General features: G+C 52.6%; 2 protein-coding genes and 2 pseudogenes across 2 annotated transcripts; all 4 read right to left on the reverse strand.

The window, feature by feature from the left end:
- Positions 1 to 652: 652 nt before the first annotated feature.
- On the reverse strand, positions 653 to 1,658 carry LOC138101893 (zinc finger protein 3-like). Its single transcript, XM_068999646.1, has one exon. The coding sequence runs from the start codon at positions 1,542 to 1,544 to the stop codon at positions 888 to 890; it is 657 nt and encodes a 218-aa protein (XP_068855747.1). The 5' UTR covers positions 1,545 to 1,658; the 3' UTR covers positions 653 to 887.
- Positions 1,659 to 20,362: 18,704 nt separating this feature from the next.
- On the reverse strand, positions 20,363 to 39,274 carry LOC138101921 (zinc finger protein 551-like; annotated as a pseudogene).
- Positions 39,275 to 48,752: 9,478 nt separating this feature from the next.
- On the reverse strand, positions 48,753 to 53,161 carry LOC138101922 (uncharacterized). The gene is made up of 3 exons (XM_068999673.1): positions 53,082 to 53,161; positions 50,732 to 50,854; positions 48,753 to 49,885 (listed from the first exon to the last, which is right to left on the reverse strand). Exon 3 carries the CDS (start codon positions 49,689 to 49,691, stop codon positions 48,753 to 48,755), a length of 939 nt encoding a protein of 312 aa, XP_068855774.1. The 5' UTR covers positions 49,692 to 49,885; positions 50,732 to 50,854; positions 53,082 to 53,161.
- A 3,126-nt stretch (positions 53,162 to 56,287) lies between these two features.
- Positions 56,288 to 57,357, reverse strand: LOC138101923 (early activation antigen CD69-like; annotated as a pseudogene).
- Positions 57,358 to 69,792: the final 12,435 nt, after the last annotated feature.

Raw genomic sequence — 69,792 nt, forward strand, 5'->3', positions numbered from 1 at the left:
TACCCAGGCAAACAGAACCCTCCCAGAAGGACACGTCTGTCCAGACCCCTTCCTGTGAGGAGTGTTAGAGCCTGGCAGTAGCACCAGGGGACACTGTCAAAGACACCTGCCTGAGGTGCAAACAGGTGAACGATCTCCTTTCCCTGGTGGCCGAGCTTAAGGAGGAAGTGGAAAGACTAAGGATCATTAGAGAAAGGGAAAGGGAAATAGACTGGTGGAGTTTCACCCTTCCATCCCTCAGAGAAGTCCCCCAGCAGTCAGAGCACTCCCAGGCCTCTCATCATCAGGCTGAGGGAGAAGACCTGGTGGATGAAGGGGAGTGGAAAGGGGTTCCTACTTGGGGACGTAAAAAAATTCCTCCCGACCCCCATCACCTCCCCAGCTGCCACAGTCTTCCTCGCTTTGCACTTTGCACCTTTCTTTCCTAGGCATGTGCAGTCTCTCCTTGGCTGCTTCTGCAGTTTCTCTACTGGTCTCAGCAAGCTTTGTTCATAATTTCTGAGAATTTTGTTCCCTATTTCTTGCCAAATTACATTCTGTGCCTTACGCTTGTGGCCAATATTTGCTAACTTTAACCCTGTATGTTATACTTGCACAGGTACAATGATTTGAATCATTTAGACTGGCACAGGCACTACAAACCCAGCCTGGGCACAGGGAGGGAATTTATTACCAACCAAATCACAGTAGCACAAGGAAAAGGAAAAGGCAAAGAAATCTCTCCAACACCTTCCCCCCACCCAGCGGGGATCACCCGGAACGGGGTCACCAGGGCTCTGCCCAACGGGGGTCACTGGGGATCATCCAACGCTGATCCTCCCACGGGGGATGGAGCTGGAGCAGCGCACGAAGCTCTTCCTGCACTCGGGGCACTCGCAGGGCTTCCCTTAGCAGTGCCTCCGTTGGTGCTCGGCCAAGTGAGAGCTGGAGAAGAAGCTCTTCCCACACTCGGAACACTCGTAGGGCCTCTCCCCAGTGTGGGTGCGCCGGTGGATGATGAGGTGGGAGTTGCGTTTGAAGCCCTTCCCACAGTCGGGGCAGCGGAAGGGCCTCTCATCCGTGTGAGTGCTCTGGTGTCTGAGGAGATAGGAGCTCCTTGGAAACCTCTTCCCACACTCAGAACACTCGTAGGGCCTCTCCCCAGTGTGAGCGCGTCTGTGTGCCCACAGGCTGGAGCTCTGGCTGAAGCTCTTCCCACATTCCCTACAGCCATAGGGCCGTTCCCCGGTGTGAACCACCTGGTGCTGGATCAGCTGGGAGCTGTTGGTGAAGCCCTTCCCACATTCCCCACACTTGTAGGGCTTCTCCCCAGTGTGGATGTGCTGGTGTACTCCCAGGCTGGATCTCGTGCTGAAGCTCTTCCCACATTCCACGCACTTGTGGGGCTTCTCCCCGCCCTGAGGCTTCTCCCCCAGCTCCAAGCTCCCCCTGGATTTCCGGCCGCCTTCCCGGCACAGGGGGGCTCTTTCCTCCTTGGATCTCTGGGGGCTGCGATTGCAGCTCCTCCTCGTGCGGCATCTCCGGGGCTTTTCCTCCTCCTCCATCCGGCCACGCCTTGGGAATGACAAATCCTGGTTTGGGGGGAGAAACAAGGGGTGAGCGCCTTGGGCTGGGGGTTCCTCCTGCCCAGGTCAATCACCGGACATCTTGTGTCTGTACAAACCTCCAAAACACCAAGATTCAGACCAAAAGTCCCCCAAACATCAAGACACAGACCCAAAACTCCAAAAACATCAAGATTCAGGCAAAACCCCCTCCAAAATGTAAACATTCAGCTCCCACGAAAAAACCAAAGCACCAACATGGCGCCCAGAAAATCTTAGAAACACCAAGATTTACCCCCGGGAAAATCATAGATCCCCCTCCCTGATCACCTGCTGGATGGGGGGGGCAACGCTCCTGGGGCTGGGGGGAGGCTGCAGATACAGCGAGTGCTGGAACCTTGGGGTGCCTCCTCTTCCTGCTCCTCCTCCTCCTCCTGTGTCCCTACTCTTCCTCACATTACTCCTTCTCCTGCAGAATCCCACCTGCTGCTCCCACGGGCATCGTTTCACCATTCTGGTCTCCAGCCCTGCTCCTCCAGCCTTTCTCCTGCTCCCCCCAGGCCCAGCACCCAGCCCTGGCTCGCTCTGCCCCCCAGAGCTCTCGGATCGCACAGCACGAGCAGCGATGCAGCTGCGGCAGCTCGGGCTGGGGCAGCGCTGGGCTCTCGGCCGCTCCTGCCCGCACTCGGCCCCCGCCGCAGCCACTTCTGCCAGCACAGCACGGCCCGGCCCGGCCTTGGCGCTCCCCCCCTCCCACCTCCCCAAATTCCCCTGGCGGGGGGCGCCAAGGCCGGGCCACACGTGGGCTCCAGCTGGGGAGCGCCGGGCGCTGCGGCTCTGCCTGGCAACTGCTGAGTCACCAGCGCCGCGCCTTCTGATTGGCTGAGCGCTGCCTGAGGGCCGCGCCTGCACCAAGGGGGGACACCCTGCTCCAGGGGGGATGTCCCGAAAACCGGGCACCCCCAGCGAACCAACAACACCAACGCCTCCTTACAAACACATGCTCTGAATCTGCTCGGACACAGCCACACGCACTTGCACACAAGCAAGTGACAGCACAAACCAGCAGCTCCACAAAATGGCACTGACTGACACACACTGCTGCTCAGCCAAGCTCCTGCTCAATTCCTCAACTTCCAGAACAACAACAAAGCCTGAACAGAACCATGGACATCATTTCCTATACAAAAGGGGACAATGCTGAGGCAGTTTGCACATTCTCCCAGAGCTAATTAAGGACATGGACACCCAGCAGGGGTAAAAAGGGAAGTTGAGAAGGGGTCTCAGCAACAGGGGACGGATGGTGTTGGTGTGCTGGGAAGGGATTGGTTGAAGGGAGTGTGCAGGAATATGGTTAAGGCAAACAGCAGCAGGAGGAATCTATGTGGTAAGAAAGGAAAAGGAAGATGGAAAAGAGGAGGAAGAGAAAAAAGTGAGGACAGGGATGCCTTATAGCACAATCTTATCCTCAAAATTTCTTTGATTATTCAGGCAATAAGTGGGAAAGATGAGCAGGTGTGCTTTTTCAACCACTATTAGTAGATGTGGGGGATGGGTTTGAAATGCATCAATTTCTGTTTGCTCCTAATTGTGATTGTAATTTACTGGGAAGGGATTTGCTGGCTGAAATGGGAATGCAAATTCATATTGTCAAAGGAGATACAGAGGCTAATGCTGCTGGACCTTGGTGTCAAATATCTTCGAAGGCCTCTGCTGAAGGGAACCCAGAAGTGTGGGCAGCCCCAGGGAAATAGGGAAAATCAGATATGGAGCCTCTCCAACTTCCTTTGAAGCAACCAGGACAAATGGTGTCTAAAAGCAATACCCTGTTCCAAGGGAGGCAAGGAAGGGGTTACAGCCTCTTACTGAGTCCCTGCTAAAGGCAGCGCTTCTGGAGCCAGGCATCTCTCCCTACAACTCTCCTCTCCTGCCAGGCAAGAAACCCCATCATGGACACCAGAAGGAAAGCACAATTTACAAGGCTTCAAAAGCAGATTAACTGAGCCTCCTGCCCTGGCCCTCCCAGACAGGGAAAAACCATTTGAATTGCATGTGGATGTTAATCAGGGCCATGCCAAAGGAATTCCTGGGCTCAAATGTTTCACCCAGTGGCCAGAGAGTGGCCTCATTGTCTGCAGAATTGTGCAGCCCCGGCTTTAATGGCAACTGAGGCCTGAAAACTGACAGCAGCAGAATCTCTGTTCAAGCCTGGCATCAAGGTAAAGCTTTGTTAACCAAAGGAGCCTCTAAATGGATGAGCAGCGCTGGGTTCTTACAGAATGAAACTTGTTGGATGGAACAGGAGGGTTCAGAGTTGAGGACAGGGCAAGGGTTGAACCCAGCCTCCTGTTTGAACGGCCCTGGACACGGGGCTGGCAAGAAACCCATGGCTGCAGTCAAGTGACAGAGCTCCAGACCCGGCCTAGGAGAGATTGACCAGACATTCCCTGGCCTGAGGGAGAAAAGGTGTTTAGGGATGGGGCTGCAAGGGCAGCAGAAGGGAAAAGAGTGACAAGACACGCTGCTCTTAAGGAAAGGGAAGGAGACAAAGCGCAGCTCAGCGCCCGCATGCTCAGCTCAAAGGGCCGAGCTGGGGGTGCTTGGAAGAGTCTGGCACTGAAATGCCCTGAGCAGGAAGGCTTCAATATCTTCTGCTAACAGCATGGCAGCTCACAGCGGGGCAGAAGCATTTCCGACTGCTTCAGCAATCCCTGCATCAGTTCTTAAGGCATGTTTGGAACAAAAATTTCAAGATATGGGATTGTGGAAGCAACAGACACAGACAGGGGAACTCATTTTACAGGAATGATCCTTCAGGCCGTTCTGGCTGCTTTAGGAACACAGTGGCACCTCCAAACGCCCTGGCACCCCCAGAGTTCGGGTCGGGTGGAAAGAATGAATGGGGAAATAAAGAAACACCTTCTGAAACTGCTGAGAGAAACCAAGATGCCACGGGTACGGCTGCTGCCATTGGCTTTGGCAAGAAGAAGAGCCAGACCCAGGGCAGATATTCAATTATCTCCCCCGGAATCCATGTTTGGAATTCCTTACCCTGGTGTGATAAATGAGTGAATGATAAATGTTGTCTTTCACAGATATGATTTTAACACTTACAAGTGATGATGGATTGTGTAGAAATAGTGCTAAGGTTAAATGTAGTTAAGTAGAAACGAGATTAAGGTAAATTGTAACTTTGAAATAGTTGTAATATGTTAAGAAATGTATTAATAAACACATGGTAATAAATGTCTTTTGAGCTGAGAAACTACAGAGCCAGGAACCAAGACATCTTAGAGAAACAAAGAAGATAAACCGCATGCATCCCAGGAAGATTGTTACCTCATCAGAGCTCACACCGCCCAAGGGGACTGGCAGCTGCAAATGAGGCTGGAGACTGCGGAGGCACCGGAGAGAGGGGGCCTGTCTGCAGTTCTGAAGCGATCCAGAGGACTGAGGCGGTGTCCTGCTGGGGGAAGGGGCAGAAACGGGACAGGGGGAAAGGGGAGGGAAGTGTAAATTCCTTTCTGGGTTAATGAATATGTAACAGTTCAGGAGAGTACTTAAGCCCACAGTAAAATGAATGGAGGGCGCCTCTGGCAACATTGCCAAGCGCCCCAGGCTGTGATTTGTCTTTGTTCTACTAATAAATGTTCAATATTGTATTGCTAAAAATTTAGCTTCTGCATTCATTTTCTTCAGCCTTGATCCTCTAACACTAAAAAGGTTGTTGGAGAGTTTGTGTCCTTCCCACACTTTTGATGACAAGATTAAAACATTATAAGGCGTTTTCCTAATAATCCTACTTTGACATTGTCAGTTGGGTCTGGGCCAGGGGTGTGAGAGTCAATTTATAGTCTCAGGAAAAAAAACAGCGAAAATCTTTATTACTTTAGGGGTTTTTTTATATATGTGTGTGCGTGACTGCTAGTGATGGCAGAATTTTGCAATGGGTTTTTCCATGTTCACCTGTAGGTTGCATTTTGCAAAACTGGAAGAGCTTTAAAAGTGACCCTTTAACTCATTAACTAATTTTCATTAGAAAATTAGTTTAAAAGAATAAGGGAAAAAAAAGCCGCTTTTGGGGGCGACACTTGAGAGTCACCTGATGGCTGCCCTGGAAGAGAAACTTCCTTCCAGGCAGCCAGCAGAGGAGCTTTAGAAATGCAAATTAACTCTGCTGGGGGAAGTGTGCACAATGTCCCAGGCTCTCCTTGCCTGCCAGAGGAATTGGGCTGATGCCCTCTGCCCCTCACCCCAAGCTCTGCCTCCCTGCACAGACGGAATTTGCATCGCTAAAGGCAGAGCCCACACTGAGCATCTCGGACTCTGCAACAGAAATCCCTGAAGCTGCAAAGGAAAACAGCAAACAGAGAATGTTGGGAGAACTTCACTCAAAAAAGCAGGGGGGAATCATCCCTCTCCCCACTCCAACATCTGCTGGCACTGTCTGGGTTATACAGGGTGGGTTTGACCACTGGGCTGCTTTTGCTGCCACAAGTTCAGCGAAATCACTTGGGAATCCAAGGATGTGATGATTTAATCAGAGAAAAGAGGTCAATTGATGCATCCCTGGATGGAGGGAGCGCCCAAAAATGGGGAAAAGAACAGAACAAATCCTACAACACCATGGAGCAGCCCCTGGGAACCCAAACAAATTCATACCAGGTGCCAGAGAACCCATTGATCATTTCAAGGCATCATTAGATTACAAGCTGTCCTCCAAATCATAACCAAGCCCACAGCTCCAGCTCCTGACCTTCTCAGCCACCAATCCACTCCCATGAGCAACGCCACATTTCACCCTGGGATGGCATCAGATTCTCTTTCAGCAGAAGGACCAGGAGGTTGTGGAAAATTAAAGGACTCAAACTGCTCTTGGCAAAGAGATGGCAAAGGAAAAGTGGTGAAACAGAGAACAAGGAAATAAGAAAGCAGCTCATGTACCGCTCCAAACGTGGAAAGGATTGGAAGGGGACACATTTTCGTGGTTCCCTGGCAGACCATGGGTTAAACCAATGCTGTTTCTCCTCTCAGGTGCTACAGCAACTCTCATCTTTTTACCATGCACCACACCTTGCTCAGTGCAGCTCATTCAGCAGGGGATCAAGGGCATGCAGGTGGCAGCCAGGCCTCCTGACCCAGAAACGGCCACAAAAGGACACAGAATGAGGTCACTGAGAATAATCCCAAAACCAAAGGCGGCCTAGGAACAACCGATTAAGGCATTTTTAAAGTTTGTAAAGAGAAGTACTGAGAAAATAAAAAGAGTGGGGATTAAAAGGAAAAAAACCCGAACTTTTCTTTGCATGCAGATGGTGTGAATCCCATTGGAGATAGGGTCAGGGACTTGGAGATAATGAAGTAAGGGCAGAAACCATCAGTCTTAGAAAATGTTACTAATTGGCACGAACTGATGCTCAGCCAAGGTCCCACTAAATTCCTGAACTTCCCGAAGAAGATCAAAGCCTTAACAGAGCCATGATTATCGGATGTTATACAAAGTGGGGGTGCACATTAAGGGGCACATGCAGCAGGCAGATCGGGAAGTCTGTACCTTCCAAGGACCTCAGCCACTGCGGAAAGCGACACGGAGATGCGGCCCGGGAACATCGGCATAAAAAGGAGGCTGCGTCCTCCAACACTTGGACAGAGCCCACGGGAAATGCCCCGTGGCCTCTCCCTTGCTCCAGGAATAAAGTTCCTTTTACAGGACTCCTCCGGCTCCTCTGGGGACACAAACCTCTGGCCACGGGAACTTTCCCGCACACTCCCGCCGACGGGGCAGCCACCTCTGTCCTACCCACAGCAGCCGGGACGAGCCAGCGCTGCTCCGGCACCGGCTCCTGCCGAGGCAGCAGCGGCAAGGAGAGCGCGGGCAGCCGCTCCCGCAGCGCCCTCACGCCAGGGCGAACACGGCGCCCACACGGCACAACGAACCCGCCCCAGCCCCCTGCCGCCCCCTCCGCCCGCAGCCAGCGCCGAGCCCCGCCAGAACCGAGCGCGGCTCCCACCTGCGCTGGGGCCGCCTCCGAGCTCCGCCGCCGCCTCACCGGGCTCCGGCCGCCGCCGCCGCTCCCGGGCCCGCACAGACGCTCCGCCAATGGCGCCTCTGCTGCGCCACGGCCGCCCTGCCGGCGGCTCCGGGCCCGGGCTGCTCCCCGCTCCGACCAATCAGCGCGCCAGAACCACGACTGACGGCAGCACCGCCCAATCGCAGCGAGGGGCGGGCTCTGCACACGGCCCAGCCTCGCCCCGCGCTCCCAGCGCCCCCCGGGCTGCGTGAGGGGAAAGCCGCAGCTGAGGAACAGCCCTGGAACGGGCCCGGCCCGAGCCGCCATTCAGCTGGGAAGGGAAACAAAGCTCTCCGCTGCTCCCGGCCCGACTTGCCCAGCCCTGCGTGTTGGCTGCCTCCGGCTCCTTGGGAAGCCCTGCAGCCTCGCTACTCCCGCCCCTAATTCGGAGCATCAGTGCATGGCTTTGATTTACCCCAAAAAGGGAAAACCGCCCCAAACCCCTTTGGCTGAGTGTACGAGGGGAGAGATTTGGGGCACAAAACTCCCAAAGTCTTTTGGGCCCAGCTTGGGAAGAACAACCCAAGCCAAGCGGAGGTGGGACCCCCCAGCAGCGCCTCTCTGCCGCCCCAGCTGAAGCCCTCGCTGGCTGCTCCAGGCGGGATGGGCAGACTGGGAGCACTGGGAAGGGGCCCCGGCTCGGGCCGCAGCCCCCGGGGCAGCCCCACGGCAGCTCCAAGGCTCCGCCAGCCGGGATGGAACGTGGGAGGGGGAGCAGGGCAAGGTGAATCGTGCCGCAACCGGGCCAGGAGACACTTCAGAGACAGAGTCAGAGAAGTGGGTATTTGCTTTATTCGACGCGCCGGGTGTGCAGGGATCGCTCCTCCAAACACACACACCTGGTGCTCTCTACAACACAGTATTAAGGGTTAAATTATGAATATTCATCACATTCCTTGGGACAGGTGTGGTTACACAAATTATTTCTCGGAAGTCATTAGCATATGGGCCACGCATGCGCTGTGTGTCCTGGTGGTCGTGCTGAGGAAGGCCTCTCCTCTTCCTCGGGGGTCTTTCTGATGAAGGCCAGTAGTCATCCTCGCAGTGAACTTTTCACCTTTCTCCCTGAGCATGCGTAGTCCTTTGAGGGATGATTCAGCAATCTCTGAGATGATCCTTGTCCCCTCTATCTTGACAAGATTAGGGTGAATTCGGCTTCTCAGGCTTTGTAATTAACATCTTCTGTCTGAACTAACATTGCTGTCTCCCAATAGTTAACTTGTGCTTACATGAGTTAGTTATTGACTTCCCCTTCTTCAAAGGGCCGGGGCTGTCGGTGCCCAGGGGACACAAGGGACAGCGGGGGCACTTCACAAGCCTTTCATGCAAAATATAAAATCATAAGGAAGACAAAAGCAAGAGCAGCCGTGGCACCGTAGCCCAGGGCCACACAGGATCATGTCCCATTGGAGTGGGGGGACTCTGGCCCAATATCAGGCACCCACCACAGCCGCTCTCTCCCTGCCCTCCACAGCCAGACAGGGGACAGAAAATTTAACCAAGGGCTCATGAGCTGAGATAAGGACCAGGAGATTTCCCTCATCAAACACCATCATGGGCAAAACAGGCTCGAAATTAGAGATATGAATTCAATTTCTTGCTAACAAACTCAGAGCAGGATAATGAGGAGTAAAAGAAGACCCTTAAAAACACCTTCCCCCCACGCCTTCCTTCTTCCAGTTCTACCTCCTCCAGTGGCGATGTCCCGAAAAAGGGGGGCCCCCACAAGCCCCTCGAAACCTCCGGGGCTGGGCTGGCCCTGCCTGGGTGCCGGGAGCAACCAAAACCGCTCTGTCCCTGCCCTCTGCTACTGCCCAGGGAGAGGAAATGCAAGGAAGGGCCCAGGAGCTGAGAGAAGGACCGGGAGAGATCCCACCCCGAGCACCAGCACAGGCACAACAGACCCAGGCTGGGCACAGGGAGGGAATTTATTCCCAACCAAATCCCAGCAGCACAAGGAGAAGGCAAAGAAATCTCTCCAACACCTTCCCCCCACCCAGTGGAGATCACCCGGAATGGGGGTCACCAGGGCTCTGCCCCATGGGGGTCACTGGGGATCATCCAACGCCGATCCTCCCACGGGGGATGGAGCTGGAGCAGCACACGAAGCTCTTCCCGCACTCGGGGCACTCGCAGGGCTTCCCTTTGCGGTGCCTCCGTTGGTGTTGAGTGAAGTGAGAGCTCTGTGAGAAGCTCTTCCCACACTCGGGACACTCGTAGGGCCTCTCCCCAGTGTGGATGTACTGGGGGTGATGTGGCGGGAGTTGCGGTTGAAACCCTTCCCACACTCAGGGCAGCGGAAGGGCCTCTCCTCTGTGTGTATTGGCTGATGTAAGGGGAGATGATTTCCCCAAGGGGCTCAGCTTTGGGGTCCTGAAAGATACAAACATACACACACAAAAAAACCCTCCCAGGACACCAAATGGTATTTGGGGCTCGGTTCTGGAATCTGCCAGCTCCCAACACTCCCCAATAAAAAAACCCTCTGTCCTGGGTTGAGGTGTATTCTATTACCATCCTCATGAGCTGTTGAAATCAGGTGGGGCAGTGTTTCCTTGCCTCCTCCCCCCAGACTATCTTTCTGTTAATGGCCCATCATTGTCCTGCTGCATGACTCAGAGATAACTCCCTCCAGACTATCTTCCGTTAACGAGCCTAATCAACACTTGGCCTCATGACTCATTACCCCATTGTGAGATGCTCCAACCAGAGGGAGGAACCAAGCATCCCATCGTGGATATAACTGGGACTCTGAGCACCAAAGAGACTGGGGCTCCACTGGATTTCCAGAGGACAGGAGCTACACAGCCACCGCTGGACTTTCTGAGGAAGAGCAGACCCCTTCTACTACAGGATCACCACTTCAGAGGATTGCAGCCACCATTCCACCAGACTGCTACCACTACCCTGCCTAATAGGGACTCAGGTTGTATTTTGACTCTGTCAGTGTTTTCTTTTACTTTCTTTTCCTTAATTTCCATTAAATTGTTATTCTGACTTGGTGCCTCTCACTGGTTTGTTTTCAAACTAGCACACCCTCTCAGGGACTCCCCAGTAGATTCAGGATGAGCTCCCCCTCCCCAGCCACCTGCAGGATGCCGTGGGGGGATGCCCCCGGGGCCAGGGGTGCTGCAGGCACAGCGGGCACTGGAACCTCCTGCTTCTCCTTCTATTCCTCTTCCTCCTCCTCCTGCTCCTCCTCCTGCTGTTCTCCTCCTTCCTCATCCCGCCTCCTCCCCAGTTCCTGCTTTCTGTTCTCCCACTGGAACTGAGCTGCCTTTGTAACCAAATTGCCATTAAGACACCGCTGGTTTGGGAGAGCTCCTGCCAGCAGCTGCAGCTGAAAAAGGGGATGTCTGCAGCCAGCGGGGCGTGCACAGCATTTGCAATGGAGCCGGGGAGGTTCTGTTCCCTCAAGCGCAGAGTCTGTGCCAGCGGAGCCTGGAACTCCCTGCGTTGGCTGCTGCAGCCAAGGGCTGACACAGCCCAGGATTCTGTGCTGTTCTCTTGCTTGCTGTGCGAAGGGACTGTGGCTCCTGGAGGGATGTTGTGGAAGCAAAATGCTCTCTCGGGGTGTCCTTGCTCCGTGGGAGTTCCCACCACGGGCACGTTTTTCCTAACAGCATCTGGTTCGTGTTCCCTGTCCCATTGCAGGGCACCTCACGCGTGGATCCCGAGCAGCTCCTCCTTCGGTGAGTGGGAAAGGAACCTTTGGTGGTCGGAATTGTGCAGAGAGTTGTGAGCTTGGCGTGTGGCAGTCGAGCACCAGCCTGGGAGGCTGAAGGAAAGTTCCTGCCAGTGTCTTTGCTGCAGCAGCAGCAGCAAAGGGATCCCTGGCACTTTTCTCTGCTGAAGAGCTTTTAGAGAGCTGCAGGTCTGGTTTTGCAGGCAGAAGATTGCTTGCTGGCTTTAGCCACGGTGGAATATGGAATGCTCAGCAATAAGTGGCAATGTCGACTTTAGCCCATTCCTAGTTTGAACAGCTCTGAATCCCATTTTTTCTTAGTGCAGCTGGATGTGTAGCTGAGGATAAATAAGGCAATAACTGAGAGAGAACTTCCCGTCCCTCACGCTACCATCTGTCCACAGGGAACAAAAGCAGCATCAGCTCCTCCTCTGGCTCCCTCTGCTTCCAAAGAGGAGGCCAAAGAGGAGGAAGACAGCAGTGAACTTCCCCCTGTTCTGGGGGATGATGGTGAACTTCCCTGTCCCAGGAGATGAGGGCAAACATCCCATGGTTTGGGAATACAACAGTGAAGCTCCTGTGGTGTGGGGCGAGGATGGTGGACATCACCCGGTGTGGGACGAGGACAGTGAGGTTCCAGTGCCATGGGACAAGGACGACGGACATCTCCCAGCGTGGGACGAGGACAGAGGACATCCTGTGATTTGGGAAGAGGAGGCTGCAATTCTCCCGGCATGGGAAGAGGACGGCAAACGTCCCGTGGCTTGGAAAGAAGACCAGGAACCCGCTGAATTTTGGGAAGAGGATGGGGAACCTCCCTCTGCTTGGGAAGAGGACACTGAACCTCCCTCTGCTGCAGGATCCTGGGCTGAACATTCTGACAGCAGCACAGCCCTGCAGCCAGAGGGCAGAGAGGAGTGGTGCCTGATGCAGCTGAGTACGTCTGCTGTGCTGCTGTGTGCCAGAGCAGGGTGCTGCGTGTGTGTCTCAGCATCAGCTGCACCCAGGCTTGTGTGCAGCTGAATGTCACAGAGTCATTTATTGTCCTTGCCCAGCTGAGACCAAGGGGCTCCCGGCCCCAGGGAGTGGGGCTGCATTTTGGCCCTGCTGCAAGGCGGGGTCTCCATCTGGGAGGGAGCGTCTTCCATGTGGTTTCTTTCAGGGAGCACCGTGAGCGTGGGGGAGCCTGCCGAGAAATACCTGGAACTGGAGCAGGTTGGCCAAGGGTAAGTGTACGGCAGTTACTTCTGCACAAGCAGGGGCCAGGTATTTGCTGGTGCAGGATCAAGTGAGAAGCCAGGCAAGCTGCAAACAGCTTCAGACACTGGGCCACGATCCTGCTGTCTCTCAGTCCTGATCAGAATTGGTAACTGTGCTCAGAAGGCACCGTCAGAGGCCCCTGAGGCCGGCAGTCTCCTGCCTGCAGCAAGGAGCAGGACCTGGAAGATCTTCTGTCCCTGGAATGTGATTGCCTGAAAGAGCAGCTCACCATCTGGTGCCTGTCAGAAAACAGTTCTCAAGAAGATTACTTTCAAATATTTTGCTTCCAAAAATATCCACCAGTCAGGATTATCAACATAACAGTTTAGAAACAGAAACCAGAGATGAACTAATAAGTGCCCTTTTCAGCACAGGTAGTAAGCCCCGTACATTCAGTAACAGGCACAGAGGTGCTGCACTCGAGGGGAAAATGCATCAGCTGCCTGATGGCAGGGCCCTTGTGGATCCTGCAGCTCATAGGCAGGAATTGGAAACGGATGAAATACATTCTTTTCCAGTTCTTTAGACACCCGCTCCCACCCTAGGTTTTGGACTAAAGTAATTCAGTGTGGACATTTGGGATTTGCTCCAGCCCTTTTCCTTCATGTTGGGCCTCAGTTTTCTCTCGCACACCTTGCGAGGCACAGGGCTGGTGGCTGCTGCGCTGCTGTCTGAAGGGTCGATGCACCCAGGTGTTTTATAAACGCTGCAGGCAGCAGAGATCTCCTGTCTGGGCTGGCTTTCACTCCCAGGGCCTAAAGCGCTGCTTCTTTCTTCTCTGCTGTTCTGTCTCCAGGGCTTTCGGAACCGTTTATAAAGGACTCGACAGGGCCACTGGAGGAGAGGTCAGTGTCACCACGCCCAGCGCGTCGGGCAGCTCTCGAGGGCTTTCCCCTCTGCTGGGAGCTGTGGCTGCAGCTTTGGGGGGCCAGCAGAGCTTTCCTGCACAGGCTGTTCCTCTGAAGGCACAGCAGTGTCAGCCTGCAGAGCACGGCTGGGACAGACTTGAGCCTTCTGAAGTGCCCAAAGGAATGCAAGGAGGGCAGCGGTGTCTGTCAGAGCAGGACACGCTGGCTTGGTCTTCATATCTGAAAACATCAATGCATCAGCTGGTGGAGGCTGAGGCCTAATTTATCTTCATCCCAGCCTTGGACAGGAACACTGTTTAGCAGTTTTTCCATCCTGTATTTCATCTTCGAAGGATACCTCAAGACCTAATGAAGGAGCGATCCTTCTTGGGATCAGTTTGGGGTTTTAGTCCTACTGCAGCTGTTCCCAGAGAGAGGGAGAGGAATGAGAAGATGGATGTGCAGAGCAAAGCTCTCTCCTAAACCCTGCAGCTGTGTTTGGGTCTGGTGTCAGTGACAGCCCGTGACAGGGATCATCTGAGCAATGTTTGTGCGTGTTTGCTCTGTTGTGCAATCCCAAACAGAGCAGTTGCGTTTGAAATCATGACCAAATCCCCCAGGATTGCTAAAGGGTTCCCGGCTGTTTTGCTCTGTTTTCACAGAACCAGAATTACTTCCTGCTTGCAAAATGTGTTTGAATGATAATGAGAGTGGTGGTAAACTAAGGCGGTTTGAGAAGACTGCAGGTGCAGAGAATGCTGTGAGAGCTTTGAGGCTGAGAGCTGAGGGCCCATTTCTGCAGAGCTTCCAAGGCCAAATGTCTCTGGCCCTGTGTCTTGTAAGCGGCCCCGCAGCGAGCAGAGAAATGGGCTGTGGGAATGTCACTTGCTGAGCCCGGGTGTCCCATCCCAAGGCAGTTTGGCACAGCCCAGCTCCGTCGCTCCACAAAGACTCGCTCTGTGTTTGCTGCGGCCTCCTGCCCCGGACTCCTGCAGTTCAAGGGCTGCAATGTCCTTTCAGGTGGCCATAAAGAAAATGAGTCTCAGAGGGCAGAACAGGGAACGAGCTGTGAATGAGATCCTGGTCCTGAAGGACAAGAAGAACCCCAACATTGTCAGCTCTTTGGACAGGTGAGTGCTTCAGCTCTTATCCCGTGCACGGGCCCTGCGTTAATCTCTCCTGGCATCCGCAGTCTGTAGCCTGTTCTGAAAAAGCCTCACCCAGCTGTAGCTTCCCAAAGCAAGAGCCTGTCAGTTCACTCCCTCCATGTGCTTTTGTTGCTTTAGTTTTGTTGGGGTTTTAGTTTAGTCCTAGTTTTTTTCTGTTAGAGGAATTTTCTCCCATATGCATGTTGCTAGGGGACAAATGACTGTACTTAAGAAAGACAAAAGCAGCAGCCTGTTTGGGGTTTGGGGGTGGGGTGGGCCTGGCTACTCTTTGTTTCACCTGGGCGTGTTGGGAGTTCGCTCTCAGCGTCTGGAGAGAGAAGCCGCAGAGAGAAGAGCTGCTGGTTCCCGTTTTCGGCGTCTTTCCTTTCTGCTGGAAACAACACCGGGATCCCAAGGCTGCTTTCCCTGCCCTGCTGGAGGCTGGGCTGTGGCTGCCCTGCACCGCTGTTGCTTCGAGCCTTCACTGCATTGTAGACGTGCTCACCCTGCCTGCCTGGAGCCCCGGGGGGTTCCCCTTTTGGATACATCTTGCCTGCCACCTGGGATTTGTGTTTGTGCCTGCCGCTCCGGCCTGCCATTCCAGCCTGCTGTTCCAGGAGTCCAGGATCGGCTGCCCAGCGGTTTGTGAAGCTTTTTTGTTCCATCCTTCCCCGGGATCCCAGGGCACCAGAGCAGCCGCGTGCTCCCCGAGCTCGCTCCGGAGCGCCCCCTGCAGCCGCGGGGGAACCATCGCACCTGCCCTGCTCACCGGGAGCCGCCAGCGCCCCTGCCGGCTGCGAGCGGAACTGCACCCGAGGGGAAAGGGCCTGACAGCCAAGAAGGCTGGGACTGGGTTTGTGTTTGCTGTTACTGTCATAGTTATTGTTGTTTTGTTTGACTGGTTATATATCTATATATCTATATATCTATATATCTATATATCTATATATCTATATATCTATATATATAAAGAACTGTTATTCCTATTTCCCACATCTTTGCCTAAAGACCCCTGATTTCAAAATCATAATAACTCAGAGGGAAAGGGGTTATATCTGCCACTTCAAGGGAGGCTTCTGCCTTCCTTAGCAGACACCTGCCTTTCAAACCGAGACAGGTTTGGTTTTTCCTTCAAGTTGACCCCATTTCCTGGGTCTTACGACAAGTGCTGATAAACCCTGTCAGAAATTATTTCCCTTGGCTTCTCCTTCCCAACTCTTTTCCATTGCTGCAGATGCCAGGAAGACCAGGTTCTTGTTTCCAGAAACGCCTCATGTGCCCATTTTGCAATGGCCTTGCCTGTTTCTGAAGGGACTTTCTGCAAGGTTTTCCAAACACTTGACCACTTTTGTCCTAAGTGCGGCACGGCCTCCTGCCCTGGATAACTCTGGAAGTTGTGTTGCCTTGTTCTGGAGGGAACGGTGGAACTGCTGGGTTCAGATGCTGAACCAGCTGGGGGCAAGTGTTGTGGTTCCACGTTGATCTGGGCTGTTGCTAAACTGCATTTTTCACTTGCTTGCCATCTAAGGCCTCTCCTTTCCCACAGGCATCTCCTTCTCCTTTAGACTGTGCAGATCCCAAGGACTGTGCAGCCCGGCAGGAATGTCTCTGCATCGGATTCTGTCCTCATTTACAAGTGACCTGGAAACAAAACTCCACTTGAGGCTTTTCCATCAGGGAATTGAGCAGTGCACATTCATCTCCACGCCATTGTTTGCCTCTTCCAGCTTCCTTGTTGATGAAGATCTCTGGCTGGTGATGGAATACATGGATGGAGGAACTTTGCAGGACGTTGTCAGACAGACACACATGGCTGAAGGAGAGATGGCAGCTGTCAGTCGGGAGGTGAGGGATCCTGCTCGTGCTTCCCATGGCTTGGACACAATGCTCCTTCCAAGCAGAGCCTGAGAACAGGAGTGGCTCCATGCTCAGAGCTTTGTTTCTGTGTTGTTTTTATGAGCTGCAGAAGAAAGAGCCTCTGAAGTGAACGGCCTGCCAGTGTCACTGCACTTCCACTCTGCTCTTGTCCTCTTTCCTGCTGTTGTGGGACTCTCTGTCTTTTTTGATTTGATTTGCTGTTCTCAGCTTTGCCTTGAACCATTTGCCCGGAGTTTGTCTGCACTGCACTCCTGGCCTGGCACAGCAAAGCTGCTGCTGGCAGAATTCTAAACTGTCCTTTCTTGTGGGATTGTGTATTCCGGCCATGGATTTCCACCCTCGTGTTTCTTGCTCTCTCTCAGTGTCTGCAGGGCCTGGATTTCCTCCACTCGAACCGGGTGATCCACAGAGATCTGAAGAGCTCCAACATCCTTCTGGCAACGGATGGCTCTGTCAAGCTGGGTGGGTGTTCCTGGTCAGGCACGGCGCTCCCGGGCTGCGGCTGTGGGGCTGCTTCCCAGTGACGGCCAGAGCCCCACAAGTGCTGCTGGTGGCGGTGCCCGGCCCCTGCTGCCAGCTGAGAGCGGCTGCCCCATGCAGAGAGCTCCGGAGAGGAGCAGGGTGTCAGCAGTGGCTTTGCTCTGGGTGTGGCCCTTCCAGAGGGGCAGGAGTTGGAATCTGAAGCTTCAAGGGAATCACTAAAAGCCACTGCATGAAAGCTGAGGGTTCCTTTAAGGGTCCACTTCCATCTTGCCTTGGCTACAGCCCTGAGGACTTTTCCAGCTGGATTCAGCACTGCATTCTCAGACTGAGAGTGGGCAATCTTTGTGCTTGGTTTCCTCATTCCAGCTGCCTTTGACAGTGTTTGTTTCTGTCCTCAGCTGATTTTGGCCTCTGTGCTCAGCTCAGCCCTGAGCAGGAGCAGAGCAGCTCCATGGTGGGCACTGCTCACTGGATGGCCCCAGAGGTTGTGACCAGTTCTCCTTATGGCCCCAAGGTGGACATCTGGTCCTTGGGCATTGTGACCATCGAGATGGTGGAAGGAGAACCTCCTTACTTCGAGCACACGGCGGCCATGGTAAGAGGCAAATTTCCCAGAGTTTGCAGAGGCCTGTGAGCACAGAGGGACCCCGCCCTGGGAGGAGCAGCCTGAGGGCTCTGCCCATCGGGAAGGGAATTCCCAGAGGATTCGAGCCTGAGCACAGACAAATATTCTGCAGTCTCCAGAATTTGCTTTGGGTTTTAAGTTGTTGCAGCTCTTCTGTCTGTGAGGATGACCTGAAAACATGAAGCCAGAGCATCAGCTCTAATCTTATCTTGCAGAAAACCACAGAACAACCCCAAAACCCACACCCAAACCCAACAAGTTTTCTGAAGGAGTTTCTGAAAGAGGTTCTATGAGATGAACTCCCCCTGAATCTTCTCACTGGGAAACTTGTCTAAAACATGAAGATGATTGTTTAACATCCCCATAGTCTAACATATTTCTTTCCTAGCCCACGCTACTTTCTCCATGTCACCAAGCCTGAGCTTTCAGCAACCCAAACCTCGGGTTCCTTGTCTGGCAGTTTCTAGGATGGAACATCCTGAATGCATTTACTTGAGTGTCAATGGCACTGCAGGGATGCATTTGATGTAAGAATCCTTGGAAATAACACAGGCAGACTCTTGCAAATGGCCTGTAAAGCTGGTGTCTGTATTTGGAGAAGCAAAATGGGTTATTTCTGATGGAGGTTCCAACTAACAAAGTCAGCCAATGACATTGGCTCTCAGGGCAAGATCATCTGGATGTTGGAATGGCTGTGGCTGCAGCAGCGTTTGGCTTTTTTGGTTGGCACAGAAAAATGAGCTCTGAGCAGCATCTCTGCCAGGGAGGAAACTGTCCCTGGAGACTGGGGCTGAGAAACCGGGGTCGCTGTGAGCACTCGTGGGTGTGAAGGAAGCTGGCAGAGCTTTTTCAGAAGTGTTTGCTTTCCGCGCAGGCTCGCTGTCTGATCCGGCAGAACGGGACCCCGCAGCTGCAGGAGCCCAGGTGCCTGTCGGCTCTGCTGCGGGACTTCCTGGAGTGCAGCCTGGAGCCGGACGAGGAGCGGCGCTGGTCTGCCCAGGAGCTGCTGCAGGTGGATGCGAAGCGGCTGCAGGGGAAACAGCAGCGTGAGGGAGGGGTTTTCTCGTGGGGCCCCCCTCCAATAGTCTTCAGTCTCGCTGCTTTTCACATGCAAAGCCAGCAGAATCCTCGCCTGGTTTGGCCTGGCAGGGTCCTTTCCAGGTCATCTGGACCAGGTGCCCTGCAAGGAGCAGGGACATCTTCAAGCAGATCAGGTGGCTCCGAGCCCTGCCTGACCTGAGCCTGGATGTTTCCAGGGAGGAGGCACCTCCCACATCTCTGGGCACCCTCTGCCAGTGTTTCCCCACTCTTCTGATAAAAAAATTCTGCCTCAGATCTAATCTGAGCCTGCTTCCCTCTCCTGAGTTTCAAACATTCCCCTTTGTCCTGTTGCAACGGAGCCTGTGAGGAACTTGACTTGGGAAAGTAACAGTTGATTTCTTTCTTTTTCATCCTTTGGGCAGCACCCATTTTTACCATCAGCCAAGCCTCTCTCCAGCCTGAGCCCTCTGATCGCTGCAGCAAAGCAATTGAAGGAGCAGCGGAGGATGTGAAGCACCTGGGGACAGCTTTTTGTTATAGTAGTTAGGACAAGTGGATAGTTACGGTAGTTAGCACTGCTAGTTAGTTATGGTGGTTAGGACAGCCTGGTAGTTATGGCAGCTTTTTGAATAAAAACTCTGTTAAACCTCAAGTCCCTTGATGTGCCCCTTCCTTGTTCCCCCGTGACTCAGCTGCCCAGAGCAATGCGAGGGGAGAGCGGGCCCAGCCTTGCCCAGAGCTGAGCCCCAGCAGAGCCCCGGCAGAGCCCAGAGCAGCCTCAGCATTGGCAGAGTCAGCCTGGAAGGAGGCGCCTGGAGCCTTCTCGACTGCAGCCGACTCTTGTTTACAAACCGCGTGGGGTGGGAAATGCCACTGGTTCTGCAAGAGGGCAGAGGGGGCCCGGGGAAGGCCCAAGTGCTCCATGTGAGGAAAAACCCGCCCAGTGCTGGAGAAAAACCGCGCCTTTTTCCCCTTCCATGTCGGCCAAAACATTGAATCCTAAACCAAGTCAAACGGGGCAGGGGAGGAGCCCAGGCCCTTCTGCCCCTGCAAACCAAAGCGTCCCTTGCACGGCTCTGAGCCCCGGTGGCCCCGCGGGCGTTGGTTTCTGTCGGGCTCGCTGCCGCCAGCCCAGGGCCTGCTCGGGACAGGGCGGGCGCTGGAGGCTGCGGGCGGGGAGATGCGATCCCGGGACACACATTCGGTGGCACCTGCGAGCGCAAGCAGGGGAGGGGCTCTGGCAGTGATGGGAGAAAGGAATAAGGTGAATGTGACTTAAACAAACAAAGCCCGTGAATCTGCTTTAGATAAGGCCAGGGAGCTGTAGGTAGGAAGGAGTGAAAGAAACTATCACTTCCAGAAAATGTTACTGATTGCCATGGACTGCTGCTCAGCCAAGGCCATGTGAAATTCCTGAACTTAGAGAAGAAGAACAAAGACTCAGTGGAATTATTAATATTGCTTTGTTTTACTAAAACAAACAAAACGGGTGTGTGCATATTGGAGGGCGGATAGAGAAGTCTGAACGTTCCAAGGAACACTCCTGCCGACGGGGCAGCCACCTCTGTCCTACCCACAGCAGCCGGGACGAGCCAGCGCTGCTCCGGCACCGGCTCCTGCCGAGGCATCAGCGGCAAGGAGAGCACGGGCAGCCACTCCCGCAGCGCCCTCACGCCAGGGCGAACACGGCGCCCACACGGCACAACGAACCCGCCACTTTAGCGGGGGGGGGTTCCGAACGCAGGGGAGCCGGCCAGAGTCACAATACAAACACCGATATGATTTGAGCATCGTGCTCCACTTTATTGTTTCCTTACACCAACTTATATGTACTTTACAAAGATTAACGCCCTATTCCCATGGGACAGCCTCTAAGCAGCGGAGGAGCCAACCAGTGTGTAACTTTGCCAAGGATTTTAAAGGCTGCCTGCTGCCAGGTGTCTTTCAAGCCTGTATGCAGCCTGAGGCCCCTTCAGATTTCTTCCCTAGCAACCCTGGGGTGCCCAGACTGTCCAGACTGTCCTGGGGTATTATATGCCCCTGTTCCACAAGGAATTCCTCTACACATCCCCCATTTTATTTTTGGTCAACCCAGGCCTGGTCAATGATTTTTGCAGCCCCGCTTTAAGGCAAGAAAAAATCCACCCAAATACTATTAAGCCTAATATAACTACAAATAGCAATCGGCAGCATTCTACTACCAAGGTATGCAGCCATCCAGTGATACCCAGACTCTTAAGCCCATCTCCAGTAGGGTCGTCTGTCTCCCGAAGGTTGTGCAGGCCCCTCTGGAGGTCCGAGAGGTGCTTTTGTATTGAGACAGAGTGGTCAGAAAGATTCATACAGCACATACCCTGGAAATCTTCACAGCTGTGGCCGTGAGCTAGTAGTAGAAAATCAATGGTTGCCCAATTTTATAATACTGCATGCCTAACACTAGTAACATCTGCGCTTAGCTTGTCAAGCATCTGCGAAGTTATGTTTAGCTCATCCCTTGCCCAGCAAGGAAGTTTATGCAATATTGTGTGAGCCCTGGCTGCTGAAGCACCAGGTAAAAGCATAGATGCTAGCCAAATTATACCACGACTCCAAAAGATGGGCTCTTCATTCTTTTTACATTTGAGCTCATGGACTGAACAGCGCACCCTGGTTTCAGTGCGGTGGGTGATATTTAAGAGTTGATGCAGGTTTGGATGGAACAGGGTGAGTTTCCCTAAGTAGCACGGTCCCTCATGTGGGCTGGCAGGAACCCCATTCCACGCACGGTCCCCACATATTAAGAATGTACCACTGGGGAGGCATTTCGGGGCTTGACCCGTGAGGTTGATTTGGTGGTACATTGCTTCAGACTTGCAATTTCTCAGAAACCAGTCTGCAAGAGGGCCAACAGTGGCCCAAAGGCACTTATTAACATTTAATTGACTGGTAGTGGGAGGCTTGAATGTCATGTAACCATCCCCAGTTTGGTTTGTGGAACCCAGTAGATCTAACTCTTATGGTGTCCCCATGGTGACATTGATGCTTTTCAGGAATGCAGCTTGCCAGCAGGCACGCTGCTGCCCAGGCTTGAGTCTGATCAGCCCTGAACAACTGCCATTGCCTGTGGCATTCCCTATCAGGGAGCTGTTGTCTAGCATCCCTCGGAAGTCTTGCAAGTTAAAGTACAGGACCCCAATTAAGCAGGTGTGAAATGGGTCCCCTGGCTTGGCCAGGCTCAGACACATAGAGTCTCACATAGAGTCTTGCCCCATTAAATTAGCTAGGGTGACCCACATGTTTTGTCTCTTTTGGATTGCTGTCAACATTGTGTGGGACCCGGTTAGGGTGCTTACGAGAAGCAAACCTCTCAGAATGTTTGCGGGCCCAGCGCTGCTTGGTCACTTCCCAGCGGTCGGGGGCCACCACATGCTGCCACGGGACACGAACCTGTGCTACACTCTCGCCCTAACACTGCCACACTCTGTACTGCCTTCATTGGTCTAAATGGGCAGACAGCCGATCGAAGATGTCCGCCAATGCCCTTGTCTCAAGACAGTCAAAACAATTCCCCACTCTGGGTCTGGTGCTATACACAAGAATCTACGCAACTTCCCTTCTTGGTTCCGCCTTTGGAGAGGGTTCCCTGACACCCACCACAAGTCCAAGAAATGATACAAAAAGTAATCAAAAAGCTTGCTGACTTAGCTACACAAAACATTTTGCAGTCTGTCTTTACAGCAGATGTCCTGTGTCCAAATGATTACATCAGCATCGCACAGTTGTTGTTAACCCCTTTACAGTTCCTGCTCTGGGAACGAACGTGGACTGCAACACTGCAGAATGTCCTGCAACAACAGGGACAAGTCATTGCTACATCACTGACCAGAGCTGTGCCCAGCAAAGTGGTGCCATGCTACAGGACCCCGAAATGAGAAGGTGCAGTCAGCATCACCTCCTGAGGAAAGTGACGCCACTACTTCAACAGCTGGGACTCTGAGACCTCGGTCCCGAGAAGCCTTGGGAGAGGCTGCAGACGTGGCTGAGTGAAGGAGCTGAGGACTTGCCAGATCCACCACTCTCTGTAGCAAGAGAAATAGTGAGACTCTGGGGTGAATGTAACAGCTGCCCTAGGTGGTTGCTAGTGACTGGTGGTGGGTGTCAGGGAACCTTTTCCAAAGACAAAACTAAGAAGAGCCGTGCTCACCCTGCCTGCGTGGACCTCCGGGGGGCTCCCCTTTTGGATACATCTCGTCTGCCACTCAGGATTTGTGTTTGTGCCTGCCGCTCCAGCCTGCTGTTCCAGCCTGCTGTTCCCGAGAGTCCGGGATCGGCTGCCCAGCGGTTTGTGAAGCTTTTGTTCCACCCTTCCCGGGATCCCAGGGCACCATTGCTGCGTGCTCCCCGAGCTCGCTCCAGAGCGCCCCCTGCAGCCGCGGGGGAACCATCGCACCTGCCCTGCTCACCGGGAGCCGCCAGCGCCCCTGCCGGCTGTGAGCGGAACTGCACCCGAGGGGAAAGGGCCTGACAGCCAAGAAGGCTGGGACTGGGTTTGTGTTTGTTTGCTGTTATTGCCATAGTTATTGTTGTTTGTTTGACTGGTTATATATCTATATATATATCTATATATATAGTAAAGGACTGTTATTCCTATTTCCCACATCTTTGCCTAAAGACCCCTGATTTCAAAATCATAATAACTCAGAGGGAAAGGGGTTATATCTGCCACTTCAAGGGAGGCTTCTGCCTTCCTTAGCAGACACCTGCCTTTCAAACCGAGACAGGGATTGATAAAAGAACTGTACCAAGAGCCTGCAAGCAAAAGGCCTGTGTGAGAAAGACTCTCCATGAGAAAATTCCTGTGTGAAAAACAAGCTTGAGAAAAAAAGAGGGAGTTTGAAGATAAGACCTGGAGAGCGGAGGTGAACTCTGAATTCCTTTAATCATAACATAACTGTAGAAGCTTGCCAATGTAAGTCCAATTAGGTAGAAGCAGAAATTCGCTTTGATAAGTTTTAAGCCACTTAAGAGTTAACAACCTGGTATACTATATAAGTGCCTCTGGATTGCTAATAAACAGAGCTTGCTTTTATCAACCACATTGGTTTTGGACTGCAATTTCTCCCCCTGCCAGAGCCACCGGGCCTTTTTTTTTCCTTTCCAACAGAAAAGGTAGAAGAAGAGGAAGGAACAAGAAAAAGGAACAAGGGAGGAAGGAGAGGAGGAAGGAAAGTGGAAGGAAGGACAGAAAAAGGAGAGGAAGGAGAGTGGAGAAGGAGAGGATGGGATTTGCTTCCGTGCCACAGGGAAAGGGAAGGAGATCCCCCCAGTCCGTCCCTGGCAGGACAGCGTCGGCAGCAGGGTTTTCCTGCAGCCGGGGGCGATGCTGGGCTGGGAGATGGAGCAGGGGAGAGGGGGAAGGGGCACTGACTTCCACCTCACCAGCCTGGGGGTCCCGGTGCATCTTCCTCGCAGCCTCCTCTTCCATCTGGACAAAGTTTGGGATTGGGAAATCCTGTTTTGGGGGACAAACAAGGGTGAGTGCATTGGGTTTGATGGTCCCGCTGCCCAAGCCCAGCTCTAGAAGTCACCGGCCCTTTCAGCATTGAGAGGGGCCCCGACCCTGCTCATCTCCAGCCTCCCCCACCCCTCCTGGCTGCCGGGGGTCCCCCAGCTGCAGGATTTCCCCTCGCCGCTCTCCCCACTTCTGGGGAACCCCAAAACCGATGTCACCACCCCCCTCCTCCCCCACCGGTACTGGGTGATCACCACAATGACCTTCCAAGATCCCTCCAAGGCTCATTTGCAGCTCAGCTTTGGAGTCCTACAAGATCCAAACACCTCCTCCCCTACAAAAAAAATTCCTCCTGCTCCTCCTCTTCCTTTTCCTTCTATTCCTGCTCCTCCTTTTCCCCTTCTTGCTCCTCCTATTCCGGTTCCTGCTCTTCGTCCTCCTCCTTTTCCTACACCTCCTGCTCCTCTCTCCCTCCTGCTCCTCCCCCGCTCCCAACCCGGACACCTATTTCCCACACCCGCCTGCCCCACGGCCACCGCAGCACCGGATGTTGGCGGGGAGGAACTCCCTGTGAGCCCCCCAGGGATGGGCAGGGGGCTTGGGGACATCCCCAGTATGGATCCATCCCCCCCCCAGAGCCCCAGGAAATCGCTCCAGGGTTCAAATCCTGGGGAAGAGGGCTGGATCCCCATGGAACGGCACTTCTTCCGTCCCAACCCCACCTTTCCCTCCCCACTCCCATTGTTCCCTCCAACTCACAGACCTCTCCCAACTCATTTTGGGGGTCCCATGCCCCTCCCGCTCTCTTTGGGGATCCCAGACCCCTCTTTTTTCCCACTCTTCTACCCCTTCATCATCGTTCCCCCAATTGCCAACCCCCTTGCTGATGCTTGGGTTTGGGGGTTCCACGCTGCTCCTGCTCAGTCTGGGGGTCCCATTCCCCCTTTCCCTCAATTAGGGCAGCTCCTGGCAGCTTTTTTCTGGGAGGAATCCCTGAGTTTCAGGATTCTTGGGGTGCAGTTTTGCAGGGGGACAGCTCTGTCTGGCCTTCTGCTCCCTCTTGTGGCCTCTCAGCTGCCCCCAACACCCTGGGGGTGCTAGGATTTCCTTCCTGGGGACAAGGACGTTCATTCCCTTCCAGGACCCCAATGCTGGCTGGGGGTCCAAGCTCAGGGGGTCCTTGAGCAGCTGCCCCAGAACCTCCGCCAGGGTCTCCCAGCGCAGCCGGAGCCGCTCGGCCTGGGGTCCCCAAAGCCCTCAGCAAGCCCCAAGTCCCTCCCAGGAACCCTCAACTCCCTCAAATCCAGCATCTCCCACATCGCCTGCAAGTTCCCCCCATGGCACCGGCCATGGCCATGTCGCCACATGTCACTGGTCCTGTCCCACCGTGTCCTCACCCATGGCTGTGTCTCCACCATGTTTCCCTCCATGTCATTGTCCCTCCATGTCACCACCCATGTGTCAGTTCAATGTCTTTATTTTTACCCCAGTTTCAAGTGTATTGAAGGATGAAGAAAAATGAAAAGAAAACCAAGGCCAAAAGAAATGGAGTTCCGTGTCTGTGCCAGCTGAGGATCCTTGTGCTTGGGTTGGAGCGAAGAACCTTTTTCTTGGGGGTTCCACCTCACTGTCTCCAGAATCAGTCTTTGCCCCAGTCCATCACCATTTGGCTGTGGAAGACGCCCTTGGGCCAGAGAAAATCGGAATCATGGAATCACTGAGGTTGGAAAAGACCTCCAAGACCATCCAGAGTTGCTTGATGCCACCAGAAGATAGGACTGAATGGAAAAGATTTTTTGGGGTCAATAATCAACAAATCCTCTCTCCCCAATGAATTCCCGATGTCGGTCTGCGTCCCAATGGATGTCCCTGCCCCTGGGTTCATCCAGGTGCCCGCAGGGAGCCAGGAAGATGTGGAGCCTCTCAGCCAGGTGTCTTCCCAACAGGGATCACCAGGACAACAGATTACCAGGGCTCTGCCCAATGGGGGTCACTGGGGATCATCCAACGCCGATCCTCCCACGGGGGATGGAGCTGGAGCAGTGCACGAAGCTCTTCCCGCACTCAGGGCACTCGCAGGGCTTCCCTTAGCGGTGCCTCCGTTGGTGTTGGGTCAAGTTAGAGCTGCTGGAGAAGCTCTTCCCACACTGGGGACACTCATAGGGCCTCCCCTTGGTGTGGGTGCGCCGGTGCCTGATGAGGGTGGAGTTTTGCTTGAAGCCCTTCCTGCAGTCGGGGCAGCGGAAGGGCCTCTCATCTGTGTGAATGCGCTCATGTCTGAGGAGGGCTGTGGTGCTCTGAAACCTTTTCCCACACTCGGGACACTCGTAGGGCCTCTCCCCAGTGTGGACACGCTGGTGTACCCTCAGATGGGAATTACGGCTGAAGCTCTTCCCACATTCTGAGCAGGTGTAGGGCTGTTCCCCGGTGTGGATCGTGTGGTGACTGATGAGGTCGGTGCTGTGGCTGAAGCTCTTCCCACATTCCCCACACTCATAGGGCCGTTCCCCCGGTGTGGATCACCTGGTGGTGGATCAGGTGGGGCCTCTCCCCGGTGTGGATGCGCCTGTGCCTGACGAGGTTGGAGCTGTTGTTGAAGCCCTTCCCGCAGTCGGGGCAGCGGAAGGGCCTCTCCTCTGTGTGTACTGGCTGATGTTTGTTGAGATCCGAGCTCCTCACAAACCTCTTCCCACACTTGGGACACTCGTAGGGCCTCTCGCCGGTGTGGATACGCTGGTGTAGGACAAGGGCGAAGTTTTGCTTGAAGCCCTTCCCGCAGTCGGGGCAGCAGAAGGGCTTCTCCTCTGTGTGAATTCGCTGATGTACGAGGAGATCGCAGCTCCTCCGAAATCTCTTCTCACATTCGGGACACTCGTAGGGCTTCTCCCCAGTGGATGTGCTGGTGTTCCCTCAGGTTGAAGTTCTGGCTGAAGCTCTTCCCACATTCCCCACACTCGTAGGGACATTCCCCAGTGTGAATAACTGGTGGCGGATCAGGAGGGTGCTCATTCTGAAGCCCTTCCCACACTCCCCACACGCATAGGGCCGTTTCCCCGTATGGACCTTGAAGTGATTGATGAGGCTGGACCTCCAGCTGAAGCGCTTCCTACATTCCCCACACTCATGTGGCCGCTCCCCAGTGTGGATGTTCTGGTGCTCCCTCAGGTGGGAGCTCCACCTGAAGCTCTTCCCACATTCCCCACACTCGTAGGGCTTTGCCCCACTGTGGATCTTGTGGTGATTGAGGAAGCTGGAGCTTTGGCTGAAGCTCTTCCCACATTTCCCACACTCATAGGGCTGTTCCCCAGTGTGGATCCTCTGGTGCTGGATCAGGTTGGATCTCTAGCTGAAGCTCTTCCCCCTGGATCTCTGGCTGCCTTCCCAGCACAGGGGGGATCTTTCCTCCTTGGATCTCTCTGGGCTGCATTTGCACCCCCTCCTCATGTGGGATCTCTGGGACTTTTCCTCCTCCTCCATCCGGCCACACCTTGGGAATAACAAATCCTGGTTTGGGGGGAAAAACAAGGGGTGAGCACCTTGGGCTGGGGGTTCCTCCTGCCCAAGTCCATTTCAGGAAGTCACTGGATGTTTTGTGTCCATAAAAATCCCCGAAGCACCAAGATCAGGCCCCAAAAAAACCCTCATAGGAGATCTGCCTCTCGTCTCTCCACTCTTGGGTTTTGGGGGGTCCCTTCCCTGGGCTGATGGGGTCCTGTGGCCCCCCTGGAGTCCCCCCATTCTGGGGTCTTGCTTACAGATAATCCAGGGGGTTTTGAGGGTCCCAGTGATCCCTTCTCCCCTGACTCTCCAAGGTTCCATGGATCCCAGGGGTCCTCCCACTCCAGGCTCTTCCCCTCCCCCCTTCAGGCTGCCGGGGGGCCCCCAGCTCTGGTATTGTCCCTCTCTGCTCTCCCCACTTGAGGGTCCCAGGGTTCCTCTCCACCGTTCTCCTCTGGGTCCCCGAGACTGATGTCCCCCCCCACCAGTAAATGCTGATCATCATATGGACCCCCAAATACCCACCCAAGGGGAATCTGTGACTCAGCTTTGGGGTTCTGCAAGATCCAAACATCTTGCCCGAAAAACCCAAGCCCTCCCAGTGACCCACAAAGGTATTTGGGTCTCGATTCTGGAATCTGCAAACTCCAAACACTCCCCCCAGAAAAACCACTCTTCAGGACTCCCTGATATATTTGGGGCAAGCTCCCCCTCCCTTGTCCCCTGTGGGATGGAACCTCGTGCTTCTCCTTCTACCCCTCTTCCTGCTCCTCCTCCTCCTGTTTCCCTCCTCTTCCTCCCACTCCTCTTCCGTGCCCACCCTGGACCCCCCTTTCCTACCCCTCTCTTCCCCTCAGCTCCCGCAGCACCGGATGCTAAGTGGGGGGAACCCCCCTGAGCCCCCCACGGATGGGCAGGGGAGTCAGGGATCCCCCAGTGTGGATCCATCCCCTCCCAGAGCCCTGGGGAATCGCTCCAGGGATCAAGAGATGGGGACACGAAGGGACCCCCAGAGGATTCCCTTTCCCGCTGTCCCCCCTCTCCCACCCCTTTTCCATCGTCCCCCCAAATCCCAGCTCCCCCCAGCTTAGTTTGGGGATGACCCACCCCCCTCTCTATTGCTCAGTTTGGGTGTCCTAAATGCCCTTTTATGCCTTGTCCCTCCCTTCTCCATCGTGTTGAAAGGAATAAGAGGAATGTGTCTTTACAAACACATACTCTGAATCTGCTCAGACAGGGACAAGGACAGGGACTTGTACAGAAGGAAGTGACAGCAGAAACCAGCAGCTCCACAAAATGGCACTGACTGACACACACTGCTGCTCAGCCAAGCTCCTGCTCAATTCCTCAACTTCCAGAACAACAACAAAGCCTGAACAGAACCATGGACATCGTTTCCTATACAAAAGGAGAGAATGTTGAGGTAGTCTGCACATTCTCCCAGAGAAATTAAGGACATGGACACCCAGGGGGGAACAGTAAGGGAAGCTGAGAAGGGGACTCAACAAACGGATGGTGTTGATGTGCTGGGAAATGATTGGTTGAAGGGAAGGTGCAGGAATATGGTTAAGGCAAACAGCAGCAGGAGGAATCGATGTGGTAAGGAAAAGGAAGATGAAAAGGGGAGGAAGAGAGAAATAGTGCGGACTGGGATGTTCTACAGCACCTTCCCCCATCTTATGCTCAAAATTTCCAGCTGCAGGTCCTCTCTATCACCAGCTTCCAGGACAGGGAAACAAGGTCAGGATTTCAGGAGGTTTCTCCGTGGTGGGGAGTGGCAGGACCACTCTGAATCCACTCCAAATCTGACACCTAAGGGGGGAAATTGTCAAGAAGTTCTTTCATTATTCAGGCAATAAGTGGGAAAAATGAGCAGGTGTGTTTTATTCAACCACTATCAGTAGATCTGGGAGATGGATTCAAAATGCATCAATTTCTGTTTGCTCCTAATTGTGATTGTAATTTACTGGGAAGGGATTTGGTGGCTGAAGTGGGAATGCAAATTCATATTGTCAAAGGAGATACAGAGGCTAATGCTGCTGGACCTTTGTGTCAAATGTCTGCAAAGGCCTCTGCTGAAGTGAACCCAGAAGTGTGGGCAGCCCCAGGGAAATAGGGAAAATCAGATATGGAGCCTCTCCAAATTCCTTTGGAGCAACCAGGACAAGTGGTGTCTAAAAGCAATACCCTGTTCCAAGGGAGGCAAGGAAGGGGTTACAGCCTCTTACTGAGTCCCTGCTAAAGGCAGCACTTCTGGAGTCAGGCATCTCTCCCTACAACTCTCCTCTCCTGCCAGGCAAGAAACCCCATCATGGACACCAGAAGGAAAGCACAATTTACAAGGCTTCAAAAGCAGATTAACTGAGCCTCCTGCCCTGGCCCTCCCAGACAGGGAAAAACCATTTGAATTGCATGTGGATGTTAATCAGGGCCATGCCAAAGGAATTCCTGGGCTCAAATGTTTCACCCAGTGGCCAGAGAGTGGCCTCATTGTCTGCAGAATTGTGCAGCCCCGGCTTTAATGGGAACTGAGGCCTGAAAACTGACAGCAGCAGAATCTCTGACTGTTCAAGCCTGGCATCAAGGTAAAGCTTTGTTAACCAAAGGAGCCTCTAAATGGATGAGCAGCCCTCGGTTCTTACAGAATGAAACTTGTTGGATGGAACAGGAGGATTCAGAGTTGAGGACAGGGGAAGGGTTGAACCCAGCCTCCTGTTTGAACGGCCCTGGACACAGGGCTGGCAAGAAACCCATGGCTGCAGTCAAGTGACAGAGCTCCAGACCCGGCCTAGCAGAGATTTACCAGACATTCCCTGGCCTGAGGGAGAAAATGTGTTTAGGGATGGGTCTGCAAGGGCAGCAGAAGGGAAAAGAGTGACAAGACACGCTGCTCTTAAGGAAAGGGAATGAGACAAAGCGCAGCTCAGCGCCCGCATGCTCAGCTCAAAGGGCCGAGCTGGGGGTGCCTGGAAGAGCCTGGCACTGAAATGCCCTGAGCAGGAAGGCTTCAATATCTTCTGCTAACAGCATGGCAGCTCACAGCGGGGCAGAAGCATTTCCAACTGCTTCAGCAATCCCTGGATCAGTTCTTAAGGCATGTTTGGAACAAACAATTCCAAGATAGGAGACTGTGGAAGCAATAGACTCAGACAGGGGAAATCCTTTTACAGGAAAGATCCTTCAGGCTGTTCTGGCTGCTTTAGGAACACAGTGGCACCTCCAGACCCCCTGGCACCCCCAGAGTTTGGGTTGGGTAGAAAGAATGAATGGGGAAATAAAGAAACACCTTCTGAAGCTGAGGAGAGAAACCAAGATGCCACGGGTACGGCTGCTGCCATTGGCTTTGGCAAGAAGAAGAGGCAGACCCAGGGTAGATATTCAATTATCTCCCCTGGAACTGATGTTTGCAATTTCCCATCCTGGTAGTTCTTGACCTAGTGGGAGGTGGAGATCAGGGATGTCTGTTTCAAGCAGTCTGTGGCCAGAATCCTGTCTCTTCTGAAAGCTCTTCCACAGGAAGCTCGGCTGGCACAGACCCTGCCTTGGGACTTTGCTGCCCACAACATCCAACCAGGACATCAGGTCCTGCCTGAGGAATGCAAAGAAGCACCACTGGTGGCCAAGGGCGTGGCCCATTCCAAGTGTCCCCGAGCACAGAAACAGCCGCCAGCACAGCTGAACACGGGGGGACCCCTCAGCCTCGCCTCAAGCTCTCGGAAGCCCCGCGGATTTGCACTCCCCGGCTGCAGGAGGAGCAGGCCAGGCCGCCACTGCCCCTGCACAGAAGGGGCCGCAGCAGCAGCCAGGGCTCCACAGCGGGGCAAGCCCCGGGGGCTGCCCACAGATCCTCTGCTGAAATTGTCTGGCTGGGCACCTCCTCTGGCATCTCCAGGCACTGGGGGCCAATCCTCGCTGGCACCGGGCGAGCTTCAGAGCTTTCTGTGCCTGCACTCGCCACAGGTGCTGCGGGAGACAGCAGGAGAATTCCACTCTGGCTCTCAGTTAACTCACACTCTGGGCTGGGTGTGACTAGATTACACCATTAGAATGTTTTTTCCTAGTATCAATAATCCTACTTCTATATTGTAAGTAAGGGTTGGGCCAGGGATGTGAGAGTCAATTTTTAGTTTTAGGAGAAGAAGTAGCAAAAATCTTTGATGCTTTGGGGTTTTATTCTGTATGTGTGTGCATGGTTGTTAGTGATGGCAAAATTTTGGTATGGGTTTTTTGACATTCACCTTTAGGTTGTATTTTGCCAAACTAGAAAAGCTCTAAAGGAGTCCCTTTAACTCATAAACAGTTAAAAAAGCCAAACCAAAGCAACAACAAAAAGAAGAGGCTTGTTGGGGGGCAACACGTGAGTCACTTGATGGCTGCCCTGGAAGAGAAGCTTCTTTCCAGGCAGCCAGCAGAGGAGATTTAGAAATGCAAATTAACTCAGCTGGGGGAAATGTGCACAATGTCCCAGGCTCTCCTTGCCTGACAGAGGAATTGGGCTGATTCCCTCTGCCCCTCACCCCAAGCTCTGCCTCCCTGCACAGACGGAATTTGCATCGCTAAAGGCAGAGCCCACCCTGAGCATCTCTGACTCTGCAACAGAAATCCCTGAAGCTGCAAAGGAAAACAGCAAACAGAGAATGTTGGGAGAACTTCACTCAAAAAAGCGGGGGGGAATCATCCCTCTCCCCACTGTTATAAATGTATTGTGATGTTGGCTTTTCGCATGTTAAATAATTGTTATGAATGTATTGTGATGTTGGCTTTTTTTTCATGCTCCTTAATGTTAGGAAAACTCTACCTAGGTTCTGTAACGATATAGAGCGTCTACTGTTTATGTAGTCAATTTAGAAAAGATAGGCAGAAAATATCTTCACATTCCTGGAGAATCTTATCAGAAGAAAAACCCGAAACCAGACAGAATGGAGCCAAGGAGGAAGATAAGGCTGATGGGATGATACTTAGCAACTCCAAAGAATTTATGAATCATGCAGGATTGTGATGAATATGCAATAAGAGATGTACTTTTAAAGACAATCTTTTGGATGTAGAGTTGTGCCTTTGGATGTCTGCCAAAGCACCCGGCTGTAATACCCTTTTTGCTGTTGTCCTCTAATTGCCCCTTCTATTAAACTTTCCTTAAAAATTTACAAAGAGTGAACCTCGTTTTTCACAATTTGGTTGCCCGTATGGGGAAAAGGCCTCACCTCTGAGATCTCCCGGGGAACCCTGAGCGGCAGAGCGCCCCCGCCTGCTTTTGGTGGCCTTGCTTTGTGTTTCCCGACGTGGTCAGGGGGGTTTGCAGGTCAAACACCTGGAGGACAAGAGAGGAGACAAAGCAAAAAGAAAGGAAAGGCTCTCTAAGATACCGTGCACGAAGACTCAGAGAAAGGTGAGCATTTTTTAATTCCTCTTTTTTTGGGGGGATACGGGGGATGAAAGTGTGTGCATGAGACACGGGCTGGTTACCCCAGAGCTGCGAAGCGAGTGTGGAGCCTCTGAGGCTGCAGTTCTGCTCTCCCGCGAGGGAAGCAGTCAGTAAAGAGGCGAAGAGAAAGATAAAAGGAGTGAGAGAACTCCGGGTTTAACTGGGACTGGGTTTCAGGGGAGGGACTGGATCCCTTGAAGGAGGGGAGTCAAGAGTTTCCTAGTATTGGATCCGAGAAATTTAGGGTTTAAGACTGCCGGATTGAGGGTTCAAAAATTCAAGAAATCCGGGCTTAATTCTGCTAAATTGAGGGTTAGTTCCAAGACGTTTGGGTTTTGAGACTGCTGGATTGAGGGTTAAAAATTCAAGAAATCCAGGCTTAATTCTGACAAATTGAGGATTACTCCAAGAAACCCAGAACTTTGGGCTCAGGGGTGAATATTGGCCAACAATTTGAAATTAAAAGGTACCTTAATCTTGTGTGGTTGTGACTGAAAGCGCTTGAGAAAGAGAAATTGGAAAAATAAAAAGGAGTGAGTGAGAATGAATGAAAATGTATGTGATAGAAATGTTAAACCTTGAAATACAACTTTATTTTCTGGAGGGAGGCATATGTATTAAGAGGAAGGAAGTTTTGTATTCTAGAAGAAAGGGGAGAGAGGAGGTGGGGTTTGAATACTTGTTTGTTTTGTTGGTTTTTATCAAAACAAAAAGTGGGAAACAAAGGCCTGGGAAGTATAGATAAGATTCTGAGAAAATGGGACATAAAAACTAGTAAGCAAGAGTCAGGGAATAAAAAAAAGGGAATAGAGGCATGCCAGTAGAGATACCCCAGGAAAGCCCTTGGGGAGTTCTGTTAGCTAACTGGAATACAAACCCAAGTACAAAGAAAAAGAGCAAAGTCAAAATGATACAGTTTTGTATGTTTGGTTGGGCTGAGAAGGAAATAAGATCTGACAATGTATTCTGGCCCAGACATGGCTCTTGAAGTCTGGATCTGTCAGGCTTTACAAGTATTTGTAAATTCAAAAGAACCCTTTAACACAGAAGAAAGCAAGTATGCTTCTTTCTGAGTGGGAAACATAGAGCCCAAGGGGATAAGAATTTTTAAGTTGTCAGAGACCAAGGAAAGGAAAAAAAAAAGGGGAAAACAAGAAAGAGAAGGGCTGGGAGCCCCTGGAAGCATTGCCCCCTCCATTCCCGCCTGTTTCCCCCCCCAAGCCCAGGCTCCTGTGGCACCACTTGCAGCTGCACCACCGCTCCTGGAGCCCCAGGTCCCGCCTGTTCCGGCTCTTATGGCACCATCCGTAGCTCCAGCACTTGTTCCAGTGGCGGTGGCTCCGCCGGTGGCCCCGGTGTTCCCACTGCCCCCTCCAGCCCCTGCGGGTCCAGCGGCAGCCCAGCCCCACCCCTTACGGTGTCCCTTGAATAAGGGGCAGTCAATAACTAACTCATGTAAGCACAAGTTAACTATTGGGAGACAGCAATGTTAGTTCAGACAGAAGATGTTAATTTCAAAGCCTGAGAAGCCGAATTCACCCTGATCTTGTCAAGATAGAGGGGACAAGGATCATCTCAGAGATTGCTGAATCATCCCTCAAAGGACTACGCATGCCCAGGGAGAAAGGTGAAAAGTTCACTGCGAGGATGACTACTGGCCTTCATCAGAAAGACCCCCGAGGAAGAGGAGAGGCCTTCCTCAGCGCGACCACCAGGACACACAGCGCATGCGTGGCCCATATGCTAATGACTTCCGAGAAATAATTTGTGTAACCACACCTGTCCCAAGGAATGTGATGAATATTCATAATTTAACCCTTAATACTGTGTTGTAGAGAGCACCAGGTGTGTGTGTTTGGAGGAGCGATCCCTGCACACCCAGCGCGCCGAATAAAGCAAATACCCACTTCTCTGACTCTGTCTCTGAAGTGTCTCCTGGCCCGGTTGCGGCACGATTCATCTGGCACCCCGAGATGGGACCCTCTCTGCCCGGCTGCTGGATCCAGGGGGAAGCAGACCTCCCAGTCGCGACCCTGAATTTTCAGGGGGAGCTCAGCTGTCCTTTGGCTCACGGCAGGGGCAGACAAGGACCATCTGCACCAAATTAAGGTATTTGCTATTCCTTTTAAACACAAAATACCTGCAGGTCCAGGGTTCGAGTCCCTGAGGGTGGGTTGAAAGTCCCGAGGAAGACTGGGTCTCCCAAAATTAGTCCTGGGCAAGAGGAAAAGTACTTTTAAGGGGGTTGGACCCCCCCGGGGTTGGACCCCACTGTGAAAGGTACCTTTAAGGGGTTGGACCCCGCTGTTATGCGATATTGTACGGCTATTTGTGTTTGTCTGTTGCTATTGTGCTGCTGTGTGAGTGAGAGTGGATGAGACGTGCTGTCAAAGTGCGAAGTGAGTGAGGGGCTCTATCTGCGGTTCCGTACCCCGGCGACGGGCTCGGCCAGAGAAAAGCGAAGCGTTTGGCAAAGAGTGAATGAGGATAAATCATATAAACCATTGGTTCGGAATTCAACCTTACTGTCCGAAGGGGGGGCAGATTTTAGAGGAGAAAAGATTTTAGCTATTGAATTGAAAACATCCAGACCCCCAACGCCTTTCTAATGTAGCTCCATCTGATTTCCCTTTTGAAATCCCGTGTTTAGTGTATGAAAACAGTTGTGAAGCTTGTATTTCTGTGCATGTATTAATTGTGAGAGAAAGTGGTATTGTACTTCTACTAGATGGAGTGGGTGGTGTCCAAGCTGCCAGAGGAGAGAGCTTGGTATCAGACTAGAAAGAGCAAGAATTAAAAAAAAAAAAGAAAGTGCAGATAATGTTAGAGTAAGGGGAGAGTGGCAGAGAATAGTGAGAAATTTGAGAGAAACTGGTTAGAAAAGTACAGCAAGTGTATGTGTACGTAAGAAGAGATGAGGAAAAGGCAAAAGCGATGGCAAAGGTGATGGCAGAAGTTGTAAGAATTGCGGACGTGATTAACAGGTTTGGGTGTGCAGAGCTGTAAGGCTCCTGTTATGTGGTGCTTGTGCAGAGCTGAAAGGCTCCTGTTTGGAGGGGACCTGTGCCCCTGTGCCTTTCGTGTTTTGTTGTGAAAAGCCAAAATTGGCAGGTTTCAGACCTGAGGCAAATCCGGAGCTCCTATCTTGTGGGGAACCCCGCCACCAGTCTGTGGTTTATTGTGGAAAACTAGAATTGGCAGATTCTAACCCTGGAGCCAATTCTGCAGCTGCTGCCTTGTGGGGATGGTGGTGTCCCTGTGCAGGCCCAGGTATTTGTCATGCAGCCTCATCTGCGGGGGCTGTAGAGAAACCTATGGAGAAAATGTTTTGCTATCCTTCCGTGGTTAATTTGTTAATCACCTCTCTACTCCTGGGGTGGATTTGGTAATAAAAAAAAAAAAAAAAAAAAAAAAAAAGGGGTTTTAGGCAGTAGCATTGCTTGCTGCCGAACTTGATCTTGTCCAAAGGGAAAATCACCAGAACAAAGGGAGCAAACTGATAAGGCAAACTGCTCCAGGGCGAAAAGCAGAAGCCTACTAAAACCCTGAAGAAAAAAAAAAAAAAGGGCAATCCAAATGCCTGATTCACAGACTGCAACTCTTGCAAAACTTTTAAAAGCAGTCTCACTCCCTCCACTGAAGAATCAGTTGGAAGAAACCCCACCGAAAACCTGTGGGAGACAACAAAAGTGGTGCAACAAGCACTTCATAGAATAAATACTAAAACTCCACTTGAATAAGTTTAAGCAATTAAGCTCTTGTTTCACTCAGACATATTTTTCATTTTTTTTTGGGAGGGGGGGAAGTTTGTTTCTTTTTTCTTCTCTAGGAATGTCAAATGTCCCGACATCAAAGGTAAAGAAAGCAGTTTGAGAGCAAGGAAACTGCAAGCAGCAAAATCACACCTAAATGTGATAACCATTGCTTCACTGTCACTTTGTGTTAGCCCCAAAAGGTTTTACTTCTTTTTAATAATTGGTGTAGTGGGCCAAATTTTCACTTTCCTTTTATAGGAATCTACCAACACATGAGATGGAGCTGTGTGAAAACCAATGAAATGTAAAGTGTCACCATAATTGCTCGCATTGTCAGTTGGTTAATGTTTGTAATTTGTTTGTGTTTTCATTGCAAGTGACTTGGTGAGAGATCAAATAGAAGTTAAAGCATTCTACATATTCTTGAGTTTAATTTTTGTCTAACTTGTTTTGTCTTTTTACTGAAAAATGGTGTGGTTAAAGTCTTATAGATGTATAATTTGTCTCAACCAATATTATCCTAAGAGTTGGTATAAGAATTTATACATATTTGAAATCCTACAAATGTGAACTAACCTTCCTGGTTCTGCCTCAGAAGGCTTCAAAATTATTATAATCTAGCTAAATTTTTGGATTTTCTAATTAGTGAATTAAAGAATCTTGACAAAACACAAGCAAATGCTACATGAGAAATTATTGAACCCCCCTTCCTAAACCAAGGGGGATACAGAAAAGCCTTCTACCAGCTCTCAAACTAAAGTGCTGTTCAATCTCATGCCATATGTCTTAAGAGGATTTATATCACATTCTGCAATCTCAGTTGTAGGTGCAGAATGAGATGAAGGAAAAAAAAAAAAAAAAAACACAAAAACCAAAAACCCTAGGTTTGAAAGAGAATTCATTTCATTTTTAATCCCACCAAAATAAAGCCACAGTTTGTAGCTTGTGTCAAGATTAAATGACGAGTGCTATAATCTGTCTCCTGGAAAACAGAGCATAGCCCTAATGTAAAGATATGTTTGCATGAGAACATTTTGTATGAAAATGTTTTGTGTGTTAGTTTTGTATCATAAAAACTAATCCTTCATAATGTATAGAATTATACAGCAGAGTAAGAATATTATTATAACAAAAACTGTATAAAGAAGCTACAACCAAAGAAGCCTCCTAAAGATACCTGACTAGGACTTTAAACTGTAAGTTAAACCACTAAGATTAGATAAAGGAAAGAGAAATACCCATAGATAGTAAAATAACAAATCAAGTGATCTCATTAGTAGATGTTGAAATTCCAGAGATCAAAACGGGCTCCCCCAGTGATTATTGAACTACTGGAAGGGGCACAACCAGTGTCAATTAAACAATAAACACTAAGGCATAAAACATGAGTAAGAATAGAACCAATAATTACTACATTTATTAATCAGAGGTTGTTGAGAGAGTGTAGACCTTCCTGCAATACCCCAATTCTACCAGTACAAAAGCCAGATGAAAGTTATTGATTAGTTAGGACCTGAGGACACTTTACTCACAAAATTACAAAGTGACTGAGTGTGGTTTTCAGTTTTAGATTTAAAAGATGCTCTCTTTTGTCTGCCATTAGCTGAAAGCAGTCAGGAAATTTTTGCCTTTGAATGGGAAAACCCCAGAACAGGGAGAAAAAGTCAGCTCACATGGACTGTATTGCCACAAGGATTCAAAAATAACCCCACGATATTTGGAGGTCAATTATCCCAAGAACTGGAAGCCTGGACACTGCCACTTGGAGAAGGTACACTTCTGCAGTACGTCGATGCTCTACTGATAGCAACAAGGACCCATGAAGACTGCAAGAATTGGACTGTAAGTCTTTTAAATTTTCTGGGACTAAGTGGATATAGAGTCTCCCCTGAAAAGGCTCAGCTAGTCCTCCAGAAAGTTACATATCTGGGGTATGAACTGGCAGGAGGGGAGAGAGCCTTGGGAGACAACAGGAAAGAGGCAATTTGTCAAATGCCCAGGCCACCTTTATACCAACTCCTAAAAGAGACTGGGGGAACTCACCTATGCTGGACACCAGAGACTAATAATGCATTTGTAACTCTGAAACGTGAGTTGATGCAAGCTCCAGCACTGGGCATACCAGATGTCACTAAACCTTTTCTGTTGTTCTCACATGAGAGACAAGGACTGGCGCTGGGACTTTTGGCACAGAAGCTGGGACCATACAAAAGGCCGGTGGCTTATTTCTCCAAGCAGCTGGACGTGGTCAGCCAAGGAGAGCCCCCCTGCCTGCCTGCGTGCAGTGGCAGCTGTGATCCTGAACATAGAAGAAGCTCACAAGTTCACGCTGGGCCAGCAGATAACTGTTTTTGTCTCTCACACAGTGTCAGCAGTGCTCACACAGAAAGGAAACCCCATCTCACTTTCTCAAATACCAGGCTGTCCTAGCAGAATCAGAAGATGTGAGTATCCAAGTAACTAACATTTTAAACCCAGCAGCTTACCTCCAGGGCAAGGCTGCTGAGGAGCCTGTACAGCATGACTGCATTGAAACCATGGAGGCAGTTTATTCTGGCTGCCCGGACCTAAAGGACTCTCCGCTAGAAAATGCGGCAAACTGGTTCACTGATGGGAGCAGTTATGTCAGGAATGGTGAGCAGCCCGCTGGGTATGCAGTTACAACCACAGACGCTGTCATTGAGGCAAAACCGTTACCTGTGGGGACATCAGCTCAAAAGGCTGAAATAACAGCCCTAACTGGAGCCTTGGCGTTGGCTGAAGGAAAACCTATCAACATTTGGACTGATTCAAGGTATGCTTTTGGGGTAGTACACGCTCCCGGGGCTATCTAGAAAGAAAGAGGTTTATTAACCTCACAGAAGAAAGAAATCAAGCACACTACTGAAATCATGCAGTTACTGGAAGCAGTGATAAAACCTTCAAAAGTGGCTATAATGCATTGTAGGGGACACTCCCAGGGTAACACTATCCCTGAACTGAGAAATGCTATGGCAGACAAAACAGCAAAAGCAGTGGCCAGTAGAGTTCAGATCCAAGCCCTAACTCTAATTATGATTTAAATTAGATAAAAAAAAAAAATTAGCACAGATAGGTGGGCTAAGATAAAAAGATCTCATAGTCATATCCAGAAAACTTAAAATTATTTATCCAAAGTGAACATTGCATCAAATCACTTTAGATGACACTTCTTGGGGGTTTAAAGAGGTATGGGACAAACTTACATCATGGTTACCCAACTTATCCTGGCTTAAACAATTGTTTGTAATAGCTATCTGTGTTATTGCATTCCTACTTACTGTTTGTATTAGTAGTTACTGTTGTATGATACTATGTACTTGAAATCGCGATGCTTATGCTCAGTGGCACAAGCATAAACTTAGAGATAAGATAGAGAAGGGTTCTTACTTTAAAGACATACAAGATTTGTAAAGAATTACAAATAACCAAAGAAAAGGGGGGATTGAAGAAGGGGCAGTCAATAACTAACTCATGTAAGCACAAGTTAACTATTGGGAGACAGCAATGTTAGTTCAGACAGAAGATGTTAATTACAAAGCCTGAGAAGCCGAATTCACCCTGATCTTGTCAAGATAGAGGGGACAAGGATCATCTCAGAGATTGCTGAATCATCCCTCAAAGGACTACGCATGCTCAGGGAGAAAGGTGAAAAGTTCACTGCGAGGATGACTACTGGCCTTCATCAGAAAGACCCCTGAGGAAGAGGAGAGGCCTTCCTCAGCGCGACCACCAGGACACACAGCGCATGCGTGGCCCATATGCTAATGACTTCCGAGAAATAATTTGTGTAACCACACCTGTCCCAAGGAATGTGATGAATATTCATAATTTAACCCTTAATACTGTGTTGTAGAGAGCACCAGGTGTGTGTGTTTGGAGGAGCGATCCCTGCACACCCAGCGCGCCGAATAAAGCAAATACCCACTTCTCTGACTCTGTCTCTGAAGTGTCTCCTGGCCCGGTTGCGGCACGATTCACCCTGTGCCCGTCCCTAGCCCGGGTATCTGCTCTGCAGCAGCCCAGCATCCCCTTACAGTGTCCTGCCCGTCCCTGGCCCGGGTATCCGCCCCCGGGCAGCCCAGCCCGCTGCTTTTGGGCCCCCCGCCCCTGCCCTGGCCCCGATGGTAGCCCCAGTCCCGGCTCCGGCCCCGGTCCCGATGTCCGCGGCCGTTCCGCCGGCCCCTGCCCCCACTGCGTTGTCTGACACGGCTCCGCTGAACCCGGCTTTGGCCCTGCGAGCTGCGCTGGGCCCTCCGGCAGCTCGGAGTGCTGCTGCCGTGGCTGCTGTGGACCCGTGCAGAGGCTCCACGCCAGACTCTGGTATCCGCCAGAAGAGCTTATCCCCTTGCCAGTTCCAGCGGCACTTCCCGCCTATCCTCCCCCACTCCTGGAGGAATCAGCCTCGGAGAGGATTCCCACCTCCTACCTCCCCCCCCCCACCTGCCCCATTCCCCTGGCAAAGACCGCTTCTGCTGTTCCTCTTAAAGGAGAAGCAAAACACCAAAGTTCGAGCAGATCTCGAGGAACAAGCCCTTTCAGAAGGAAATAATAGATGTAGACGGTTCTTCCAGATGTGTACAAGGAAAAAGAATGTCAGGGTATGCTTTAGTTGATGGGGGGACTATGCACACTGGAATATTTAGCACACAAGAAGGGAGCTATACATACTGATTCAAGGTATGCTTTTGGAGGGGTGCACGCCTTTGGGAAAATCTGGGAAGAAAGGGGATTGCTTGGTTCAGAGGGAAAGGCGTTGATGCATGGGGGACTTCTTTTGGAGGTTTTAGAGGCATTGGAATTACCTGCAGAGATAGCTGTGGTACATATGGGGGGACACCGGGGGGGATGGTCTCAGAGATGGGAGGAGGTAGTTTGGCAGATCGGGGGGCCTGAGGATGCTGCAGAGAATGGGATAAAAAAGGGTTGTGTTAATTTTGACCTCAAAGAACGAAAAATTGGAGACTCCAAAATTCAGTGAAACAGAGGAGAAGGAATTAAGTAGGATGGGAGGAATGCCAGATGAATGTGGAAAATGAAGGCTTCTGGACGGAAGGCAGTTGCTTAATAAGTCACTCACCAAATCAAAGTTTGGTAAGAAAGTTTCACAGATATGTGAATATAGGCTTGGCAGAAAGATCTCTGAATGTAGAAACTGAGGATGAGATAGAAATGAAAGCAAGTTCGGATATGAAGTAAAAGATGTTTTGCTGAAACCCTGATCACTCAATAACTTAGAAGGCAAAAGTTGGAGATGAGTTGGAAGGAGATTTTTATGCTTAGGACAAAGGTATGTGACTACAAACAAAGACATGTTTTTCACCAAGTAAATAAGTCTCAAGAAGAGCATAAGTAAATAGGAAACATGTTTTTACCAAAAAGAGAGCTATCGCAAGCAAACAAGAAATGCTGATGTAGCAAGAAGAAGAGAGGTCTGAGAATTTTCCATTCTAAGCTTAAATTGTAACTTACTCTTGTGATTGGATAATAAAGACTATAGTATGGTAATGGTAGTAGTTATAAATAGGCTATAGGCAGATGTAAAGGTATTGTGTATGGGGCTTATTGGTTGTCACATATTAGGATACTCAGCAAAGAAAAGTATTTAATGCTTTGTAACTTGAATAGAAAGGGGTTTCAGGTATGCCTACTGCTGTAGCTGACAGCTGTAGGGCTGGCTCTGGATAGCCACTCCCTGAAATGTGTAACTTTGCCTGTGCAATAAACAGCTTTCAGGAGAGCCGCCAGAAGTCCAGACATCCTTCGTGAAACTTTCTCCTATAGTTTGGGTTACCCTTTCTGACCACCCAACATGAAACTGCTACCTATGAATTAGGGGAATGAGTGTTAAAGAATATGTCAACACAATTGCAAGGACCCTTGAAGATTTGCGGTTAAAAGGGATAATCCCTCAAACCACACCTTTAGACTTTAAAATCCATAACATCCATCCAGGGAAGTGGGTGTTAATAAAAATATGGAAAGAGCAATCTTTAGCTCCACAAGGGAAAGGTCCTTTTCAGGTGCTACTGACGACTGAGGCAGCGATCCGGACCAAGGAGCGAGAGTGGATCCACGCCAGCAGAATCAAAGGACCCGTGGAAGAACCCAAGGAGTGGACTAGAACATCTACGCCTGGTGATACCAAGTTAACTCTTGAGAGGGAACTGGGGGTTAATGCGCTGGGAAAACCCAAATGATTCAAGAGATACACCAAGAATCACACCTGATTGGGAAATAAGGCCAAGCTTACATAAATGGTTTCAAGTATTGCCTGGACAAGTCCTGAGACACCTCTGATACCCTCCTTGGGGAGGAATACTTCCACTCCAAACAGGAGGATCAGGACTATTTCGGGCTTAGGGTTCTCATATTCTGGCCTTAGCCTGTGATTTATTCAAAAAGGAGGAGGAATAGCTACCTCCAACAGTGCCATACCACATGCCCTGTCTGATCCACCCCAATACTGGACATGCTGGCTGGGTTAAATGTAAATATCTAGACTGTAAAAATATTGGTATTGTAGTTCACAGAAATGACACTCTCATTGTATGAAGTGTCAAATGCCAAATCTATTCCCCATCCAGGAAGAACAAAGAACAGCTGATACAGTAACCTTGCTTTGTGGATGGGAATTACTAGTGCCTGTTGAATGGGAGATACCTGAGGAACGGTGGGAAGCTACAATTAAGAAGTGTCAAAAGCAATTTGCCTGGAAATTAGCGAAAAGGAAGTGACAAGGAAATAGAGGGCAAGACTGAATTGACCACTGTACTTGCCACCAAGAAGATCATATACCCCTGCTGTGGGTAGCAACCCCATAGGCATGGGAGGTGGAGGTATCAGCCATATCGGACCTCTGTTATTCCTTTACCTGTCACTCCTTTTTTGTCTCTTCCCTCTGGGGATACCGACACAGCCATGCCATAGGTGTTATCTGAAGCTGTATATGGAAAACAGCGAGGTTCCTTTTTCATTGCGCATACCCACGTCAACAGTCGCTGTTACAACCCATCCAAAGTAGAAAACTGTATGCAAAATGGGAAAAAGTACAGGATTGCAGAAAACCTAGGAACAAGCAGTAGCAGGTTGGGAAGTAAATGTCCAAAAAGGGAAAGATGGATTTGTTTCACATATATTGCTGGGAGTAAAGTCTCAGGCTTAGTAAAAGCACAGCTGGTAAATAAGGAGGCAAAGCCAGCACAACAATCTAACTCTATATTGACCCCAATTCAAAACATGTATGTGAAACTCAAAAAATAGAAAATAAAAAGGAAATCTCAACATTTGGAAAAAACTTGTTTGTGGAATTAGGGGAAAGGATAGGTAAAGAGCTTAATGTAACCAACTGTTGGGTCTGTGGAGGGCCTCTGATGACAGAGGAATGGCCATGGAAAGGCAGTAGCTTAAGCCAAATAGAACTCCTTAAGTGGAATCAGACAAGGATAAGGGGAGAAAACAGACCAGAAGGGCGGGTACTGAGTTCAACAGTGATAGGAGAGGAGTGTCCCTGGTGCACCGGGAGCAATTTCCTCAACAAAGTAGGAAATACTCCCTGTAAGAGAGTTAGTAATGGAACTTTTACATGGTGGGTCCCCGAAAACCAACACTGTATTGCACTCAAGAAAAAATAAAGGAAAATAATTGTAAATACAATAATAAGGTCAAACTCTTTCAATGCAATGATACAAACAAAAATCCTTATTTTGGGATCCCAGACATTTCAGAATTTTGGGAAAATATAAATAAAAAAAAATTTGATTACTGGAAGGCACCAGATGGCCTATTTTGGATATGTAGAAAAAGGGTATATGCAAAGCTCCCATCTAGGTAGAAAGGGAGTTGTACCCTGGGAATCATACACCCAGAACTCTTTCTTCTACCAGAGCCAGATGGAGATCAACTAGGAATACCAGTGTATGAGGATCTAAAAAGGAATAAAAGAGAATTGATTGGAGGATCTCAAAAATGGAGAGACGAGGAATGACCTGCTGAGCGCATAATTGAAACGTATGGGCCAGCCACCTGGGCACAAGATGGGAGTCGGGGATACTGAACCCCAATTTACATGCTGAATCGGATTATAAGACTCCAAGCAGTTGTAGAAATAATAACGAAGCAAACTGGTCAGGCATTGGAATTACTAGCTAGCCAACAGAGCCAAACAAGAGCTGCGGTGTATCAGAATAGGTTGGCTTTAGACTATCTATTGGCTGAAGAAGGAGGGGTTTGTGGAAAATTTAATACATCAGACTGTTGTTTGAGAGAGATGACCATGGGAATGCCGTTGTAGATATAGCCAAAAATATCAGAAAAATAGCCCATGTACCAGTCCAAAAGTGGGAATCCGCACTAAAACTTAGCTGGTGAGATAACGTATTGGGAATAGAATAGTGGAAGAAGCTAGGCTTCTTCCTTTTATGTGCCACTGCAGGCTTTATATTTCTCCCTTGCCTGATCCCCTGTTTTATTTGATTAATATCTACCGTGGTCCAAGGCATGCAAATAGTACCAATGCCTGTGGAACCAAAATTGGCTACATCCGGAACAGCACAAAAGATCATGGTGTTAAAGAAGCAAAATGATATCAAAGACCCTTTTGAAGAAGCAAGATTGATTTGTGAAAAAAATGAGCAAATAATAAAGGCTAGAGAACGAGGGATACAGCTCAAGCCAAATGATCTGTAAAAAAAGGAAAAGGGAGGTATTGTTATGAATGTATCGTGAGGTTGGCTTTTTTTCATGTTCCTTAATGTTAGGAAAACTCTACCTAGGTTCTGTAATGATATAGAAAGTCTATTGTTTATGTAGTCAATTTAGAAAAGATAGGCAGAAAATATCTTCACATTCCTGGAGAATCTTATCAAAAGAAAAACGGGAAACCAGAGGAATGGAGCCAAGGAGGAAGATAAGGCTGATGGGATGATACTCAGCAACTCCAAAGCATTAATGAATTATGCATGATGGTGATGAATACGAAATAAGCGAGATCTTTTGGATGTAGAGTTGTGCCTTTGGATGTCTGCCAAAGAACCCAGCCATAATACCCTTTTTGCTGTTGTCTCATAATTGTCCCTTTTATTAAATTATTCCTAAAATTTTACAAAGAGTGAACCTCATTTTTCACACCATTCCAACATGTGCCAGCACTCTCTATGTTATATAGGGTGTGTTTGACCACTGGGCTGCTTTTGCTGACACAAGTTCAGCGAAATCACTTGGGAATCCAAGGATGTGATGATTTCATCAGAGAAAAGCGGTCAATTGATGCATCCCTGGCATTTTTGGGAGCGCCCAAAAATGGGGAAAAGATGAACGGCCACCAGAACAAATCCTACAACACCATGGAGCAGCCCCTGGGAACCCGAACAAATTCATACCAGGTGCCAGAGAACCCATTGATCATTTCAATGCATCATTAGATTACAAGCTGTCCTCCAAATCATAACCAAGCACACAGCTCCAGCTCCTGACCTTCTCACCCACCAATCCACTCCCATGAGCAACGCCACATTTCACCCTGGGATGGCATCAGATTCTCTTTCAGCAGAAGGACCAGGAGGTTGTGGAAAATTAAATGACTCAAACTGCTCTTGAAAAAGAGATGGCAAAGGAAAAGTGGTGAAACAGAGAACAAAGGAAAGAAGAAAGCAGCTCATGTACCGCTCCAAACGTGGAAAGGATTGGAAGGGGACACATTTTCGTGGTTCCCTGGCAGACCATGGGTTAAACCAATGCTGTTTCTCCTCTCAGGTGCTACAGTAACTCTCATCTTTTTACCATGCACCACACCTTGCTGAGTGCAGCTCATTCAGCAGGGGATCAAGGGCATGCAGGTGGCAGCCAGGCCTCCTGACCCAGAAACGGCTACAAAAGGACACAGAATGAGGTCACTGAGAATAATCCCAAAACCAAAGAAGGCCCAGGAACAACCGATTAAGGCATTTTTAAAGTTTGTAAAGAGAAGTACTGAGAAAATAAGAAGACAAGGAATTACAAGGAAAAAAATGAACGCGTCTTTACAAACAGATGGTGTGAATCCCAGTGCAGATAGGGCCAGGGACTTGGAGATAAGCAATTGGAGAAACCACCAATATCAGAAAATGTTACTAATCGACACGAACTGATGCTCAGCCAAGGTCCTGCGAAATTCCTGAACTTCCCGAAGAACAACAAAGCCTTAACAGAGCCATGAATATCGGATGTTATACAAAGTGGGGGTGCACATTAAGGGGCACATGCAGCAGGCAGATCGGGAAGTCTGTACCTTCCAAGGACCTCAGCCACTGCGGAAAGCGACACGGAGATGCGGCCGGCGAAATCGGCATAAAAAGGAGGCTGCGTCCTCCAACACTTGGACAGAGCCCACGGGAAATGCCCCGTGGCCTCTCCCTTGCTCCAGGAATAAAGTTCCTTTTACAGGACTCCTCCGGCTCCTCTGGGGACACAAACCTCTGGCCACGGGAACTTTCCCGCACACTCCCGCCGACGGGGCAGCCACCTCTGTCCTACCCACAGCAGCCGGGACGAGCCAGCGCTGCTCCGGCACCGGCTCCTGCCGAGGCAGCAGCGGCAAGGAGAGCGCGGGCAGCCGCTCCCGCAGCGCCCTCACGCCAGGGCGAACACGGCGCCCACACGGCACAACGAACCCGCCCCAGCCCCCTGCCGCCCCCTCCGCCCGCAGCCAGCGCCGAGCCCCGCCAGAACCGAGCGCGGCTCCCACCTGCGCTGGGGCCGCCTCCGAGCTCCGCCGCCGCCTCACCGGGCTCCGGCCGCCGCCGCCGCTCCCGGGCCCGCACAGACGCTCCGCCAATGGCGCCTCTGCTGCGCCACGGCCGCCCTGCCGGCGGCTCCGGGCCCGGGCTGCTCCCCGCTCCGACCAATCAGCGCGCCAGAACCACGACTGACGGCAGCACCGCCCAATCGCAGCGAGGGGCGGGCTCTGCACACGGCCCAGCCTCGCCCCGCGCTCCCAGCGCCCCCCGGGCTGCGTGAGGGGAAAGCCGCAGCTGAGGAACAGCCCTGGAACGGGCCCGGCCCGAGCCGCCATTCAGCTGGGAAGGGAAACAAAGCTCTCCGCTGCTCCCGGCCCGACTTGCCCAGCCCTGCGTGTTGGCTGCCTCCGGCTCCTTGGGAAGCCCTGCAGCCTCGCTACTCCCGCCCCTAATTCGGAGCATCAGTGCATGGCTTTGATTTCCCCGAAAAAGGGAAAACCGCCCCAAACCCCTTTGGCTGAGTGCACGAGGCGAAAGCCGCAGCTGAGGAACAGCCCCGGTGCTGGGTCCGGCCCGGGCTGGAGGCTTCGGAGCCGCTGCAGCCCTGAACCGCCCGGATCTCGGTGTGACCGGGAGCTGAGGGCGCTGGGAACTGCGGATGATTCCGGGATGGTGCAGGGACCCACCTGCAGCCCCGGCAGGAGCCCGGGCCGGAGCAGGGGATGCCTGAGAGAGGCCCCGAGCCCGTGGGAAGCCCCTGCAGAGCCGTGGAAGTGGCTCCTGGCGGGACTCGTGAGCCCGTGGGGGATCCCCGCTGGAGCAGCCTGTTCCTGAGGGACTGTGTCCCGCGGCAGGGACCCCAGGCTGGAGCAGGACAAGGATTCCTGTCCCTGAGGGGGAGGCAGTGACATGACCTGACTGTGACCCCCATCCGCTGTGCCCCTGGGTGCGGAGGAGGGAGGGAATGGGGGATAAAGGGAAGCTCGGGAAGGAGGGAAGGGTGAGGGGAAGATGTTTTCGTAGGAATTATTTTACTTCTCATTCTCGTGCTCTGATTTGTTTGACAATAAATTCAATTCATTTCCCCAAGTCAGGTCTGTTGTTCCTGTAACCAGTGAGTGAACTCTCCTTGCCCTTATCTCGACCCTGCAGCCTTTTCTGGTGTGTTCTGTTCCGTGCCCAGGTTGAGGGGGGCAGTGACAGAGCGGGTTTGGTGGCACCGGGCACCCAGCCAGGCCCAGCCCACCCCAATAATCGCTGCAATAATTCACTCCAGCATTAGCCAGCCGCAGGGCGGGTCCGGCTGCGCTCGCAGGCAGCCGTTTGGGAGAAATGGGACACAGTGAGAGGAGGAACGTGATGCCAGTGGGTGAAATCTCCCTCCGATCTGGCAGGGAGAGGAGGAGGGAGAAACTGGTGCAAAGTAAACGGGTGATGGAGAGGGACAAGGCTGGAGCTGCGGAAGGTGGGCAGCCAGGGATTCTGCTTTCCAGCTCTGTGGGGTGAAAGGAAGTGATGTAAAATCTATCAAGGAAAAGAGGAGAAAGAGCAGGTGGTGGAAACCGCCGACAGTTTGGATTCCCTTTATCTGTCGGGACTGCAAACTCCAAGCAGTGACTGACGCCCGACAATGACAGCGCTGCGATGTGTGCTCTGCCGCTCCTCTGGCTGCAGCCCGGCTGGTGAGACCCCCACAAGCAGCTTCCTGGGAGCTGCTTCGCTTTTTGGGGCCATTTGTGGCAATTTTGCAAGTGTTTTTTACCTTTGCACTGTTTTTTGGGGATACGAGGGGCCCCGGCACAGGGCTGGCCCCGGCCCCGGCGCCTCTGGGCTGTTTTGAGGCGGGGGAACCCGCTGGGGCCGTGCGGGAAAAGCGGGTGCGGGGTTTATAAATGGGCGCGGCGGGAGCTCCGCGGGCCGGACCGGATCGGGCCCAGCAGCGCCCCGGGACCGCCGCCGTGTGGGGCCGAAGCCGCCCCACACCTGGGTCGGTGCCTGGGGGCGGATTCGAGTGAAGGGACTCAGCAGGACCGGTGCAGGAGTGTTTACGTAAGGCACCGAGCTTTGTGGCCGGGGAGACGCAATTTTGGGAGGTTTTCCTCCCTGTTCGTGCCGTGGTTTGAACACAGCAGGGAGCAGAGCCAGGAAACATCACCGCCCATTCATGCGGGCGGTTGTGCTGCGATGGCGGCACCGGTTCCCACATCGCCCACCTGGCTCCCGCATCTCCCTCCTGGCTCCCGCATCCCTCCCGAGCGTCTGTCCCAACCCCCAGGTCAGAGTTTGGTGGCTTCTCTCCGGCAGATCCACTGCGAGTCCAAGTCCCAGTTCTCAGGGGTGATGGTGCTGCCTCTGCTCGTCCCACCGAGTCCAGGTCTCTCCCTGAGGTCCAGCTGGAATCTGCAGGTGGAGGAGGGAGCCCGGGTCACCCCCGGGGGTCCCTCGGGTGACAGCGGGGTGCCCCCCTTGGCCCCCAGCGCTGCCCCTGGCACTCCCCGATCACGGTCCTGGCGGGAGCCCTTCACCCACGTCCAGCCCATCCCAGCCACGGGCACCCAGAGCCCGACCCAGAAGGAGAGCGCGGGTTTCTGCAGGGTTTCATGTAGGAATTCCTGCCTCGGGGAAGGAGAAGTGGTGACGCTCACAGGCCATGGATGCTCACTCCAAAACAGGCTCTGTCCTCATCCCAGGACTGAGCCCCAACCGTGTTCCCCATGCTCTGCCACAGGCACCCGGAGGGACTTGGGCACGGGGGGAAGGGGGGAGGCTGATCCCGGGATTCTGGGAGCCTCCTCACCCTTCCCGTGCACCACAGGCCCTCCGGTGCAGCCCCGGGTCCATCCCACGTTCCCGACCCCATCATTCCCTTCACCAGCTCGTCCCGATCCCGCGGCAGCAGCAGCGTGGCCCCCGATCCCCACAGTCCTGCCGGCTCCTGCTCCAAGGGCTGTATCCAGGGGAGACCCAGTAGCACTCGTCCTGCCCAGCGTCCAGCCCTGGGGGCAGATCCGGCATCACTCAGCCCCTGGAAACCGGGATCAGAGCCGGATGAAGCCACCGAGCAATCCCCTCCTCCCCCGCACACCCAGAGAAGCACCAGGGTTTAATTCCTGTCTGTTTCATTTCCGTTTGTTTCATTCCCGTTTGCTCCCCGGGGACGCCCTGAGCTGCGCTTGGGGCTCCGATCTGGGTGTGCCACGAGATTTTGGGAAAGCTTTTGGAGCGGAGGCGCCTCGGGGCTGTTACCGTGCGGCTGTGACGGGCAGAGAACTTCCTTGAGCTCCAAGACGAAGTTCTCCCGGGTGCTGTTGCAGTCTCCTTCCCTCCCGTTTTCTCCGCTTCCCGGGCTCTCCGGCTGCTGGTGGAGAGCTGCAGGGGAAGGAAGGCTGAGCAGGGAACAGGATCTGGCTCCCTCAGCATGATGCCCACCGAGATCCACCTGCGCGCGGCCCCGGGGTGGATTCTGACATAAAGCGGGAGCTCAGAGCCCTCCCCTCATCCCAGCTCACCCCAAGCTTTGGCCTGAGCAGCTCGTGAGGGGCGAGAACTGACCTCGGGCTCCCAACCCAGAGCAGACCCCAGCCCGTCTCCTTCTGGGGGCTGGGCTCTGCACCCCTGAGCTCCCCCAGCGCCCGGAGCTGCCCCCTGCCCTCCATTGCGGCTTCACGCTGCTGACAGGATGTGGCCCCTCCGAGGTGTCACCGTATCTCAGGTGACATCGCAGCGGGAGCCCAGAGAGCGCCGGAGCCTCTGCTCCCCCTCCGGCACCCCGAGCTGTGCTACCCGAGCTGTGCGGCCCAGAGGGGCCCGGCCCCAGGCTGAGGGGCTGCTCCGCACCCCCTGCTCACCACGGGGACAGTCACAGCAGTTTATTTGGGGGGATTTTCCCCCAGATCTGCCCCTCTTAGGGGTCTCCCCACTGAGATAAACAGAATTGCCCAATCAAAATTTACAAAGAAATAACATTAATTATGCGACCGAAACATCGGTTTCAAAAGCCACAATCGAGAAAAGCAGTTCCGAGCCCGGGGTCAGAGGTGGGTGAACACGTATAGATCTGACCTCTATCGCATCAGACCTCCCAAGTTAACAAATGCTGCTTCGGCTGGTTCCTTATACAGTTTTTGGGCAGAGTCCGAATTAATTCTATTCTTCTCGTAATTTTAGCATATTCATGATGTTTTCTTGTCCCGGAATTGGGCTGCACAAAGCCTTTCCTGGGTCTGATGAATTGTCCATGCTGGGTGATGAAGGGACCATCTCTGATGATGGATGGGCCATCTCTGGTTCCTGGAACAGTTATTTTTAGTTCCCGGAATGTCCAATTCCTTATCAGATGAGATGTAGATACCAGAAGGTGGTGATCAAGTCGTCATGGTGCGAATGTCCCGGTGATAAGATCCAATCCCACCTAGGTGGAATCCTCACTTATTGATTACATCTGTGAGAGAACTTCCTTTAGTGTTGTGAAATTTTTCTCTCAGCCAGGCTGATGGAGGGATTTTGAAACTCTGTCTCTGCGTGGTCTACATTTCAGTTTTATACATAATAGCACGAATTACATACTTTATGACACCCACGATCCAGCAGACATTGGAGTCTCCCTCCCACCTGCCTGGGTGGTTTGGGAGTGCTGGGGGTGCCAGCACTGGGCACGGGGCTCGTTTTATTGGGGCTCTGGGTGACCCCGAGCTCGGCCCGGGCCTCTCAAACCCGTCTGGGAGATTGTTCCCCTGCACGAGTCCCCCGACAGCTGTCGGGTCTGTCCCCGTGTCCCCATGGCCGTGCTCACACGAGCAGCCTCAGCGCCACCGCGGCCTCTCTGAGCAGGAGATTCCCGGTCCAGCCGACCCCGAGCGCCACGCGGTGCCGAGGACAGCCCGGAGCTGCAGGGGACGGAGGTGACAGGAGATCACCCAGCCCCACACCCAGCGAGTCGGAACTCTGCAGATTTGGGCTGTTTTGTCTCCAAAAGCAGCTCTGAGCCCGGCAACCCCCAGGGTTCAAACGTTGGTGGATTTTCCCAGCCATAGGAATCCAATATTTTAATCAGTGGTTGGACTTTGTGATCTTCAAGGTCTTTTCCAACCTAAACAGTTCTGATTCTCCCACTGGATTTTCTCCATAAGGAAACCGAAAATGGAGTCAGCAGGAAAAAGCACGGGGGCACCGACACAGGAGCAGCAGAAAGAAACAAAGCAGGAACCACAGCAAGTGCAGGGAAGATGGACCAGGAGCATCGAGACTCGGATCAGGGTATCTGAAGGCACCAGCAGCCCTTCAGCATCCCAGCTCTCCTTCGAGCAGCAGAATTGGGACAGATTTGGGGATTTTGCTCTGAGCACGAACCCTTTGGAAGAACCAGCCCCTGGAAATCACATTTGGTGTGGAGCTCAGTTCCCAGTTCAGCCTCTCCACCAGGGATGAGGCTCAAAGGGCCGCGCTGGGCGCTGTCAGGGCTTAAAAGTCATCCTGCAAAGCCGAGCTTTGATCCCGGCAGGGCTGGGGCAAAGCAGCCGCACAGGGAGGAAGAGGAAGGAGGTGGAAGAGCAGCCAGTGTTTAACCCCGCGGCAGCAAGTGTGAATGTGAGCCCACCTTGTTCCCAGGGCGAGGAATCCTGGGGGAGGAATCCCGAGAGAAGTATCCCACGAGGAGGAATCCTGTGGGGGGGAATGCGGAATTAATCCCGTTGAATTGAGCAGCAGTGAAGCAGTGCCCGGTGCACCAAAGAAACTCAAACAACAAAGCCCCAACGGGATCCCAGCCCCGCACCCACTCCCTGTCAGTTCCTGTCCCCCACCAATCGGGGGGCCCAGCAGACACGACCCCCAGTACCTGCACCCTGCAGGGGTGGGGGGCTCCCTGCAGCCCCCGCTTGCCCCATCGGGCTAAGACCATTGTGCCAGTTTGGCCAAATTTGGAAATATATCCTCTGAGAGAAGGCAGGTTACAACCACCCCTCCCCCACCAGGTTCAGGAAAAAATTGAATTTTCCTCAAAGGAAAGTGAAAGAGATAAAAACTATTTATTTAACAAACACACAGGAAAAGGATAATAGTGTTAAATAATATAACCTCTCACTGTGGAGAGAAAAACCTGGGAAAAGTTCAGAGTCCTTCTTTAGTCTCTCTCTCCCCCTCCTTGGAGCTTGGTGTACCGGTTTGGCCAAATTTAGAAATATATACTCTGAGAGAAGGCACAACCACCCCTCCCCCACCAGGTTCAGGAAAAAAAAATAAATTTTCCTCGAAGGAAAGTGAAGAAGATAAAACTATTTATTTAACAAACACACAGGAAAGGAAAATGAGGTTAAATGGTAAAATCTTTCGCTGTGGAGGAAAAACCCGGGAAAGCGTTAGTCCTCCCTTTGGTCTCCCCGGAGCTGGGGCTTGGCCCAGGGCCAGGCCCTCTGTGCCCGCTGGAAAGTCCTCCTGATGTGCTCTGAGGTTGAAAGCATTACAGTATAAAAGGGAGAAAATCCGGAATTCTAGAGAAGAAAAAGCAAAGTCCAACTCTCAGTCTCTCTCTCTCTCCGGAGAACCAGAAACTGAAAACAACTGGACAAAAGCTGACTGGAACACAGCAAGCCGGGTGCTTCCTCACTTCCCTGCCGCGGCTGGGGAAAAAAAAAGCCTCCTATCTTTATGTGACCTTGAACAAGCTGCAAACTGCTTTGAGAAATTTTTGCTCAGTTTTTTTCTTCTCCCTCTCAGGCTCAGTTTAGAGGCATAGAAAGGCACAAAAATTAATTTCTGGGCATAGGCAGCGATATGGGATACACATCATAAGGTCACCCCAAGACACTGGGACGGGGTGGTGGGCCAAGGCCTCGGTGGAAATTCCTCCCAATGTATTCTGATGTTGAAACCATCCAACAGAGAGAAAAGGAAAAAAACAAAATCCCAGGAAAACAAAAGTTCAGCTCTCCGGAGGAAAAGGAGCTGAAAAACTGGCCAAAAGCTGACTGGAAAGCAAGCAGGCTGCCTCCCCACCCTCACTCTGCAGAAGCAGACTGGTTTTATCTCTGTGTCCTTGGAACATGAAAACAAACTGCTTTGAAAAAGTACACTTTTCTCTCTCCCCTCTCAGGCTCAGTTTAAGCGCATAGAAAGGCATATATACTAATTTCTGGGCATAGTGCAGCAATAGGGAATACAACATCAAGTCACCCCAAGACAACCATGTAGCCCTCCTTGTCCTCCATGGCACGGTGGAGCTGGGGATAACAGGCTGGGGACACGGGGGTGGGGACACACAGGAGGGGACACAAAGCCACAGCACCTCTGAGCGCTGGCGCTGGCATGGTGTGGGGGGTGAGTGGCAGCGGGACCGGAGCTTTCTGCCCCCACTGCAGCCCTGACACCCCGGGGAGGGGCACCGAGGGGATGGGGGTATGGTGGGATTTTGTCTCCAGAGGAAGGAAAATCAGGATACGGGGCAGCTTCCCACAGGGGAAAGGAGAAAGAGCTGTGGCAGGAGCTACTGCAAGAGAAATACCCCTCTTCACCCCACTAAAATGGTGAAAAGATCTCAGAGAGGCGAGAATCAATAAAATATCATTGAAAGCGGCATAAAACATCAAGAATTGATCAATGGAATGCCAGATGTATCTGAAAATAGACACAAATTCTTCTGTGGAGCTCCCGGCCTGGCTTTCCCAGCGCTGGGTGTGGAGTGGCACCGGCTCAGCGGGAAGCCCTGGGACCTCAGTTCTCCTACACCCAAATTAAGAGCAATTTATTTGGCTAAGTAATTATTACTTAATGGCTGTTTAATTATCCCTGAGCTGCTTTGCTACTCTACTATGCACAGGCCAGCACAGGCTCAGGGGCTGCAGGGCTGCCCTGTCCTGCTGGGGCTCCATGCATCGCATTGATTTCCCCCAAAAGGGAAAACCAACCCAAACCCCTGTGGCAGAGGACAGGAGGAGAGGGAGATTTCTGGTAGAAAAGTCCCAAAATCGTTTTTCCCCAGGCTTGGGAAGAACAACCCAAGCCAAGTGGAGGTGGGACCCCCCAGCAGCGCCTCTCTGCCGCCCCAGCTGAAGCCCTCGCTGGCTGCTCCAGGCGGGATGGGCAGACTGGGAGCACTGGGAAGGGGCCCCGGCTCGGGCCGCAGCCCCCGGGGCAGCCCCACGGCAGCTCCAAGGCTCCGCCAGCCGGGATGGAACGTGGGAGGGGGAGCAGGGCAAGGGCCGGGGCTGTCGGTGCCCAGGGGACACAAGGGACAGTGGAGACACTTCACAAGCTTTCATGCAAAAGTAACAAAATAATGAGGAAAATAACAACACCAGCAACACTGGCACTGTCAATGCTGACAGAGGTCATGCCAGGCCATTGCACAGAATGTTCCAAGTTAGGAGGGACCCAGAAGGATTGAGTCCAACTCTTAATAGTGTGGCCCGTGTGGGGTCAAATCACAACCTTGGCATTATTAGTACCCTGCTCTAAGCCAGGTCGCAGTAATTTAGCAGCAAATGTTTCAGGGCTTTATGCGCAGGTCATGTAAATGTCTGTATTCAGGTTCAGGGGATAAATATGTGGTGTTACGGAAACAGGATGAGTTCTGGGATGGTTGTAGAAGGAGCAAGAAACTCCCAGCCCCAGCACAGGCAGCCACACATCAGCTTCCACATCATCTCCTCTTCCTGCAGCTTCATCTCCTGGAGACCAGGCACTGAGGTGACCCTGAGAGCCAGTGCAAGGCAGACGCTGCGGCTGAGGAAGGACATCCCCATGATGGGGGGGAAGAGGCAAAGCTGAGCCTGCACAGCAGGGAGAAGGTCCTCTCTGCATCCCCTGTTACAGGGGAGTTTGGGCCCTGCTGCAGAGATACAGCTGTGGATTTGAGCAGATCCCGCTCCTGAGTTTATTTTCAGCCAGGTGCACACACTGTGCATTGCCAACGACCGGAAACCTGCAAGGAGGAGCACAGAAAGACACGGTGACCCTGTCCCCTCCAGCAGCGAGATTAGACAAGGGCCCTCCAAGGGCCAGTCCCAGCAGCCTCTTCCCTCAGGCCCTGCCCGGCTCCCCGGGACTCATGAGGAGTTGAAGCTGCTGCCGTCGCCCCAGTGCAGCCTCTGGCCCCGTCTGGGCAGCCCGAGGCAGGGATGTGCGCTCCCACAGAGGGGAAGGGGAACTCCTGGGAAGGAGAGAGGAGCAGCAGTGGGAGCTGCCCCAGCCCCGTGGGGGGATGCGCACCCGGGGCTCCTTCCCTGCGAGGCCCCAGGGCTGGGCTGCACCCCCGGCCCTACGAGCACCGAGCCCAGCCCAGGAGCCCCCCAGGCTCCCCTCTGCCACCCCACAGCCCCCACGGCCCCTCACTCACCATTTCCTCATCCTTGAGCGCAGCCAGGGAGGCCCCAAGCTCGGAGCACCGAGCCTGACCCTGACCCAGGTCCCCTGATCCCTCGAGAGGAAGTCGCAGACCCCGTGGTACCTGGCCCAGCCCTTGGGACAGGACAGCAGCACCGGAGCCGCAGGTGCAACTGGGGTAACTGGAGTTTTACCACATTTCCTGCTGGACAGCGAAGGGGAGAAGGTCCGAGGATCGCCCTGCACAGGCAGCGGGGACCCCGCTCTGCCCCGGGGGCTGGGCCGAGGCAGCTGCCCCTCCCTTACCTGACTGCACAGCCAAGGCCACCCCCAAAGCCAGGAGCAGGAGCAGCAGCAGCAGAATCAGCAGGGTGACAGGGATGGGATCTGAACCACTCACCTGGAGCGGGAAAGAGCCGCTGGAGGCACTGGCCAGGGCCAGGGGACAGCCTGTGGCAGGAGAACTGCCCAGGGCTGGGGGCAGCCGGGGGCGTTGGGCCCGGCCACTGCAAACCACGAGGCTTCTCCCAGAGCCCTGGGAACAGCCACAGCCCTGCCGGCCCTGTGCTCCTGGTGTGATTGATGGAGGCAGACAAAGAGGTTTAATCAAATTAGAGAATTTATTAATTACAGCAAGCAAGGCATAAGCAAAATCAGCGCTGGGCGACAGGGGAGTCCCCGCTCCACCGAATTGCCGCAGGGGTTTGCAAATTTCAGTCCTTCTTTTATGCAGGATCGTTTCCTGTTAACTCTTCTTTAAGGGAGTACTCTGCGCATGTGTGAACTTGTTGCTAGGGGGTCGGTTTTTTTGCCTTCTGGTGGTCGATGGCTGAAGGCTAGTAGTCTTCTTCAAGTGCCCTCTGGGTGACCTTTTCCATATTTGGTCAGTTAGTATCCCCTGCTTTTCTTCCTGGAGCTTAAACAATAGTACACTTACAGCACTTACAACCTTTACATATAGATTTGTTAAGACATTTCCTGTTATGTACGTTGTGGCCTGTGTCAGCTCTTTTCAATGAACAAAATACCCTCATTTATTACACTGGGCTGACACTGCCCCTCCCTACAGGCCACAGCGCTGGCCCTGCACTCACCCAGGAATCCTCCAAGGGTTCTTTTCTGCATGTCCCCGGTTCCTGATGCGTCCTGGGGATCCAGGGCTTCATTCACAATCCCGTGAACGGAGCAGAATTCCCTCTCCTCCAGCCCACAGCCGGCACTTCCCCGCTCAGTGCAACCAGCACCTTGCTCCCGAGGCATCAGCAGTGCTGAAAAACCCTTTCGCAGGAGCCTCAGGAACAGTTTTACCACCACGGCGATGGCCGGTTGGAAGGACCCCGATGAGAGGCCCCGGCTGGTTCCGGCCCTGCGGGAGCCCCAGGCTCAGGAGGGCGGTGCCGGCTCAGTCCTGCCCTTCCCCGCCTGTGCCCTTCCTGCAGCTTGGTGGCGACAGAGGAGCTGTGGTCGTGTGGCTGCTGTAACCGAGCCCAAAGCAACTCCCCCCAAAGCGGAGCCTCCACCTTCAGCAGACGCTGCCAGGACAGACAGAAAGCTCTCAGCTTCTGGGCTCTGCTTACCAAGGGAACAGCTCCATCCCCACCTGCCCGGCTATTCCCGTTCTGGCACTGTGCCGATTCTAAAAGTAACATATTTTGGGCACAGGTATGGAATACAATAATGTTGTGCCTTACCCATGACAAAAGCTCATAAAATAATAAGAAAGCCAACAGTAGCAGCAGCATTGGCACCGTAACAGTGCCGGGGGTCACACAAGGCCACTTCAGAGAATCCTCTGAGTTGGACGGGACCCACAACGGTCATCGAGTCCAACTCTTAAGGCAACGGCCCACGTCGGGATTGCATGACAACCTTGGAATTATTGGCACCGGCTCCTGCCGAGGCAGCAGCGGCAAGGAGAGCGCGGGCAGCCGCTCCCGCAGCGCCCTCACGCCAGGGCGAACACGGCGCCCACACGGCACAACGAACCCGCCCCAGCCCCCTGCCGCCCCCTCCGCCCGCAGCCAGCGCCGAGCCCCGCCAGAACCGAGCGCTGAACTCACTCGCGGCTCCGCCGTGGTTGCCGTCCCCTTAAACCAGCTCTCCTCTGCTCCGTTCCGACCAGCGACGAACAAGGACTGACGGCGAAAGCTGCCCATCGGGCGCTGGCCCGTTCTTCTCTTCCCTGCCCTCTCGGGTCTCGCAGCATCACCGGCCCGAGCTCAACCCGCCCGGGGCCGGCTCGAACCTTCCCCCGCTGGGGCGAGCAGCTCCCGCAGCCTCCTCAGTCCCGGAGCCCTCGCAGCCCCCGCTGCTGCCACAGGGCAAGGCATTCTATAGAATTTGTTGTTAAACCCAAACAACAGATCTGGGGAGGGGGCGGCAGGGGGCTGGGGCGGGTTCGTTGTGCCGTGTGGGCGCCGTGTTCGCCCTGGCGTGAGGGCGCTGCGGGAGCGGCTGCCCGCGCTCTCCTTGCCGCTGCTGCCTCGGCAGGAGCCGGTGCCGGAGCAGCGCTGGCTCGTCCCGGCTGCTGTGGGTAGGACAGAGGTGGCTGCCCCGTCGGCGGGAGTGTGCGGGAAAGTTCCCGTGGCCAGAGGTTTGTGTCCCCAGAGGAGCCGGAGGAGTCCTGTAAAAGGAACTTTATTCCTGGAGCAAGGGAGAGGCCACGGGGCATTTCCCGTGGGCTCTGTCCAAGTGTTGGAGGACGCAGCCTCCTTTTTATGCCGATTTCGCCGGCCGCATCTCCGTGTCGCTTTCCGCAGTGGCTGAGGTCCTTGGAAGGTACAGACTTCCCGATCTGCCTGCTGCATGTGCCCCTTAATGTGCACCCCCACTTTGTATAACATCCGATATTCATGGCTCTGTTAAGGCTTTGTTGTTCTTCGGGAAGTTCAGGAATTTCGCAGGACCTTGGCTGAGCATCAGTTCGTGTCGATTAGTAACATTTTCTGATATTGGTGGTTTCTCCAATTGCTTATCTCCAAGTTCCTGGCCCTATCTGCACTGGGATTCACACCATCTGTTTGTAAAGACGCGTTCATTTTTTTCCTTGTAATTCCTTGTCTTCTTATTTTCTCAGTACTTCTCTTTACAAACTTTAAAAATGCCTTAATCGGTTGTTCCTGGGCCTTCTTTGGTTTTGGGATTATTCTCAGTGACCTCATTCTGTGTCCTTTTGTAGCCGTTTCTGGGTCAGGAGGCCTGGCTGCCACCTGCATGCCCTTGATCCCCTGCTGAATGAGCTGCACTCAGCAAGGTGTGGTGCATGGTAAAAAGATGAGAGTTACTGTAGCACCTGAGAGGAGAAACAGCATTGGTTTAACCCATGGTCTGCCAGGGAACCACGAAAATGTGTCCCCTTCCAATCCTTTCCACGTTTGGAGCGGTACATGAGCTGCTTTCTTCTTTCCTTTGTTCTCTGTTTCACCACTTTTCCTTTGCCATCTCTTTTTCAAGAGCAGTTTGAGTCCTTTAATTTTCCACAACCTCCTGGTCCTTCTGCTGAAAGAGAATCTGATGCCATCCCAGGGTGAAATGTGGCGTTGCTCATGGGAGTGGATTGGTGGCTGAGAAGGTCAGGAGCTGGAGCTGTGTGCTTGGTTATGATTTGGAGGACAGCTTGTAATCTAATGATGCATCGAAATGATCAATGGGTTCTCTGGCACCTGGTATGAATTTGTTTGGGTTCCCAGGGGCTGCTCCATGGTGTTGTAGGATTTGTTCTGGTGGCCGTTCATCTTTTCCCCATTATTGGGTGCTCCCAAAAATGCCAGGGATGCATCAATTGACCGCTTTTCTCTGATGAAATCATCACATCCTTGGATTCCCAAGTGATTTCGCTGAACTTGTGGCAGCAAAACCCACCCAGTGGTCAAACCCACCCTGGATAACACAGACAGTGCCAGGGCGTTTTTCGGTCGCACTGTGTTCCTAAAGCAACCAGAACGCCCTGAAGGATCTTTCCTGTAAAATAAGTTCCCCTGTCTGAGTCTATTGCTTCCACAATCCCGCATCTTGGAACTGTTTGTTCCAAACATGCCTTAAGAAGTGATGCAGGGATTGCTGAAGCAGTTGGAAATGCTTCTGCCCCGCTGTGAGCTGCCATGCTGTTAGCAGAAGATATTGAAGCCTTCCTGCTCAGGGCATTTCAGTGCCAGGCTCTTCCAGGCACCCCCAGCTCGGCCCTTTGAGCTGAGCATGCGGGCGCTGAGCTGCGCTTTGTCTCCTTCCCTTTCCTTAAGAGCAGCGTGTCTTGTCACTCTTTTCCCTTCTGCTGCCCTTGCAGACCCATCCCTAAACACCTTTTCTCCCTCAGGCCAGGGAATGTCTGGTCAATCTCTCCTAGGCCGGCTCTGGAGCTCTGTCACTTGACTGCAGCCATGGGTTTCTTGCCAGCCCCGTGTCCAGGGCCGTTCAAACAGGAGGCTGGGTTCAACCCTTGCCCTGTCCTCAACTCTGAATCCTCCTGTTCCATCCAACAAGTTTCATTCTGTAAGAACCGAGGGCTGCTCATCCATTTAGAGGCTCCTTTGGTTAACAAAGCTTTACCTTGATGCCAGGCTTGAACAATGAGAGATTCTGCTGCTGTCAGTTTTCAGGCCTCAGTTCCCACTAAAGCCGGGGCTGCACAATTCTGCAGACAATGAGGCCACTCTCTGGCCACTGGGTGAAACATTTGAGCCCAGGAATTCCTTTGGCATGGCCCTGATTAACATCCACATGCAATTCAAATGGTTTTTCCCTGTCTGGGAGGGCCAGGGCAGGAGGCTCAGTTAATCTGCTTTTGAAGCCTTGACAATTGTGCTTTCCTTCTGGTGTCCATGATGGGGTTTCTTGCCTGGCAGGAGAGGAGAGTCGTAGGGAGAGATGCCTGGCTCCAGAAGCGCTGCCTTTAGCAGGGACTCAGTAAGAGGCTTTAACCCCTTCCTTGCCTCCCTTGGAACAGGGTATTGCTTTTAGACACCACTTGTCCTGGTTGCTTCAGAGGAATTTGGGGAGGCTCCATATCTGATTTTCCCTATTTCCCTGGGGCTGCCCACACTTTTGAGTTCCCTTCAGCAGAGGCCTTTGCAGACATCTCACACAAAGGTCCAGCAGCGTTAGCCTCTGTATCTCCTTTGACAGTATGAATTTGCATTCCCACTTCAGCCACCAAATGCCTTCCCAGTAAATTACAATCACAATTAGGAGCAAACAGAAATTGATGCATTTTGAATCCATCTCCCAGATCTACTGATAGTGGTTGAATAAAGCACACCTGCTCATCTTTCCCACTTATTGCCTGAATAATGAAAGAACTTCTTGACAATTTCCCCCCTTAGGTGTCAGATTCGGAGTGGATCGAGAGGCCCCTGTGTCCATCAGGAGCGGCCTCGTCTCAATCCAGACGCGCCCTGAATGTTCTCAAGGGTTCTGGTGCGGTGGTCCCTGGTCTGCTGGGAGCTCTGACAGCCCTAACAATCCATGTCCATTAAATAAATCAATCTTTATGCACAATTCCTGCCTGTTGGATCTCTCTTCTCCTCCCTATCACTGCAGGATATCGCAATAGTCTTGGTGATCCATGTTGGGAAGACACCTGGCTGGGGTCTCCACATCTTCCTGGCTCCCCGTGGGGGAGGAACAGCCATTGGGACACAGACTAACGTCAGGAATTCATTGGGAAGGTGGATTTGTTGAATATTGACCCCCAAAAATCTTTTCCATGCAATCCTACCTTCTGGTGACATCCAGGAATACTGGACGGTCCTTGAGGTCTTTTCCAACCTCACTGATTCCACAATTCCGATTTTCTCTGGCCCAAGGGCATCTTCCACAACCAAATGATGATGGACTGGGGCAAAGACCAATATTCTGGAGACAGTGGGGTGGCAACCCCCCAGAAAAAGCTTCTTCACTCCAACCCAAGCACGAGGATCCTCAGCCGGCACAGACACAGAAATCCTTTTCTTTTGGTTTTCTTTTCATTTCTCCTCATCCCTTCAATACACTTGAAACTGGGGTAAAAATAAAGACATTGAACTAAGAGAGGGGTGGGGACATGGGGGATATGACATGGATGGAAACATGGTGAGGCTGCACCAGCCATGGCGATGTCTCCACATGTCACTGGCCCCGTCCCATTGTGTCCTCACCTGTGGCTGTGTCCCCACCACCCGGGCATCCTCGGTGCGGCAGGCACCTGTGCAGACAGGCTAGGAGCCGCCATGGGGTCCCAAGACACGAGCCCACTAAACCGCGGTGCTGCAAACACGGTGGCTGCTGTGGAGCCAAAAGGCAGGGCGGGCTGTGCACCGTCCCACTGCCCCAACACCCCTGCCAGTTGCTCTGCTGGCGTGGCATCCTCGGGGAGTGAGGGGTTCTGTGGTAGTGCAGGGCAACCCGGTGCAGGCTCCGCAGCATCCTCTGGCTGTGGAGACGGGGGGAATTTTTTTGGATTTGCCACCACACGCCCCTAGAGCCAAGTCAGTGGGGTCTCCTTCAGGTATCTTGTTGGTGTGACCCAGCCCCCTGCGGGGCTGGGGCAGTGAGATGCCAATCAATGTCAGCCCCTCCCCTGGATCGAGTTTCCCAAAGAGGCCGACTCAGAGGGTGGGTCAAGAGGCGGCTCAGAAGCCTAAGCCACAGCCCCCCAGGCAGTGCCCGGGTACAAGCCGCCTCTCCCGGTTCGGGAAAATTCTCGGTTACTCGGTTGTTCACTGGTTCTCTGTTACAACTCCTGCCTCTCGGTTTCCCCCCCAGTGGTTCTTGTGACATTGTATCCTCCCCCTGGCTTGTAATTCATTGGTTGTTTTCCCCTTTCACCGGGGTTTTCAAATTCCCTATAAAACTGAGGAAAAAGCCTCAGTATCCCATCCCATCACATCCCATCATTCCCATCGCATCGGATTCCAGCCTTCCGAGCTCGTTTGGGTAGCGAAACTTCTAACAATAAACCTGTTAGGAATCAGACCTGAACAGCCTCTCTCTTCCTTTGTCTCCGAGCTAACGTGAGCCGACACCATTGGTTCCTGCCATGTTTCCTCTGCCGAGAAGCCAGCTAGCTAGCCCAGGAAGCAGCTCTTTTCTTGGCTCCGAAGTCGCTTCAGCAACGCGTGGAGGTAACACAGCTGGACTCTCTCTGACCTGGGGCACTCCAGAGCACATGCTTCAAGCACCAAACCCTGTGTTAGTATCTCTCTGTCACACACCACCAAGACAGGTGAGCCAGCTCTGCTGCCACAATTACAGTGATTAAACAAACAGCAGACTAAACAAACCCCGCCATGTGCGTAGTAATTCTAGCATTAGTGGGTCCCCAGATGGGAACTCGCACCAGAGTGCAGAGCCTGCCACAGCCCGAAATCTAGGGTGGTGTCTCTGTTCGGTGAGATGCCATGTAGGGCAGCTTAGTCTAATAATTCACAGAGTGAGGTCTCAGAAATGGAGGTGTTCATTAAACCGAAAACACCTCTCCAGGCCGATAACACAGGGTCGGTTTTTAAGCCGCTGTTCATCATTCTCTCAGTCCCGTTGGACATCCTGGTCCGGGGGCATGGGGGGAACAGCATACCTCTAGAGAAATGCAGCTTGGCTCACAGCGTGCAGGACATGTCGGGGTTCACCAAATGTTGCTATATCCCGCAGCCATAGGGAGGAGAGGAGAGATCCAGCAGGCAGGAATTGTGCAGCAAGATTGATTTATTTATTATTTTACAAACTCTTTTATAGACTTTTTCTTCATAGTCTAATTGGTCAAAGGATCAGCCACCCCCTGGGTGGACTGGCTAAAATCCTAAAACATCCATTGTCAAAATTATTTTTCTACTGTACCATAAACAAAGCTCTGCAAGGTCACAGGTATTCATAGTTTACAGAACTCCGCAAATATCTTCCGTGAGAAAGCAAAGTATCTCACGGGACTGGAAAGAAGCAAGAAAAATTATTGCTAGAAGCAATATTGTATCCACACAGGACCATGGATCACCAGGGCTCTGCCCAGCGGGGGTCACTGGGGATCATCCAACACGGATCCTCCTGTGATACGTGAAGGAAGGAGACCCACCAACAGCAGAGATGCAGGTGAATCTAAGGTTTACTCAGAAGCACCAGTATGTATATCCTTACTTCTAAGAGCTTTTTTGGTTACAGCTTACAGACGTGATCACAGTCCTACAATAAATCTTTCTTCTTGACACTTTCCATTGTTCTCTCCAAGGCCATGGTAAAGGAGCATGAGGAGTGTGCGTAGAGCATGTGCGTAAAGCGTGTGCGTCTTACGTTGACATAGAAGTAGAAACTCGTTAGTTCAGTTCTATCTCAGGTGCACACTGTGTCAGAGAGACCTTCTGCTGGTACTACTGGTGCTGCTGCTGTTCTCTGTTTAACTCTTTCCTTATACCAACACCTGTTAACCCAACAACTCCCCTATTTTATTTTTTGGAGTCATGGACAAAGCAAGTGCAACCATAGCTTGTTTTTGTGTGCCTTTAATGGCTCTGATTATGTTGAAAAGGACAAGACAGAATATCAAAAAAGATATCACTGCTAGACAACCTAATCCAATAAAACCCCAAACTTGTAAATTTATTCCTGAAAACCAATTTTTTGGATTTATCCAAGTAAGATCATTTTTTAAGTCAGTCAGTACCTTTTGCTCCTCTAGAGTTTGAAAATCTCTAAGTTGCTCTTTTAACTGAGTGTGAAGTGAGTGGATATCTTGTCTTAGGGCTTTATCAAAGACTTCTTGGAGGTGGTTTTTGATTGTTTCCCAATTTTGTTCCGTTTCATTCCATGGAAGAGGAGTGACACAAAGAGTTATGTATGTGTTCCCAATCACAATGTAAAGATATGTGGGTTTTTTGAGCCTCAACTCTTTTGCCAATCCACAAAAGAGCACTTTCCAAGGCATCTACTCTGGTCATTATTTCCTTGTCAATTTGCTCTTGTGTTTCTAATTATTTTGTAATATTGGTTAGAGCTTGTCCCACAGTGTGGGCAGTTTGAATGGAATTAGTTAAAGCTGCACCAGCTGCAGAGGCTGTGCTTAAAACTATTACAGCAGAAATGATGGCAAAGATCAGTCAACCAAGAAATTTGCAAACTCGTTTCTTACTCTTTTGGATTTCCTCCTGGAATAATCGAGCCAATTGTGACAGTCCATCTTGTCCTTTCCGAGTCCGAGTCAGATTTACAGGTACCCAAATTTTCAGTCTTCTCTTAAATGGAAGAATAACAAAAAAGTTATTCACATCTTCATTGGTTACATATGATTTAAAGACAAAAAAATTAGCAAACAGTGATGCTCCTGGTCTGGGGTCAGTAGCTCTGACCCAGGAAGCTGTGACCGGTCCGGAGAGATGGTCCTGTGAGGAACCGTCTTCCCGAGGTCTAGTGTCTTCCCTCAGCCGTAGCCGGAGTGCCTTTGCAGAGAAGCTGTCAGCTCTTTAGTGATTCTCAGCTCATGATTCCCGCTCTTTGCTCTGCAAGGCAAACCCCAGGCCAGACCAGGAGAGAGACGGGAGGCTCGTATAGCAGTTCCGCATGGGGCAGCTTTATTAGCCTGCACCCCGCGAAGGGGAGGCCAGGCATGAGCTCTCTCTGCTCTCACAGGGGCAGAGGGCTAGATCATATAGGGATACAGGGGGTGGGTGTGAGAGGATAAAAGCCAATGGGTTACAAAGGATCTGCATAGGGTCTCCAAGAGGATCATGGGTCTGTCTTCTCTCGCATATCTGAAAGTGGTTGCCTTTCCGGGGGGATTCTGCTGGGAGGTTATGCAACCTCCTTATCAGCAGGCCTCCCTCCAGGGCAGGAGCTGGGCATATCCCCACACTTGGAGCAACTGGGACCATGTACGGGGCAAAAGGCATCATAGAGGGACTGACTGGGAGTGACTGGGTTCATACTGGAAGTGACTGGGGCTGTACCTGACTCCTACTGGGAGGGACTAAGAGTGAAAGGAACCATGCTGGGCATGACTGGGAAAAACTGGCACCATGCTGGGGGCAACTGGGATCTTATTGGGAGTGACTGGCAACATAAAAGCTTGTGTGGAGTTTTTATCCCGTGGCATTCCTGGGGAGCAGCGGCAGCTCCACGCCCCCAGCCTGGGGGGTGGGAGCAGGGGAACCGCTGGCAGCACCTTCGGGGCACAGCCGAGGGCTAGGGGGCTCCTCCCCCACTTCATTTTCTCTGCCCAATTCAAATCATCCCCTCCCATTCAAATCCCCTCCATTCACATCTTCTCCCCACCATTAAAGTTTCCTTGCCCCAATTCAACTTTTCTCCCCAATTAAGCCCTGAGGTCCCTCCCTGCCCCAGGCTCCTCCCGGCAGGACCCGGCCGGGACCTTCTGGAAACAGCAGCGTGAAGAGTTCCAAAATTCCTCATTACTTCCATCGATTTCCTTGGTTTCCGGGGCATTTTCCTGCGGCTGCTCTGGGCCATGGCTGAGGGGTCCCCTCGGGCTCCAGCCCCTTTTCAGCCCCTTTTTCCAGCTCTTTTCCTCAGCTGACCCAAAGCTGGCTCTGCTCAGGGGTCCCCGCGGTGCCCCAGGGAGGCCCCGAGGCCGCAGCGCGGTTCCCTCGGGCCCCTTGGAGCGTTTGGAATCTCCAGCTCTCAGCAATCGCTGTCCGTGGCATTCAATCCCCCCTGCAGGGTTTTTCCCCTGACCGGCTTTCTTTCCAGAGGGTTTTGTGGTTTCGCTTCGAGCCGGGGCCTGAGGGCACCAGAGCGGCCGCGGGTGCCGGGGCAGGAAGGGCTGAGGGGCAGCACCGCCCTACAAACCTCCGGGAGGGGGACAAGGACTGGAGGGGGCAAAGAGAGAATAAACACGAGATTTTAGAAAAAGAAAAAAGAAGTAAAATATAGATGATATCAAAAATGTAATAAAAAAGAACTCTGAAAAAAAGAAAGTAACAGCAGAGCTTCTTCTCCTGGGACTTTGGGTTTCTTGTCCAAGCTCCGAGCTGGGTGTGAGCCAGAAACCAGTGGCTTGGAGAGACATTGCTGCTGAAGGGCTTCCTATGGCCAGAACTAAAGTGTCGAGTATCAAGGAACAGCTTGAGGTTACAGAAGCGCCAGCGCTCCCGTTGGATTCCCTCGTTTGAAGCTGAAAGCGGAGCTCCATCTGTGACTCTGCTTTGTAAGGATTGAATGTAAAACTCCAACGCAATTCCCGTTTCCCTCCCTCCTCTGGCCAGCGGCGCACGGAGAAGGGATGGGAGTTTCGGTGAGTCCGTGCTTCCCCCTGAGGGACAGGAATCCTTGCCGTGTCCAGCGGGGGTCCCTCCGCAGCCGTGCGGTCACTGCCCGGCCCGGCCCTGAGGCGCGGGGCAGTCGCGGGGCAGCCGCGCTCCGGCCCCGTCAGCAGCAGCGCCGCTTCGTGCCGGGCAGGAGCGGCAGAAGGAGCCGGGCGGCGGCGGGGGCTGAATCCCGGCAGGAGGAGGAGGAAGAGGAAGAAGAAGAAGGGGCCAGGTCGGCCTGCGGTGTCCAATGGCCAGGGAGCAGCGGGGAGGCCTCGGGGAGCGGCGGCGGGCGGGGCTCTGTTGGAGCCGCCCCGAGGGGTTTGTGCCGCGCCGGGTCCCTGAAGGAGCCGCTCCGCGGGATGGGCGAGCTGGGAACGAAAGGAAATACAGAGAAGAGAATAAAATACAATCAAAGAGCCGCACCGAGACGCGTCTCCCCCGCCCGCGTCTGAAGGAGCTGCACCGAGGGACGGGTGGGGGGTGAATAGAAAAAAATCCAGAGAATGGAGTAAAATAGACTAAAAAGCTACACCTGGATGTCCCCGGCGCTCGGTGTCACTGAAGAGCCGCACGGCGGGACGGGCGCTGTCGGTGTGGCCAGAAGGGCAGCGCCGAGGGGGTGGCAGGTGTGAATGGAATAAAACATTGAGAATAGATTAAAATGCAATAAAAGAGCCGCAACCCGGGCTCTCCGCGGCCCCGTGTCAGTAAAAGAGCTGCCCCGAGGGACTGGCGGGGCGGCGGTAGAAGAGCTGCGGGGCGGGATGGGCACTGCCTAGGCTCGGAAGAGGCGCCCGAGGAGTCCCTGCCGGCCCGTGTCACTGAAGAGCTGCACCGAGAGAGCGGAGAGCAGCGGCGGCGGGGAAAGAGCCGCACCGGAGGGGCGTGGGATGGGAGGTGCGACCGGAATAATATAGAGGGAATAGAATAAAATATAATGCAAGAAACCGCACCGGGAGTGGCCGTGACACGGGGCTGCCCGTGACTGAAAGAGCCGCACCGAGAGACCGTCGGGGCAGCACCGGGGGCTTTCGGCCACCCCGTGTCACCGAAAGAGCCGCAGCCGGGGGGAGTTCTGGGGTCTCCTGGAGCCGCCCCGAGGGCTCTCGGCCGCCCCGAGTCACTGAAGGAGACGCAGCGAGGGACGGGCGGGGCGCGGCCCGGATCGAGCCCCTCCAGCTGCGCCTCGAGCGGCGACCCCGCGGGACCGCGCCGGGGCCGGGCGGCGGCGGCAGCCGGAGCCGGGAAAGCGGCTTGGAGCGGCGGAGACGAGCGGGGTGTTCCCGACCAGCTCCGCTCAGCCCTCGGGCACCGGGGGGTTCCGGGGGTTGTTCCCCACCAGCTCCGCTCAGCCCTCGGGCACCGCGCTGGGGTCGCCGCGCACTTTTCACCCCCGGCCGCCCCCACGGGCCGGGCCCCGCGGCTCCCGCTGCCGCCGCCTCGGCCCCACCGAGCCCAGAAACCACGAAAAATCGTTGCCATGCACTCAAAAAGCTTTTCGTGCGCAGCGATGGGTGCGGAGGGAGTCCTTATGAGCTCCTCTCCCCTCAGACCCTCCCGGGCACCACCGGGCATTAGCGCAGTTCCCGGGGCCGGGTCCCGGCCACACTTGGGTATTAAATCCGACAGATCTGAGGAGCGGGACAGCTCTAGAAACCAGGGCTTTGCCCTCGGGAGCTTGGAGCTGCACGAGGGGGATAAAGGATCCCCTGAACTCACCAATGCCCCCAGAAGCAGCTCTGGCCCCCTAAGAACAGGGCTGTA

This window comes from Aphelocoma coerulescens, unplaced genomic scaffold (genome assembly GCF_041296385.1).
Source record: "Aphelocoma coerulescens isolate FSJ_1873_10779 unplaced genomic scaffold, UR_Acoe_1.0 HiC_scaffold_56, whole genome shotgun sequence".
NCBI classification, from domain to species: domain Eukaryota; kingdom Metazoa; phylum Chordata; class Aves; order Passeriformes; family Corvidae; genus Aphelocoma; species Aphelocoma coerulescens.

Excerpts from the sequence above, each read along its gene's own strand:
- LOC138101893 (XM_068999646.1), bottom strand. The coding sequence starts at position 1,544 with ATGGAGGAGGAGGAAAAGCCCCGGAGATGCCGCACGAGGAGGAGCTGC.
- LOC138101922 (XM_068999673.1), bottom strand. The coding sequence starts at position 49,691 with ATGTGGGAACCGGTGCCGCCATCGCAGCACAACCGCCCGCATGAATGG.